Raw genomic sequence first — 72,089 nt, forward strand, 5'->3', positions numbered from 1 at the left:
AAATTCCATCATTGACCATAGTAACAGGATTTCCATCATATATTATCGTTTTTTTATTCATTAATCAGTGAAGGAGGTCACCCATATAACCTGTTCACTCACTTATTCTATCGTCCCACCTTCAGGAACCAAAAGGAGTTTAATTCAAGCCCAAAACCTTTCTCTGCCCCTCTCAGTATGGATTGTTGATTGTCTTATATTTTCCCCTCTCCGCACTTTCCTGTGGATATAAGTGGGCTATTCAGAAGTAAGGCATGCTTTTTGATTATAATGCAGAGTCTGGTGAGTAAGTTTATTTGTTTGAGTGAGTAATTACATTATATTTTCGTCTACTGGCGAGATCACTGACATTGACAGTCCGAATTGTCCAAAAGGGTGGCACTGGAAACGTATAGCAGATCAGGCAGCAATCGAGGAGCAGGAGAAGCGATTACTCATGAAGGGCTCTGCCAGATATGTCGACTCTTCTGCTCCCCGAATGCTACCTGACCTGTTGTGCTTTTCTAGCGTCATGCTTTTCGACTCTAACTCTCCAGCATCTGCAGTCCTCACTTTCTCCTAGACTGCATTGTCAGTCAAGTTTTCGAATGCTCCTCTAACTCCATAAATTGCGATATGGAATTAAGCTATGATACTGAGGAAGATGGTTGAATCCTCACAGCAGTTGTTTTCCTCATTGAGCTCGTGTACAAATGAGCATAGGCCATATTTGAGGACACACACAGCTAATGTCTGAGTTTCTGCATAAACGACTGGACCTATACAGCAGTTCAAGACCTGTTCATTTTGTGGGCAATAAATCTAACCCAAATGATATGAAAATAAAAGTAAATTGGTCAAATGAAGGGGGAGAATACATATGGATTTGTTTTTTTTTCCCGAGACGTAGGATTTCTAACAGAATGTTAGGATTTATTATGCAGGAAATTCGAAACAAATTCAAATTTCATACAACGTGGAAATTTCATGTCAGATCTCATTTATACACGTATCTGGTGGACTGAAACACATCTGGAGTACTGTGCACAACATTTCCTATGTTGCTTAGATGTGTTCTTGCTAAGCATGTTTAAGGAGCATCACGAGACATTTTTTAAGAAATTGGAAGCAAGGGGGTACCTTGCAAAAGGAAACAATCTCAAAGGACGACACTTATGAGAAGAGCATAATGAAATGTGCGAGGCCTTTCATGAGTACATCGCATTGGTATCAGTAAGGAGAACAAAACGGATGATGTTGTAATTAGAGAAGGATGTGCACATAAAGAAGGAGGAGATGCTGAAAGTTTTCAAAAGCATTAATGTAGGTATGACCCAGCGACTGAGGGAATCTACCCGGGATACAGACGGAGGTACATGATGAGATTTCTAGGACCTTGATAAAGAAATTTGTATCATCTTTAGCCTCATCCGAAATCCCAGAAGACTGCAGTCTTGCCATTCTGGTTCCTTTCCGTTGGAATGTCAGGTGTGGAGTTTACTGACATTTTGAAATGATGAACAGATCGGTGATAGCGTGTTTTTTTGTGGGAGATGCTTTGTCTGAACTTTTTTTGAGGAAGCCACAATAATGATTGATGAAGGAAGGCCAGTGAATGTTGTCTACATTGATTTTACTGACGCATTTCGTAAGGTCCACTACGATAGAGTGGCGCAGAAGATTACATGGAATGAGATCCATGGTAAGCTGGCAAATTGGATGCAAACCTGGTTTCGTCAAATTACACAAAGAGTCGTTGTTGAAGTGCTGTTTTCTGACTAGAGTTCTGTGATCAGTATTATTTCACAAGCATCAGTGCTCAGACCTCTGTTGTTTATATATGATCAGTATGTTTGCAACTGAAGCACAGATGACGAAGTTAAAGATCGTTAGAAAGGTTATCAAAGATACAAGATTTTGAGTGCGAGCAGCAGTAGAGTGTAAAGGAATCCGGAAGGCTACAGCTAAGGTGAGACAGTTTGTTTTAAAATTACTTACCGGTAGCGGGCAGCGGTGTTTTTTTTCTCTTTTCACAGAAAGAGCGGGAGCAGCAGGGGGAAGTGACGAAGACCAGAGGGGCAGCCGGGAAGGAAAGCAGTGAGTAGAAATACTCACCCTTCGAAGCCAACGGTCATTTTGAGTGCGAGCAGCAGAAGAGTGTAAAGGAACCCGGAAGGCTACAGCTAAGGTGAGACAGTTTGTTTTAAAATTACTTACCGGTAGCGGGCAGCGGTGGGTTTTTATCTCTCTTCACAGAAAGAACGGGAGCAGCAGGGGGAAGTGACGAAGACCAGAGGGCAGCCGGGTAGGTTTTTTCCCTATTAAAGCGGTGGAAAGGACGATGGATGAAGACTCGCCATCTGAGGTAGTTTAGGCTGAGGCTAGGAATAGGAATGGTGAGGTCACCCTGTTAGGAGTTTTCTACAGGCCTCCTAATAGTCCTAGAGACGTAGAAGAAAGGATTGCAAGGATGATTCAGGAGAAGAGTGAAAGTAATAGGGTGGTTGTTATGGGGGACTTTAACTTTCCTGATATTGATTGGGAAAGCTATAGCTCTAGTTCATTAGATGGGTCGGTGTTTGTCCAATGTGTGCAGGAGTGTTTCCTGACACAATATGTAGATAGGCCAACAAGAGGTGAGGCCATACTGGATTTGGTTCTGGGTAATGAACCAGGCCAGGTGTTAGAATTAGAGGTAGGTGAGCACTTTGGGCACAGTGACCACAATTCGGTGACTTTTACTCTAGTGATGGAGAGGGATAAGTGTACACTGCAGGGCAAGAGTTATAGCTTGGGGCAGGGAAATTATGATGCGGTGAGGCATGACTAAGGATGCGTGGCTTGGAAAAGTAGGCTTCAAGGCAAGGGCGTAATTGATATGTGGAGCTTGTTAAAGGAGCAACTATTGAGTGTCCTTGATAAGTATGTACCTGTCAGGCAGGGAGGAAAGGGTCGTGTGAGGGAGCCGTGGTTTAATAAGGAATTGGAATCCCTTGTTAAATGGAAGAGGGCAGCCTATGTAAAGATGAGGCATGAAGGTTCAATTGGGGCGATTGAGAGTTATAAGGTAGCCAGGAAGGAACTGAAGCGAGAGCCAAGAGCAGCAAGGAGGGGACATGAAAGGTCCTTAGTTGGTAGGATTAGGGAAAACCCTAAGGCTTTCTATAGGTATGTCAGGAATAAAAGAATGACTAGGGTAGGAATAGGTCCAGTCAAGGATAGTAATGGGAGGTTGCGTGTGGAGGCTGAAGAGATTGGGGAGACACTGAATGAATTCTTTTCGTCAGTATTCACTCAGGAACAGGACATTGTTGCCGATGTGAATACTGAGTCACAATTAAGTAGAATGAATGGCTTTGAGGTATGTAGGGAAGAGGTGTTGGAAATTCTGGAAAGGGTGAAAATAGATAAGTCCCCTGGGCCTGATGGCATTTATCCTAGGATTCTCTGGGAAGCAAGGGAGGAGATTGCAGAGCCATTGGCCTTGATTTTTATGTCCTCGTTGTCTACAGTAGTGCCAGAATACTGGAGGCTAGCAAATGTGGTTCCCTTGTTCAAGGGGAGTAGGGATAACCCTAGTAACTATAGGCCAGTGAGTCTCACTTCTGTTGTGGGCAAAGTCTTAGAGAATTGTAAGGGATAGGATTTATGAACATCTGGATAGGAATAATGTGATCAAAGGCAGTCAGCATGGTTTTGTGAAGGGCAGGTCGTGCCTCACAAACCATATTGAATTCTTTGAGAAGGTGACTAAGGAGGTGGACGAGGGGAAAGCGGTAAATGTGGTGTATATGGATTTTGGTAAGGCGTTTGATAAGGTTCCCCATGGTACGGAGGTATGGCATTGAGGGTGAGTTGGAGGTTTGGATTAGGAATTGGCTGGCTGGAAAAAGACAGAGGGTAGTAGTTGATGGTAAAGGTTCATCTTGGAGTGCAGTGACTAGCGGTGTTCCACAAGGATCTGTTTTAGGGCCATTGCTCTTTGTCATTTTTATAAATGACCTGGAGGAGGGGCTAGAAGGTTGGGTGAGCAAGTTTGTGGATGATACGAAAGTCGGAGGAGTTGTTGACAGTGAGGAAGGATGTGGCAGGTTACACCGGGATATATAAGCTGCAGAGCTGGGCAGAAAGGCGGCGAATGGAGTTCAATGTAGGTAAGTGTGAGGTGATTCACTTTGGTAAGAGTAACAAAAAGATGGGGTACTGGGCTAATGGTCGGATACTTGGTAGTGTGGATGAGTAGAGGGATCTTGGTGTCCATGTACACAGATCTTTGAAAGTTGCCACCCAGATAATTGGGCGGTGAAGAAGGCATATGGCGTACTGGCTTTTGTTGGGAGAGGAATTGCGTTCCGGAGTCCTGAGATCATGTTGCAGTTGTATAAGACTCTGGTGCGGCCGCATCTGGAGTATTGTGTGCAGTTTTGGTCGCCATACTATAGGAAGGATGTGGAGGCACTGGAACGGGTACAGAGAAGGTTTACCAGGATGTTGCCTGGTATGGTAGGAAGATCGTTTGAGGAAAGACTGAGGCACTTGGGGTTGTTTTCATTGGAGATAAGAAGGTTTAGGGGTGACTTGATAGAGGTGTACAAGATGATTAGGGGTTTGGATAGGGTTGACCATGAGAACCTTTTACCACGTATGGAGTGAGCTATTACGAGGGGGCATAGCTTTAAATTAAGGGGTGGTAGGTATAGGACAGGTGTTAGGGGTAGGTTATTTACTCAGCGAGTCGTGAATTCATGGAATGCCCTGCCAGTAGCAGTGGTGGACACTCCCTCTTTATGGGCATTTAAGCGGGCATTGGATAGGCTAGCGGGAGGATAGTGGGCTAGTGTAGGTTAGGTGAGCTTGGATCGGCGCAACATCAAGGGCCAAAGGGCCTGTACTGCGCTGTATTCTTTTATGTTCTATGTTAGATGAAAATGATTCAGAAGTTGAGTGAATACATTGCGGATGGAGGTTAATCCAGGCAATTGCGATCTGATGCATTTTTGAAGTTCAAAGGCAAGATGAAAGTATACAGTTAATGGAGGGACTTTTGGAAAAATAACTTACGGAGAAAACTTCAGTCCAAATACATGTCCTATGACTCTGACTATGAAAAATGTTCATGTACGGAGATAGAAAGGACAGGATGAAGTTTGCCCCATGAGATGACATGCAGGCGGATTGGATGGAATTAGTTAATCCTGAGAGAAGAAGGTCTAAGTGGGTGTCATTTCAATTTTCAGAAAACAAGGCTCGAAGCACATGGGAGATGAAATAAGACAATGAATGAAGTGAAAAACTTTCTTCATCCTTGGACAGTCGTCAATGTGAAGAATGGAGTTGGTCGTGAGTGTTGAAAAGACCAAAGTCAATGTCTTTGAGAATTCCAATGCTGAATAAGATACTATCGCAACTCAGAGAATGCAGGGATCACAGATTATGTGACAATATTGAAATGCTCACGATTCTTTTTTTGGAGCAAACAAGATATATGATGGGAAAATCTTGCAGAAGGTTTTGAAAATCTCACTGTTTTGGGCAGATTACTAGGAAATATTTTGGCTCAGACCAATAACTTGAAACGCATGAGGTTATCAAAAAATAGAAATGTGCTGAAAACCCGGTCTGTCGTGGAAAAAAAGGTGATGTGCAAGACATGCCATCAGAAGCATAGACTCGTAGTGTTGAGTGAACTATATATGTTTTAAATATGGTATGCATTTGAGTAAGAATCGTATAGCACAGAAACAGACCTTTTGGACCACCTTGTCCATGCCGACCAGATGCCCTGAATTAAATTAATCCCATTTCCCTGCATTTGCTCCACATCTTGAAAAAAACCTGCCCTATTTATGCACCTGTCAAAATGTCTTAAATGTTGTGGTGCTACTCGCTTCTACAACTGTCTCTTATAGTGCCTACATGGAATGCACTACCTTCTGCGTGAAAAAATCGATACCCTCTCACCTTAAATCTATAAACTCTCGTTTCAGATTCCCCTACCTTGGGAAAAGACGTTGGCTATTCATGTTTTTATGAGTTTGTAAACCTCTATATGATCAATCCCCAGATTCCCGCACTCCAGCAAAATAAGTGCCCCATCCAATCCACCCTTGCCTTATAACTTAAACTTTTCAGTCTCAATAACATCCTTGTATCTCTCAACAACACCCTTTCCAGTTTAATAACATCTGCCCAACACCAGGCCGAGCAGAATTGTACAACACTTTGATTCTGTGACTCAGCTTCCGACATTGCAGGGATGAAGTCCCAGTATCCACCGAACCTCCCTCTCTAATTGAAACTCGGTAAAGCCCTTGTAAATTTTTGGACTATTTCCAGGTAATAATATCATCCCAAAAACAGGGCGACTAAAATTACACACAGTACTCCAAACATGGCCTTAACAACCTTTTTAATTGGAAGATTTTTCCAGTGCGAGCAGCAGCGAAGGTAAGACCGTTTGGTTTTAAAAGTACTTACCGGTAGCGGGCAGCGGTGTTTTTTTTTCTCTTTCACTCTCTCTTCACAGAAAGAGCGGGAGCACCAGGGGGAAGTGACGACGACCAGAGGGGCAGCCGAGACCCGGAAGCAGTTAGTGTAAGCTTACCTGGGTAGGTTTTTTTCCCCCTTTAAAAGCGCGAAGGAGAGCCTGTCCCCGTTACTCAGAAGGGAAGGGTGAAGAAGAGCAGAGCAGTAGTAATTGGGGACTCGATAGTTCGGGGCACAGATAGGCGGTTTTGTGGGAACGAGAGAGACTCACGTTTGGTATGTTGCCTCCCAGGTGCAAGGGTACGTGATGTCTCTGATCGTGTTTTCCGGGTCCTGGAGGGGGAGGGGGAGCAGCCCGAAGTCGTGGTCCATATTGGCACCAACGACATAGGTAGGAGGAGTGCCGAGGATGTTAGACAGGCTTTCAGGGAGCTAGGTTGGAAGCTCAGAGTTAGAACGAACAGAGTTGTTGTCTCTGGTTTGTTACCCGTGCCACGTGATAGAGATTCGAGGAATAGGGAAAGAGAACACTTAAATGCGTGGCTACAGGGATGGTGCAGGAGGGAGGGATTCCGGTTTTTGGATAACTGGGGTTCTTTCTGGGGACGGTGGGACCTCTATAAACAGGATGGTCTACACCTGAACCTGAGGGGCACCAGTATCCTTGGGGGGAGGTTTGCTAGTGCTCTTGGCGGGGGGGGGGGGTTAAACTAACTCTGCAGGGGCATGGGAACCAAGATTGTAGCTTCAGGCTGCAGGGCCTGGAGTGTAGGGAGGTTAGGAACATGGCATCAATTTCAAAGGAGAGTGCCTGTAAACAGGAAAGTGGCTTGAAGTGTGTATACTTCAATGCAAGAAGTATACGAAATAAGGTAGGTGAACTTGCAGCGTGGGTTGGTACCTGGGACTTCGATGTTGTGGCTATTACGGAGACATGGCTAGAACAGGGACAGGATTGGCTGTTGCAGGTTCCAGGATTTAAATGTTTTAGTAGGGTCAGAGGTGGGGGTAAAAGAGGGGGAGGTGTGGCATTGCTTGTCAAAGATAGTATTACAGTGGTGGAAAGGACGATGGATGAGGACTTGCCATCTGAGGTAGTTTAGGCTGAGGTTAGGAATAGGAAAGTTGAGGTCACCCTGTTAGGAGTCTTTTACAGGCCTCCTAATAGTCCTAGAATCATTGAAGAAAGGGTAGGGAAGGTGATTCAGGAGATGAGTGACAGTAATAGGGTGGTTGTTATGGGTGACTTTAACTTTCCTGATATTGATTGGGAAAGCTATAGCTCAAGTTAGTTAGATGGGTCAGTGTTTGTTCAATGTGTGCAGGAGAGTTTCCTGACACAATATGTAGACAGGCCAACAAGAGGTGAGGCCATACTGGATTTGGTTCTGGGTAATGAACCAGGCCAGGTGTTAGAATTAGAGGTAGGTGAGCACTTTGGGGATAGTGACCATAATTCGGTGATTTTTACACTCGTGATGGAGAGGGATAAGTGTGTACTACAGGGCAAGAGTTATAACTGGGGTCAGGGAAATTATGATGCGGTGAGGCATGACTTAGGATGTGTGGCTTGGAAAAGTAGACTCCAAGGCAAGAGTGTAAATGATATGTGGAGCTTGTTCAAGGAGCAACTATTGAGTGTCCTTGATAATTATGTACCTGTCAGGCAGGGAGGAAAGGGTCGTGCGAGGGAGCCGTGGTTTAATAAGGAATTGGAATCCCTTTTTAAATGGAAGAGGGCGGCCTATCTCAAGATGAGACGTGAAGGTTCAATTGGGGCGATTGAGAGTTATAGGGTAGCCAGGAAGGACCTGAAGAGAGAGCTAAGAGCAGGAACGAGGGGACATGAAAGGTCCTTAGTCGGTAGGATTAGGGAAAACCCTAAGGCTTTCTATAGGTATGTTAGGAATAAAAGAATGACTAGGATAGGAATAGGTCCAGTCAAGGATAGTAGTGGGAAGTTGTGTGTGGAGGCGGAAGAGATTGGGGAGACACTGAATGAATACTTTTCTTCAGTATTTACTCAGGAACAGGGCATTGTCGTCGATGTGAATACTGAGTCACAATTAAGTAGAATGAATGGCTTTGAGGTATGTAGAGAAGAGGTGTTGGAAATCCTGGAAAGGGTGAAAATAGATAAGTCCCCTGGGCTTGATGGCATTTATCCTAGGATTCTCTGGGAAGCAAGGGAGGAGATTGCAGAGCCATTGGCCTTAATGTTTATGTCCTCTTTGTCTACAGGAGTGGTGCCAGAAGACTGGAGGATAGCAAATGTGGTTCCCTTGTTCAAAAAGGGGAGTAGGGATAACCCTAGTAACTATAGGCCGGTGAGTCTCACTTCTGTTGTGGGCAAAGTCTTAGAGAGAATTGTAAGGGATAGGATTTATGCACATCTGGATAGGAATAATGTGATCAAGGATAGTCAGCATGGTTTTGTGAAGGGCAGGTCGTGCCTCACAAACCTTATTGAATTCTTTGAAAAGGTGATGAAGGAGGTTGATGAGGGGAAAGCGGTAGATGTGGTATATATGGATTTTAGTAAGGCGTTTGATAAGGTTCCCCATGGTAGGCTACTGCAGAAAATACGGAGATATGGCATTGAGGGTGAGTTGGAGGTTTGGATTAGGAATTGGCTGGATGGAAGAAGACAGAGGGTAGTAGTTGATGGCAAAGTTTCTTCATGGAGTGCCGTCACTAGCGGTAATCCGCAAGGATCTGTTTTGGGACCATTGCTGTTTGTCATTTTTATAAATGACCTGGAAGAGGGGTTAGAAGTTTGGGTGAGCAAGTTTGCGGATGATACAAAAGTTGGAGGAGTTGTCGACAGTGAGGAAGGATGTTGCAGGTTACAGCAGGATATAGAGAAGCTGCAGAGCTGGGCAGAAAGGTGGCAAATGGAATTCAATGTAGCTAAGTGTGAGGTGATTCACTTTGGGAAGAATAACAAAAAGATGGGGTACTGGGCTAATGGTCGGATACTTGGTAGTGTGGATGAGCAGAGGGATCTTGGTGTCCATGTACACAGATCTTTGAAAGTTGCCACCCAGGTAAATAGTGCGGTGAGGAAGGCATATGGCATACTGGCTTTTATTGGTAGAGGAATTGAGTTCCGGAGTCCTGAGGTCATGATGCAGTTGTATAAGACTCTGGTGCGGCCGCATCTGGAATATTGTGTGCAGTTTTGGTCGCCATACTATAGGAAGGATGTGGAGGCACTGGAACGGGTGCAGAGGAGGTTTACCAGGATGTTGCCTGGTATGGAAGGAAGATCGTGTGAGGAAAGACTGAGACACTTGGGGCTGTTTTCATTAGAGAAAAGAAGGTTTAGGGGTGACTTGATTGAGGTGTACAAGATGATTGGGGGTTAGATAGGGTTGACAGTGTGAACCTTTTCCCGCGTATGGAGTCGGGTATTACAAGGGGGCATAGCTTTAAATTAAGGGGGGGTAGATATAGGACTGAAGTTAGGGGTAGGTTCTTCACTCAGCGAGTCGTAAGTTCATGGAATGCCCTGCCAGTAGCAGTGGTGGACTCTCCCTCTTTATGGGCATTTAAGCGGGCATTGGATAGGTATATGGAGGATAGTGGGTTAGTATAGGTTAGGTGGGCTTGGATCGGCGCAACATCGAGGGCCAAAGGCCCTGTACTGCGCTGTATTCTTCTATGTTCTATGTTCTATGGAACCATAACATGAAGTGCCAACTCCTTTCCTCAATACTCCTACCAATAAATGGCAAGCATGCCAAACGTCTTTTTACCCACCCTGCCAACCTGTGATGTGACTTTCATGGAACGATATACATGACCACAAATCTGTCTGTTCGATAGCACTCCGCAGGGACCTCTCATTTACTGTATAAATTCTGTCTTGGTTTGTCTTATTAAAACGCAGCACCACACATTTATTCACATTAACCCCATTCTGCCATACCTCTGCGCACTGCCCCAGTTGACTAAGCACTCCTTGTTCTCTGAGATAGTCTTCTTCCCTATACTCTATTAAAAAAAAATTGGGATCATCCACAAAATTATGAAAGGTGCCTCCTATAATCTTATCTACATTGTTTATATAAATAAGGAAAAACAGGTACCCAACAATAAACCTTGCAGTACACTAAGGTCACAGGCCTCCCGTCTGAAGAAGAATGATATGCCACTACACTCTGCCTCCCACCATCAATTCAATTTTGTATGCAATTGGATTGTGTAACCAGTCCACAATGCAGAACGCTTCGAAGGCAAAATATTGTAATTCGCTCAGCCCAGGTGAACGCTGACTTCCTAAGAATAGAGAAGATGGTTACTCTGAAAGTTGACAATGAATTTCTCCATTATATACCAAAACAAACACTTCCCCCCAAAAAATAGTGTGAAGACAACAATGAAAGCAGATTTAACAAGGGTTTCTGGACCTGAACGTTAAATGTGCTTTCTTTTTCAGATGTTGGTACACGTGCTGACGTTTTACAGCCATTCAGACTTTTGTTTCTAATTTCCAGCTTGTGTAATTTGTTGTTGCTGTTTATGTAAGTGGAACCATGTCCGAACCTAAGAAGTGTTTCTTCAAAAATTGTAACCATTTTGAGAATTCCCAGCCATGTTTCTTCTGGAAATTCCTGGATAAATGTAATCTTCATGTACTGTAAAAACTGCCAACCAATGGAATACTCACAATTGTTTTGTTTATTGATTAATCGAATAATTGCTTTGAAAGGATATGCTACTGCCTTCTTGAACTGTTCCCTGAACTTGAACTGAGTTATGCCATAAATAAATGCATTTGAACAACAACTTAGATCCACGAGCATAAATCGCGCTGGTCGGAAGTTAGAGAAAGAAACATTATAATATTTCAGATCAGTTCCTGTTATGCTGCAATTAAGAAATCTAAAACGTATAAGAGCCAAAGAAGAATAAAATTGCCAGATATGGTGAAGTGTAAAATGATAGATTTGCATCTGTTCTCCATCTCTAGATTCGCTGTGTGTCTATGACCTCTCAGTTTTCTGCGGACTTGGCTGGTCACTAAAATATACCTGACTGTTAGAGTGTTGAGCAACAATATTAAAACATATGGGAACAGTGGAATTAAAATCTTGTCAAACAAGTTAAACATCAGCCATCCAGATTCAGTCTAATAGCTTTGCTTAAACTTACAGAACCAGGGAATATTGTTAATTATCTCTCCCGCTTCCACGATAAAATAGAAGGGAACATTCTTTATACTTATCAAAATGCAGGTTGCCGTTAGAACCATAACTGCAGTCTTTTCAGTGCAATATTTTGCTCTCAGACTTTGGGAACAAATAACTACAAATAGATCAAAGGCAAATGCAACAGTGAACCAGACAGAACAACCTCTGGCTGTATCAAGCAAAATAAGAATAATGCTGCAAACTGGGCTGATATCCAGGAAAGAAATTGTGAAATAATATGAATTGATCTGCAGCAGTACGACTCCCATGATAAGGAATTGTAGATCCGCCATTGCCATGGCCACCAAATAGCAAGTGGTGCAGGTGGAGAGGCCACATTTTCCCCTGGACAGGATCAGAATTGACACCATATTTGCTATAGAAAGAGAAGAAAGTACAATAAATATGGTGGATTCGCAAACATGTTCTGTTAGAAACCCCAGAAAGTAATAAGAGCGTTTCAATAAAATAAGCCAGTGTCCGAGGTATGCCAGAGTGACAATATTTTCGAAAACTGAAAACTGACTCCAGCACATGGAGACTTCAGGTGTAATACTGTTGGAATGAATACCACTCCATGGAAACAGGTGACCATTTAACTTTGTTAAATCCGTCGACTGGGACTATCAAAAACAGGGTCAGAGCATTGGAGAGATCTGTTTTCAAATACATTTGTCTTGATTCACTGCAGTTCCTGATCCACATCAGTTCAACTGCACAGTGGTAAATCGACCCAATAACAAGTGCTCATTCGAATCATATACACTACTTCACTATTCGTTGAATTATGCAGATAATTCAGTCTATCTTCCATCCGAGAGCTGCCTGTGGCAATAGGTGATTAAGCTGGATCCAACATTTCATTGTCGTCAGTAACTGATAAATTTGTGAGTCTGTGAGTTGCAAACATATGCATTTTCAGTTGAGGTGCTACAAAAGAACAGCAGAATTCATTCGAGACGTTTAATTTCATTGAATGATAACTCTGCTTCTAACAGTTACCATAAGGCACGCATTTAATAATTTCAGCAATACAGGAGCATCACAGACTACACATATTCATACTTGAAGTTGCTTACCAGGTACACCAATAACAGCGTGTAATATATTTTCCCGATACTGTGAAAAGATTCCATTCGTTTCTTTATGAGGTGTCCCATCATTCTTGAAATAGATAAATCGACTAAAATTTTCCCTGAACAGATGCATACCATGAGGCTTTACTTTGTAACCTGTTGTATTTCCACAGGGACATTTCAGGTCACAGCATCATTCACCTTAGTTTATTCAAGAATGACGAGCAAACAGAAATGACCACTGATTTATCTCCATGTTGTGATAGAAACAAATGTTGTGCTCACTTTATTTTGGACAGCAAATTCCTTCACGTCAAGTAACAAGTGAATATTGGTAAACGTGCTGTTGTTCATTTAAATAAGCTGAGGTCTATCTTTAAACATTGATTTATTTCAGTGATCACCTTGTTTTTGCTCAGAGATTAAATTCGAAACCTGTAGTAGCTCTCGAGTTGCGATCATTCATTGTAATTCTTTTCACCCAGTCAAGCAATTTAAGTGGTCATTTTCGTCTCAGACTCCTTAAACCGATTCAACAAATTCGAATATTACAATCCTCGGCTACTGCAGCCCTTCACATTGATATTAAGCCTAATGTTGAATTATTTATTATTCTTAAATAGGGTGTAGTTATCCAAGTCACTATTCTGGTAATTCTGCACTGAGTTGATTGTGAACAAGAGTTTTGGACTTGTATAATCTATGTCGTGCAGGTGCAGTTAGTTGTTCTTGCAGGATCAGGGCAGGGATATGTCCTAAGCCACTGAAGGATGACAGATTCATTGCTCAGTTCGGGTAGAATGTGACTTAGAGTTGAAGCATCTGATATTGGCTAGATAATGGTATTCGCATGCACTTACCATACCTTGTCACTCTTGATGGTGAAGGATGCTGGTTTTGGAGTTTGCTAAAGTGCGTCGTGGATGTCATTACAAACGGAGAAAATTCAGATGAGCTCAGTTGGCATGGTTGCTTTGTGAAGAGTGGAACAGAGTGCACTTTTCGTATGCAGTGAACCATCGACAGTTTTCTATTTATATGTATTTATGAAGACAATACTGCGACTGCTAACGGCTTTAAGTGTTTAAATTAACTGAGCAGGATCAAAATAGAATACAGATTAGAACTGCATCAGCAGAGATGAATTGTATAAGTACCAGTCAGTCTAAGAAAACAAGGCAGATAGTGCAGGTGTCCACTCAGTATATTTGTTTGTTTATCATGCCAGCGACTGTATGAAGAGATGGAGCATTTAATTTAATACATAGCCTTTGAATTGGAAGGAAGGATTGTGCCAGTTTCCTGAGGAATTGTGACAAGGTTCTGGGACAGGTAGGACGTGTGCAATTTGGATGTGCTAGAGTTGAACGAGATTGAAATTGCTATTTGCAAAGTCTGAAGCAATTTTACGAAACACTCACATGGGATTAATGCACATTAAACTATTTGAATTTATGTAGAAACCATCACTTTTAGGAATTCAATCGCTCTTCATGCTCACAACTACAGTATCCACATCAAGTTGACTCTTGTCACACACAATTTTCATGTGTCATTGATTATTTGCAATTTCTGACCTAACGTGACAGTATAATTGATTCTGGGCCACATTTTACGAAGTTAAGCATTGCTCTTAAATATTACATTCGCTGGTTTTGTCTTTCTGCTACAATAATTAACTTGCTGAATGATTTCAGTTTCTGGCAAATGCCATCCAGCAGCAAATGTTGATAGATAGTGATTTCGCAATGGCAATGCCAGTGAATGTCATAAGAGAGGTGATTAAATTCATCTATCCTTGAGACAAACATGTCCTTGCACTTCGATGGTGTGTCTGCCTCATGTAGAATTTCCTCTTGAGACTACAAACCACTTTGTGTCTTTTGGTATCTTTCTACTTTCAGATGAGAGTTGCATTAGTAACTGAGGGTTTGGAAATGAATTGAAGTTCGAATAGTCATCAGGGAGTACACCGACTTAGTTTATGTCAAAGATGAGACAACTGTTTCTCGGGTGACATCAAAAACAGATGCTTTAGTGGCCGCTAGAATTGTATGTTCCTTCACTGTTTCAGGATCACTCATATTACAAGGCTTCTCCATGATGTTCTGCCGTTGGTTTCATGGTATACAGAGAGGGCATTGGCGGTGGTGAGCATTGAAAGATTGTGGTTAACTTTATGGCAATGAGACAGCTGGAAAGAGGGATGATGCCCTCAATCAGATTTCAGGGAACTCTGAATGCGATCAAAAAGCAGGACTTCCAAATCACTAATTGAACCATTGCTTCCAGTCACCACTCTCCAATCGAACCGAACGTTTCAATAACGTGTTAATATCTCTTAATTCAGCAATAGGATAACATTTAAAAATGCACACAAAACATTTTTATGTTGCGTTATTTGGTGTTGAATATTTTATCAAATTTATTATTCAATCCATTCATAATAAATTTCCAACAAGAGCAGACCTACCATTTCATGCAAACTTTATCACTCAACAGGATGTTAGAACATAGAACATAGAACATAGAATACAGCGCAGTACAGGCCCTTGGGCCCTCGATGTTGCGCCGATCCAAGCCCACCTAAACTACACTAACCCACTATCCTCCATATACCTATCCAATGCCCTCTTAAATGCCCATAAAGAGGGAGAGTCCACCACTGTTACTGGCAGGGCATTCCATGAACTAACGACTCGCTGAGTGAAGAACCTACCCCTAACATCAGTCCTATATCTACCCCCCCTTAATTTAAAGCTATGCCCCCTTGTAATACCCGACTCAATACGCGGGAAAAGGTTCATACTGTCGACCCTATCTAACCCCCTAATCATCTTGTACACCTCAATCAAGTCACCCCTAAACCTTCTTTTCTCTAGTGAAAACAGCCCCAAGTGCCTCAGTCTTTCCTCATACGATTTTCCTTCCATACCAGGCAACATCCTGGTAAACCTCCTCTGCACCCGTTCCAATGCCTCCACATCCTTCCTATAGTATGGCGACCAAAACTGCACACAATATTCCAGATGCGGCCGTACCAGAGTCTTATACAACTGCATCATGACCTCAGGACTCCGGAACTCAATTCCTCTACCAATAAAAGCCAGTATGCCATATGCCTTCCTCACCGCACTATTTACCTGGGTGGCAACTTTCAGAGATCTGTGTACATGGACACCAAGATCCCTCTGCTCATCCACACTACCAAGTATCCGACCATTAGCCCAGTACCCCATCTTTTTGTTATTCTTCCCAAAGTGAATCACCTCGCACTTAGCTACATTGAATTCCATCTGCCACCTTTCTGCCCAGCTCTGCAGCTTCTCTATATCCTGCTGTAACCTGCCACATGCTTCCTCACTGTCAACAACTCCTCCGACTTTCGTATCATCCGCAAACTTGCTCACCCAACCTTCTAACCCCTCTTCCAGGTCATTTATAAAAATGACAAACAGCAATGGTCCCAAAACAGATCCTTGCGGAACACCGCTAGTGACGGCACTCCATGAAGAAACTTTGCCATCAACTACTACCCTCTGTCTTCTTCCATCCAGCCAATTCCTAATCCAAACCTCCAACTCACCCTCGATGCCATATCTCCGTATTTTCTGCAGTAGCCTACCATGGGGAACCTTATCAAACGCCTTACTAAAATCCATATATACCATATCTACCGCTTTCCCCTCATCAACCTCCTTCGTCACCTTTTCAAAGAATTCAATAAGGTTTGTGAGGCACGACTTGCCCTTCACAAAACCATGCTGACTATCCTTGATCACATTATTCCTATCCAGATGTGCATAAATCCTATCCCTTACAATTCTCTCTAAGACTTTGCCCACAACAGAAGTGAGACTCACCGGCCTATAGTTACTAGGGCTATCCCTACTCCCCTTTTTGAACAAGGGAACCACATTTGCTATCCTCCAGTCTTCTGGGACTACTCCTGTAGACAAAGAGGACATAAAAATCAAGGCCAATGGCTCTGCAATCTCCTCCCTTGCTTCCCAGAGAATCCTAGGATAAATGCCATAAGGCCCAGGGGACTTATCTATTTTCACCTTTTCCAGGATTTCCAACACCTCTTCTCTACATACCTCAAAGCCATCCATTCTACTTATTTGTGACTCAGTATTCTCATCGACAACAATGCCCTGTTCCTGAGTAAATACTGAAGAAAAGTATTCATTCAGTGTCTCCCCAATCTCTTCCGCCTCCACACGCAACTTCCCCCTACTATCCTTGACTGGACCTATTCCTACCCTAGTCATTCTTTTATTCCTAACATACCTATAGAAAGCCTTAGGGTTTTCCCTAATCCTATCGACTAAGGACCTTTCATGTCCCCTCCTTGCTGCTTTTAGCTCTCTCTTCAGGTCCTTCCTGGCTACCCTATAACTCTCAATCGCCCCAATTGAACCTTCACGTCTCATCTTGAGATATGTTTCCAGTGTCATATGTAGGAGACGTCTACTTGACCATAATGTCATACAATTGGCATATCTGCTTACATTATTTATTTATCATTCATATACCTGTGATTTTATCATCTTGCTGCAACAAAATTCTTGTATTGGCATAACAGAAGATATTTGAAGGTTTTTTTGAAAGTATTATTACAAAGTGCATAGCAGACCGGGTTGATGGCACTATTGGTGTAACACAACCAATATCCTAGGTTCCAGACTATATTTGGGATAGAGACTGAATAGAATGTGTCAACGAGCAGAATGGAAACATATGGGGTCCACGTGATAAGAAATGTTAACACAATAGCCATGACGGTCCTTGTCACTTTCTTCTCTCGGGATACACATACTTGTGTTATTTTAGTATGCATCTTGCATGGATTCATGGTGGGATGGCCCTCTTTGCTTTCTCTCTCATTCGTGTTAGTGTTGGTGAAATCTGACACTGTTTCTGCTGTGCTGTAGCAGTCGCTAGCAGTGTGTGATTGGCTAAGTATCATTACACAAGAGAGATTGGTATTGGCTGCTGGAAAGTGACTTTCTCTGGTAGAAATATTTGTGCTTTCTTGGATTTTTCCTCCTTCATTTGGCTTGATGCCACCGAACTAACTGATTTTCTCTCATTGGAAACGACATTCACCTCTCTTTGGACAAAAGTGTCTGTTGTTGATTCATTGGATAGTTTGCTCTTCAGAATTTTAACATGCAGCAACCATTGGGAAACATTTGTTACGATGTTGCTCATTAGTTTTGTTGGCTTTTACTGAAAACAGTTGAGAGGTAATGTGTTCTTGCACGATTCAGAGTATTCCTTGTTATCCTTTATTCGACTCTTACTGGCATAGGATATGCAGACATACAAGACAACCATAATGACAGCAGGGAGATAGAAAGCCACTTTCAGAACAGCCAGAGTCATAACTGGGTTTGAAAGGAATTGAATGTAACATTGACCTTCATGAACTGTGCGCTCCCCCACAATGAAATGCCATAAGAGAATGGAAGGAGCCCACAGGACGAATGGCAGCACCCAAGCAGCAGCGATCATCATCATTGCCTTCTGAGGAGTCCTTTTCATAGGATAGCTCAAGGGCTTTGTGACACAGAAGTAGCGGTCAAAGCTCATGACAACGAGGTTCATAGATGATGTATTATTAAGAACATGGTCTAAGGCAAGCCATAAATCACATACGATTGGGCTCATTGGCCAGTAGCCAAATGCATTGTAAACGGTGTATAGACTCATGCATATTACAGCAACGATCAAATCAGAGAAGGCTAAACTTAAAATAAAATAGTTGTTAATAGTCTGCAAATGTCTGTTGAATGTGATAGAAATAATGACCAGAATGTTTCCGATAATTGTTACAGAAATTAACGATCCTGCCAAAATCACAATGACGATTATTTCAAGATGCTTGTGAGAATTAGTTTCTTCAGTATGAAACAAGTCAGTAAGGTTACTGAGAGATTCCTTTATCGCTGTTGTATTGATCATAGTTTTATGCTGATGAATAGTTAGGAGAAATGAATCCTAAACAATGAAAAGAAAATGAAAAGTTAGGAAACAGATGTTGGTTGTGGCAGTTTTAATGACAAATTGAGTTTAACACACATAACTATCTGCACTTACCATTTTCAAACTGTTGGTCAGGAAATGTGTCGTTTTAATACTGACTTTTTGTCAGATTCACTCAAGGATTTTGCCTTCGACAATCTGAGTGGGTTTATAACTCACACCAATTGACATTTATGAATAGGTGGCCTACTTTGTTGAACTGCTGCTGTTTATTAGTTGTTAGTACACCAACAATCGTGTGGGAGGGAGTTCCAGGACTTTAACCCTGCAACAGTGAACAAACAATGATACATTTCCAAACAAAAATGTTAAGTGGCCGAGTGAGTGGCTGTGAGAGGACCTTATAAATGGTGTTTCCATGTATCTTTTGCCCTTGCTCATTTGGATGTTAGGTACGAATGGTTTTGACGGAAAAGCCAAAAGAGTCTTTTGGAGAAAGTGAATGTTTATAGGTGTGGTGCAATTCAAAACGGCTGCATTTTAGTGGATGCTTTCTATTTTGCTGATTGATGTCAAAACCGCATACTTCCTGGAAAGCGTTGACTACTTATTACCTCTCCTGATCGTTGTCAGGCTTTCCATAATCAGGATATCAATTACTATATGCAGGATGCCTCGTTTCTAACTTGAATTATTGTTCCCAGTCTTTATATGGTTAGTCAAGTTCAGTTTCTTTCAAATACTAATTCCTAGATATTGATCTTGGGAGATTTAGTGATTGGAAATGGTATTGACTGGTAGATTTCCTCTTGTTTCAGGTGACCGCTGCATGTTACTTGTGTGATATCTAAGTTTATTGCCCATTACCTGCCCAACTCTAGATATTTTCAAGATCTTGCAGTGTTTTGGCACAAACAGAATTTCACAACTGAATGTAACACAGCATACAATCATCACTGAGCACCCCATTTATAATATCCTCATGATTGCCTGTCCATCGATGAAGCAATGGAATTTAATTGGGGGTAGGAAACTATCCTGAGCATCCCCACTAGCGATCTTGTGGAACTGACGTGATCCACTTCCAAAAATATGTCCAAGTCAAGTGAATTGACCATGTTAAATTGCTCAAAGTGTTAGGTGAGTTCGTCAGAAGGAAATAGGTCTGGGTGGATTACTTTTCGGAGGTTCGGTGGGGACTTGTTAGGCTGAAGGGTATGTTTCCATACTGTAGGGAATCTAATCTACTAACCAGCTGATAAACCATTGCCCACCCCGCCCCAATGTCAATTAACTCTAGATTACCTAGAGTTCGCAGACGTTATCCTCTGTTGAAAGCTAGTATCAAAGCTAGTCGTTTCCTGCGAACTTCAGAGTTTCAAATTTGCTTTAACCAAGAGCCATAAGAAGGTCAGTGACTAAATGAGAGTCATAAACAGCTTATCGTGAAGGACACTCTCTCATTAACCAATAGTTTATGTCTAAGTTGGTAGATAAGTAACTTTTTTGACTTGAAGGAATTTGGTGTTCAATGACATTGCAAAGTATACTTTTAATTCAATTGCTCCAAAATATGAAGTAAATTAACGTTATACTTTTGCAAATCTGAAGTGAGGTTGAGACATATTTAGTTTCTTTGTTTACTTACACTTATAATTCGAAAAGAATGAATAAATAACATTATTTTTAAGAAAAGGAAATATGTTATTACCTGTGTATATATCAGAAAATATTAGATGCACTAGTGCTTACTCTCTTTAACAGAAAGTCCAACCATTCTATAATACAAGTTATCCTTCAAAGGCAAATTCACTTCTGTTATAGTGACATAAATCTGAGATGGAGTCCATTCACGGATGTGTCTTATAATTCAAAATGGTTGGCAGTGTGATATTAACAGAGACGCAATATTTGGTTTCAATTGTTACGTTTTTTTTAAAAAAAATGTTATGCAAGTAGCGATAAATACAACCCGAGGATAATTTTCCTAATAAGGATTTTTCCAAAGTGAACAAGGGAATTACATTACATGTTTGGCCTTGAAGGTAGTCTGTAGGTAGGCTTCTGCAGTAAAAGAAACATAAAACTCCGTAGCTTATATAGAACACAGAACATAGAACAGTACAGCACAGAACAGGCCCTTCAGCCCACGATGTTGTGCCGACCACTGATCCTCATGTATGCACCCTCAAATTTCTGTGACCATATGCATGTACAGTAGTCTCTTAAATTTCCCCAATGACATTGCTTCAACAACTGCTGCTGGCAACGCATTCCATGCTCTCACAACTCTCTGTGTAAAGAACCTGCCTCTGACATCCCCTCTATACTTTCCTCCAACCAGCTTAAAACTATGACCCCTCGTGTTAGTCATTTCTGCCCTGGGAAATAGTCTCTGGATATCGACTCCATCTATGCCTCTCATTATCTTGTATACCTCAATTAGGTCCCCTCTCCTCCTCCTTTTCTCCAATGAAAAAAGTCCGAGCTCAGTCAACCTCTCTTCATAAGATATGCCCTCCAGTCCAGGCAGCATCCTGGTAATTCTCCTCTGAACCATCTCCAAAGCATCCACATCGTTCCTATAATAGGGCGACTAGAACTGGATGCAGTATTCCAAGTGCGGTCTAACCAAAGTTTTATAGAGCTGCAACAAGATCTCACGGCTCTTAAACTCAATCCCCCTGTTAATGAAAGCCAAAACACCATATGCTTTCTTAACAACCCTGTCTACTTGGATGGCCATTTTAAGGGATCTATGTACCTGGACACCAAGATCCCTCTGTTCCTCCACACTGCCAAGAATCCTATCCTTAATCCTGTACTCAGCTTTCAAATTCGACATTCCAAAATGCATCATCCCGCATTTATCCAGGTTGAACTCCATCTGCCACCTCTCAGCCCATATCTGCATCCTGTCAATGTCCCGCTGCAGCCTACAACAGTCCTCTATACTGTCAACGACACCTCCAACCTTTGTGTCGTCTGCAAACTTGCTGACCCATCCTTTAATCCCCTCATCCAAGTCATTAATAAAAATTACAAACAGTAGAAGCCGAAGGACAGAGCCCTGTGGAACACGACTCACCACAAACTTCCAGGCAGAATATTTTCCTTCTACTACCACTCGCTGTCTTCTGTTGGCCAGCCAATGCTGTATCCAGACAGCTAAGTTCCCCTGTATCCCATTCCTGCTGACCTTCTGAATGAGCCTACCATGGGGAACCTTATCAAATGCCTTGCTGAAGTCCATATTCACCCCATCCACAGCTCGACCCTCATCAACCTTTCTAGTCACATCCTCAAAGAACTCGATAAGGTTTGTGAGGCATGACCTGCCCCTTACAAAGCCGTGTTGACTGCATTTAATTAAGCCATGCTCTTCCAGATGGTCATAAATCCTATCCCTCAGAATCCTTTCTAACACCTTGCAGACGACAGACGTGAGACTTACTGGTCTGTAATTTCCGGGGATTTCCCTATTTCCTTTCTTGAAGAGAGGAATTACATTTGCCTTTCTCCAGTCCTCAGGTACGACTCCAGTGAAGAGCGAAGATGCAAAGATCTTCGCAAGTGGCGAAGCAATTGCATTTCTCATTTCCCAAAGTAGCCGAGGACAAATCTTGTCCGGGCCTGGCGACTTGTTAATCTTAATGTTTGACAAAATTTTTAACACATCAGCTTCCTCTATCTCTATCCATTCCAGCATGCACACCTGCTCTTGAAATGTTTCATTCACTACAAAGTTCGCTTCTTTCACAGAATGTCTACAAAGTTAATTTCATGTCTTTTAAATATATGAGAAAGAACAAGATTGACCAGTTGCATAAGCATGAATGATGAACCCGCATTTCAAAGTATTTTATTCGCAAGACAAGAAACAGAATACCAGCAAACAAAGAAATCTCGTCAGAAAAAGCGTGGCAGATCAGGCAGTGAAACAAATGAGTTGTAATAATTCAAGAGGAGAGGCTTAAAAGTTAAGGGTTAGTGGTGCCTCAACAGTGAGCGCAGATTGTAGCACGTACGAGAAGGAAAAGATTTGAAAGTGACAGACGAAGGAAAGGAGCAGCGATAGATAAACGAATCAGCATGCTTTAATCCGCACAACCGAGTGCATCATAGCAGCACGGAAATAACAAAACAATGGCTTCACAATTTTCTATGTATGCTTGGAATGAAGTAGGTACAGGAAATCAAATTGGAAATAAATACTGAGAAAATCAAATAATTTCTAAAGGCAGAATACCTGCATCAAACAAAATCTGAAGTCTAAAAGCTACGTTGGTCTTTATAAGAACGACAGACCTGAAAACGATGTATCATGTAGATGTTTAAAAAAAGTTTACTCAGAAGCATCAATAGGTCACATAATTGATGGACAGGTGGTCGTGCTCTTTCAAGGGTCCCAAGGAGAAACTGCAGGATGGAAAGTCATTGCATATACATTTCTTCAGATGAACGGATATTGCTGAATCTAAGCAAGAGACTCAATGAAATCCTAACTGGTTCTCACATCACTAAGACTTCATGATGCAGCTCATGCATTTATTAAGATATATATAAGTCTTCAATTAAGTTGATACTTGAGAGGGGGTGTGATCATTCGGCTGGATGATTCTGAGAAAACAGCTCAGCACAAAGTTGTAGCGCAGAATAAATATCATTTCAGAATCTCTACCAAAGCTACTCCTGTGTAATTATTTGCTTTGCTGACAATCCAGCTTTTCCAAATTTTATCTGTACAGATTTTGAAGTTATTTGTTCATTTTATATGATGTCTCTCATTTTTAATTCTAAAATGACATCAACATATCATCCTTTGTTAATATCATTTTTGTCTCTCACTTATGTGGAATATAGACCATAATTATCAGGCTTTATTGTTCTATCTCGTAACATGAACAACTGTTCTGTCTACTGTTAGTTGACCAAAACTTCATTTCTTCACTTGAACACAGAAGGTCAGGGCAGACGAATTCATTAAGTAATCTAAATGTACGAATCAAATTGTTTGTGTATTGGAGAACAAGATATAGATGGAAAACAATCTGACTTAACATGAAAACAAATCTTTTATGTAGGTTAAAAAGATCTATCTTCATTGTCTTAATCGAATTCCCAGTGGAAATTCCACTGTGCTCGCAACTTAAGCTGATTTTTAAATTTCTTCTCGAGTTCCTCATTTTGCTTTGGATCAGGTCATGTATGTTTCACTATTTAATTTAAGGCACTGTAAGGAGGGTATTGCTCGGCTAACAATCCAACACAGATGGTAATGCTATAGTGACATGGGTAGCAGCTGGTGGATTTCAAGTTAGCTTAATGAATCACGCCATTACTCCAAATTCTGCAATTGTGCTTGTGAAACCACTGTCAAATGTTATGCAAACAGATCTGTTTCACTAATGTCCATTCGGGAAGCAATTTGCCTGCCTCGTGATATAATGTAAATACAAACCGAGACCAATAGCATTGTCATGAACTCTTATATCTCTGTTGTAATTATCAATTGAAAGTTCTGAATGTAGGTAGACAGATAGAGCGAGCGCGAGAGAGAGAAAGAGAGAACGAGTGAGAGTGAGAGAGAAGAGAGAGAGAAAGAGAGAGAGAGACCTAAACCAAATTCAAAAGGGAAGGAAACTGGTTGGATCGCCTCACTGTCACGTTGAGGGGACTGAAAGTATAGATGCAACAAAGTTATTTTTCCCCTTTATGGAAGAGTCTAGGAGTAGGGGGATTCAATACCAGAGTAGGCAAAACCATAAAAGGCATAAAAAGATGAACACAAGTCGGGCGCTTCGCCCTTCAAGGTTATTTGCAAATCAATAGGCCCATTGCTGTTTTAACATTCTTTCATGTCGATGATTTTGTGCTTTCACCATAACTCTGATTCCTTTACTGATCAAGAATCCATCTCAACATGAGATAAACACAAGGACTGTCCTCTCCTCTGACCCCCACCTCTCCACACAGCTCTTCGTGGCAAGGATTTCAAAGATTTACAATTCTTTGAGAGTGGGGATGTGGGAAAGAACACACATGAGGTGCCTGCTGGTGGTTAAGTTTTCACATTATAAATCAAAATTTGTCTTGTCAGAATGGCAGAAGTGTTTTGGCACAGAAGGAGGCTTTTGGCTCATCATGCCTGCTCGGGTGTGTTAAATGAGCATCAAAGAGGAGAAAGTGAGGACTGCAGATGCTGGAGATCAGAGCTAAAAATGTGTTGCTGGAAAAGCACAGCAGGTCAGGCAGCATCCAAGTAGCAGGAGAATCGACGTTTCGGGCATGAGCCCTTCTTCAGGATTCATTTTCAGAAATGAGCATCAAACCCCGGTGTCAAACATAGTTGAACCAGCCTCCACCATAATTCCAGGCGATGCACCCCACATGCAAATAATTAAATGGTCAAAAAAACAACGCTAATTTTGCAAGATGCAAAAAAAAAAGTTGAGTTCAAGCCCTTTCCTGCTATGTTTCCCATAGCCCTGAACACTTTCTTTTTCAGATCAAAGTCCCAATGCTATTTCAAATGAATCTGCCTTTAATAGAATGTGTGCCAATAGATCCCAGCTCCCTTTGCTGCTGACAAGGCAAACGTGAAATCCATGACTTCTTATGAAAATGTGTATTATTCTGCCTCTGCTACCAGTCCCGTCTCTGACAATAAAATGATAAATTACTGTAAATGGCTCTGCTACTCCAAATCTCACTTTAATCACCGTTCTTTACTGCCTAACATGCAATGTTCCTTACCATATGAAGATATACATTTACTGTCAGACAGCCTGTTCAACAGATCTTTCTTATCAGTTTTTACCCTACAGATTGTTGTTTCATTCAGCAGAACCCTGTAGCATATTCCACCTTGAGAAATGCAGATGTAAACGGCATCTCATAGTGGAAGTCAATAACAGGGTGTTTGTCTCTGAGACTCTTTCTAAGGCCAATAAGGTTTATTCCATGTCCCTGCCCACTGTGCCATATGTTATTAGTTCTTGATCAACAAATTGGCAAACTGATGTTCCAATGCAACCATTACGTGTTGTTCCACCATCCCTTTCCACAGTGAACTTAAGCCCCAGATCATGCATTTATGAACGAAAGAAAAAAATCCTTCATGTGACTTGTGACTTGTGTCTTGTGTGTTAATCGGCTTAACATTCATCTATCCGATTGTCAATTGTCCATGCATTGGAAAAGAATCTTGCACACGATGGATCCTTATGATGAGCAGTTACATTTGTCCTAAGACACAATACTGTATTTCTGTCTTCAGAGTCTACAGTTACAGCAGGAACACACTATCTCTGAGGCAAATTAAAATTATCCATAATTTCCTTTTTGAATTGTAGAAGGGCTTTTCCATTTGTAGTCAGACTAAGTTTGAAGTTGAAATTTTAAATTATTGCTAAAGTGATTAAGATTAAAAGTCTGTTAAAGGACATACTTGCAGAATATTTATTCTAACCTGTTAATTTGGCGCACATTCTTCACTCTCGTCTTTCATTCTCTAAAGCTGTCCTCATAACCATCGATTTATTTTCAAGTCCCAATTGCTCATTAACAGAAATGTATACGATTCAAGTCAAGCACTCAATGTCGTATAATTCTGAACACTATTTGGATTACTCCCCGATCTCTCTACTATTACCCTTACAAGACTTCTCTGAGCCCTCACCAGTCTCGCTATTTCATTTTTGTTACGTCACAGCCAGATTGTTCTGCTGAGTGAGAATTATCATTCAATCAAGACTGCATATTAAAATTCTGTCCCTTCAAAATGGAGTGGTAGTTTGCATAGCCTTAACATATTGAGATTCACTTGTGTGGCTATCCTATAAATTATCTAACATCATTTTATTTCTCTGTACCACCTTAGCTTGCAATTTGCAAAGAATATGTGAATCCGTTTGCTTTGTTACAAAACATACCACCTAATATGATTATTGAACGTCTTTTAATAACTATGACCTGATTCTGTGGGTTTTTAATGTTGTCCTGTTTTTCGTCACAGTCATACTCAGTATCAAATATTCCCCACCGCAGTCACACTCAAATGCTTTGATGGAGAGTTGAGTGAACATAAAATAAGTTGAAATTTGCTGCTATGCTGGAAACCAGTTCTTCTCAATACATGAGCATAACATGTTGAATAATGCAACATTTGAAAAAATTTTCAGCAGCTCTCTGAACTGAGTCAAAATAACGACTAAATGTACTTTTCTATGTAACAATCGAGGAGCTGCAACATGAAACCTGTTTCATGGACAAATTAAAGTATCCATAATACTTCTACCCTAAGATCCACATTCTAGCCCATTTAGAATTTATCTGTCATATTGGTTCATACCAACATGAAGTTAACAGCGATAGAAAGCATTAAAGTGATGGATTTCCTTTCTCATTCCATCTCTGGGCGTCTGGGACTACTCCTGTTGCTGAAAACCTGGATTCTCCTACAGCATCCGATAATCAATGATGTGTGGCTTACAGTGATAGCACTGATCAGCAAAATCAGAACATATGGTGCCTCTCGGGTGAGAATATAATGAAGATGGTCAGTAGTTATTATACCTGAGGATAGAATAAAACCCAAAGCGAAGAGCTTACACTTATTGGCGAATGCATAATACCACGCAATATTCTTTAAACAGTTGGCACAGTTTCAGTTACCGCACCTGCCAATATTGTTTTCTTAGTGATACATTTGTTTTTCCCCTTCTAGCAACAAATTGCAACAAAATGATCTGTGGCAGTGAACCTGACAGAACAGTTTCTAGTTGCATAAAACAGGGCATTGTCTATTTCACATAAGGGGTTGCAGTCAATGACTAAACTGCTTCCAAAATATTATCAGAACGCGCCTCAGCATCAAATCGAAAATAATTACGGGCAAATGCACTCTTGCCATGACTATCTTGTAGTATATAATGCATTTGCAATGTTTGCAATTTCCCCGAGATAGAATCACAATTGTCACTGTTAACTGTGGAGAACAGAGAGGTAAACTATGCATCAACTTGCATACAATGCTGCCAGTTTCCTGAGCACGGACAGAGACATACCAAGAAAAAAAACTATTTTGTAAAATGTAGCATTGCTTTCATACTGATATTGTACTCTACTTATACTAAGCTATTACTTTCCAGTTGAAAAATAAGAAATGACCCTGACAAACAATTGCAAGGCACCTTCTTAGACAATCGATGTTGGTTGAAATACAATTTGTTCTGATCAGAGCACTTCTCTATCCTAATGTGACTACATGAATTCTACCATGAAAAGAACAAATGCAAATGCATATGCATTGTCTATCTCTTGGCTGTTTCTTTTTCCCCTCTTGATCAATTATAATCCAATTGTTTTGATATGGAACAAAACCTCTGTTTTCGTTTGTGATCAATTTCAACAACAACAACTACAAAACAAAGTATTGGAAGCATCCAACGCGTTCCAATTCCCTAGAATCTGTGGTCACAGAAAACCTGCCTCTCAACTCGAGCGAATAGACATCCTTCCATTTTTATCAACTAAATAATAGACTAAGAAAAACAATAAACAGACCACTGAATCAAGGTAGTTATTTACAAGACTGGCATTCACAACTCCTCAATATAAACCAACAGAGAATGAAACGTTCAATGAGTTCTATCTCCAACATTACTGTTGCAGTTTTCGAAGTAACAACCATCAATTAAGCAACTTTTCTTTTCTCTGGGAGACGCATGGCACTAATTTCAGTGTCAGTGGAGTGTAGAAAAAGTAAAGAAATTCCTTTGGGCCAATTTAGGAAATAAGATGTGGCCATAGTCCCTAGGATATTGTATCCAGAGTTATAGTCGATGGAATACGTCCAATAGATGATGAATAGCCAATAAATAAAACTGTCAGAAGATAAATTAAATAATTTTACATTAGCTACAGGAAATGTTAGTCTTCTGCTCTCATTGGAAGCAAATACGTGTATTTGCTGCAGTTAGAAGGTTGGTACCACAACGGATGTAGTTTCAGAAAGTCCAAAGCAGATGCCACTACAGCAATAAGCAAAACTACAACAAGGAATACTCCACACTACGAATGTGGAATGGTTTTGCATATTGCACTTGAGGCAGGCAGCATCTTTTCCAAATCTGAATACAGCCGATCGTGTCTTCTGACCAAAAAATACACCTTCTGAGTTTGTGTTTCCATAATTCAGTAGTATCTACAACCATCTTATCTAGAGGACAATGGCTACAAATAGTTGTCAATAATGATTAAATGGTCCATAGTAATTGTAAGTTGGTAATGCAATAACAATAGCAACGGACAAAATAACAAATGAATATTGTTGCAGATCGACCTGTTTATTGTACATTGCAATGTAAACGCCTACGTTTTGAAAATGGCATTGAAGCAGCAGGCAGGAAAAACATTGTACAGAAGAGGGACATGATAGAATTTTGTCTATTAAACTGACAGTCGTCCTCACCTAAGGCAGTCAGCATATGAATTACATTAATACAATACTTGCAAATGGATCTATTACATGCCAAATGAACACATCAAATTATTTCTGGGAATCAGTTCACACTTGTCCTAATATTAGCTAGTCTAGAAACAAAACATTGCGATGAGATCAGTAAAGGCATAAATAATCTGTGCTGGATTCTGCGTATTTAATGCAACACATATCAGCAACTACATCTGATTCTTTTGTCCTGAGAGTTTCACAAAATCAAGCATCATGTATATTTATCTAATAATCTATTTTCCAATCTGTGCTGGACTTGTGCAGAATGTTTAAGTATGCATATGCAAATAGCAAGTAAGATAAATTTTGAAGTGATGATATATCATTCAGAATAAACAGAAGTCGATGCAGTTAGTAAATCAACTTAAATAAAAGAAATCAGTGATACCAAGGTAGTGAAATTTTACCGAATGAATAACATATATGAATCGGCTATGTTAAATGTCTGAGAGCAATAAATTCGTGAAACGTGGTTCATACAAAAGAAAACACAATGATTAATTAGGACACTTACCAGGAACACCAATAACAGCAAGGATGTGATAGAATGCAATTTCAAAGTTCAGAATGAAATGATGTACTATCCAATGATTCATCTTTGAGCAGTCACCAATCCCTGATGGTGCCACAGGTGCTGCTGCCACTGTGACAAATAGATGATATGTTGAATGGTGTCCTTTTATAACAGAAAATTGGAATCCTCCAGTGGTACAATTCTGTTCCGTGGAGAACATTGTTACTTCCAGATAAGCAATGCACAGATTTAGTTGATACATTTCAATCTAAGACATCTATTGCCACAGTATATCTTGAAGTGTATCTGAAATGTCAATTTGAATATTTCTTGAAAGATCCACTGTTCTCCCATTATTAAACACAGCCCAAAGCAGTCTAAGGTTCTCTACATCGACATCTCCCTTGTGAAAACAATGGTTTAGTGCATATGTTATTCTTTGTGTTAAGATGCAGTTTTGCAACCCCGATGTTGTATATGACCCCTGGAACACTGGCAACTCTGCTCCCGGTGAAGAACTTGTTTAAAGGAAGAACATAAATTGTTAAAATGTTTCTTTATCTTGTGCGCCATATTCTTGATCAGCTCCTATTGCTGTTTCACCACAACTGTTCCAAAGAACCCCAGAACAGTCAAGATGGAGAGGACCGGCACATAAACAAGTTCGTCCATATCACAGTCTGGAAAACTCTAGAAATAGAAAGACAAATTGCTGGAGAAACTCAGCACATCTGGCAACATCTTCGTAGAGAAGGCTGAATAACTCTTTTAAAGCCCACCCATATGGCATTATTTTGTCGTTCAATGCTCTGACGGGTGAATTTTAGTTTACAGTTGAATCCACAAGAGACTTATGAGTCACAGCAAAAAAGAGATTCATGGTGACCCAGAGATGGACCAGAAAAATGAAATCTATTATTTTAATCTTCATAATTTCTACCAAGTTCACAATGTTGGTTTGATTTGTTTTGATATGATTTATTGTTTTTGCATGTAACTAACCATAGGGCAAAGCTTTGTTTTGTGAGCAGTACAGACAGATCATAAACAAGGGCATAGAGATAGAATCGTGGTCAGATAGAGTGCGGCATGCAGGTTACACTGCAAACAAGGTGTGCAAAGCAAGATAAACATTAGCAAGATCAACATTATTTGTAGTAAGAGAAATTCATTCCTTAGTCTGAAAAACAGCAGGGAAGAAGTTGTTTTTGAACCTTTTGGTGCATGTGTTCAAACTTCTGCCTCTTTTGCTTGAAGAAACAGGTTGTAGGAGAGCGTTACTGGGATGGGCGTATTTGTTGATGATATTGGATGACTTTCAGCAGGAACATGAATTATACATGGAGTCCAAGGATGGGAGGTTGGGTTCCGTGATGGTTAGGGCTGTGCATGCAAACTTCTGTACTTTCTTATGGTCCCGGGCAGAGCTGTCGATATACCAGGTCGTTATGCACCTCTATACGATGTTTTCTATGTTAAATTGGCAAATGTTGGTGAGGATCTTTATGGGCAGTCCGAATTTCCGAAGTCACCTGAGCAAGAAGAGGCGTTGTTATGCCTTCTTGATCGTCACATTTATGTGGGAAGTCTAGGAGAGGGTATCGTCAGTCCAAAGAACCTGTCACTCAGGACCCTCTCATCTCAGCTCCGTCCTTGCAGATGATGGCGTGTCCTCCACCTTTCTTCCTGAAGTCGATGATCCATTGATTTGTTTTTGCCGATATTGAATGGATGGCAGTTCTCATTGCACCACGATGCCATCCCCTTTCTATATTCTGATTCGTTCTTGTTTGACATTCATCCTCCCCTAGTATATCATCAACAAATGTCGATGGCGTTCATTCGGAATTTGGCTACACTGTCATGGATGTGCTTGCAGGACAATAAAGAGCTGGGAGTACTTCCATATTGTGGCTTGCACGTGTTACTGGGTTCGTCTTTTATAACATTACTGTTATCATCCCTAAATATCTTCTACATATCGTAGCTAAATCTCTGTTTAGCTGGTTAATCCAAGTTATTGCCAAATCACATTTACTTATGGCATAACTGAACCAAATTCATATAACAGTTAAATATTGCAGGGAATATCCAGCTACATCAATTATTAAAATAATGCAGAAAGGAATTAGTTAAGTACAACATAGATACGGTGATATATATAAGCTTAACTTTCACACAAATGTGCAGAGGTGTGGAGTTTGGAGGAAATTAGAAGTTGGGGTGGAGGTGAGTTTGGATTATATTAGATTAGATTTTTTTAGATTACTGACAGTGTGGAAACAGGCCCTTCGGCCCAACAAGTCCAACCGACCCGCCGAAGCGTAACCCACCCTGACCCATTCCCCTATATTTACCCCTTCATCTAACACTACGGGCAATTTAGCATGGCAAATTCACCTAACCTGCACATTTTTGGACTGTGGGAAGAAACCGGAGCACCCGGAGGAAACCCACGCAGACACAGAGAGAATATGCAAACTCCACACAGAGAGTCGCCTGAGGCGGAGAATTGAACCCGGGTCTCTGGTGCTGTGAGGCAGCAGTGCTAACCACTGTGCCACCGTGCATTTCAGGAGTTTTAAGAGGGAAGATGTTTCCTGAATATTAGAAGGGGGAGTGTCATGCAGAATTCCATAGATGGGTCTTAAAAGGTGCTGAATGAATATTCCTCGTTTGACTCACTATTTTTTCCCTGTTGAGATGTATTCAGAATGTGTTTTCCACTCTAACATCACTACAGGGCTTACGTCACCACACAGATTTCAGATGTTCAAAGGAAATTAAGCATGGAAAACGAATCTTGGTTTGCCAGTGACATTCACATAATCTTCACTTCCAGAACTGGTTCAGCGTATGCTGCCTCTCGAGCCTCATCTGCCATTTAGTAATCTCTTGATTTATCTGATTGTAACCGGAAATCCACATTCTCCCAAGTCTTCAAAGCCTCTCAGCTTCTTAATTAGCCAATAATCTTTTCATCTCTGTATTATAAATTGATTGAACATCCTGCTGCCGAGGAAGATTGTTCCAAAGACCAATGCTACACTGTTGGTTACACATTCACTTTATCTCTGCTTTAAGTTCAGAACCTCATACGTTAATTCAACAATTCCTGACTAAGTAATTTGAAGTAATTGAACTGTGTGTACTTAAACATCTCTAATAACAGCTTCTAACATTTTGACCATGGCATGTTGCTGGGAATCAAGAGTGAGCAGAAACCTCAAGGTCAACAGACAGCAGCAGTAATCTAACTCAGGTAGTGAACAATGTATTGTATAAAGTTTCAGTCAATATAAAAAAAATCTATTCGTGCAGTGATTCTTGTCTTTTTTAATATCAATAGTTTATTATTTTGTGCCCTTGACATTTTCTGCAACACTCCTCATCCTCAGTGTAGCAGTTGCAATGGGCAGTAATCACGTATCTGAAGATTAACGTTATTAAATTATTCTGAACATTTGTGATAGGTGATGCACAAAAAGCATTGAATGAGCGCTTATGCTATTATTATGTAATTCATAACGATCTCTATAGTGCACACTAATGATTAGATGTAGGGCTGGATATTAACAGGACTGAATGGGATGCTAACACAGAGAGGCAGCAAATAGATTTTGCTGATGGGCCATCCTGGAAGAGTTATCTCAATCAAAACGACAGAACACTCTAGTTAAACAATGAGGAGGTCATTGAGGAGTGGGATATTTTAATGAACTAACTGTTTCAGGAGCAAAGAACACAGATGAAAGATTTTTGCAGCCTTATGAGCACGTATTCAGGAATCAGATGGGGATGACTCATATTATTGTGCATGAGTTGGAAGTAGGGGATGCTGTTCTGATAAAACAACACCACGGCAGACTTAATCCTTCCAAAACAATACAGCAGCTGTTATCATCGGCGTTTCTTTTCTGCTGGCTGAAAATCTCCCTGGGTTGTCTTCTTTCTTTTAATACAATGACCTTTCATATGAAAAGGCAGCTTTGATAGAGAGTGTTTCGATGTCAATTACCCTGTCGATGGGAGTTACTCTGTCGATGTCAAAATACTTGAACCTCCCACATCTGATCGTCTCATTGGTTCAATGTTGACAAAATGATAAAGTCGAAATCGATTGTGTTTTAGTATCCCAGAGCATAAATTAAACTGATTGGTTAAATTCGAAGTATTTCCAAAAAAGGCAATCAACTCAGGCATCTATTTCACAGATAAATATTATATATTTTCAATAGTCTCATAGTACACTCTGAGACCGCGAGTTCATCATATGGGAGATGTTTAGGAGCACTCAGTGCAAAACAGCATTCACTCTCAAAGGTACGTTACACGCCTTCAACTTCATATCAACTTGATCCCTCATTCTACCTATGTCGGTGTTACCAATACCACAACGACCTCTGGCTGCTCACTGCCCCCATCAGAAATTCATACAACCACTGAAAGACGTCATGACCAGGCACTGGGGAGGCGACATACCATGTTGGAGACTCGAACACAGCATCAGAAATACGTGAGTCCCCACCTAACTAGCGATCTTCTGAGAGATTATTCTCCCTTTCATTATCCAATTACATTAATTCAACATAGCTGTCAATGAGGAGATTACCCACAGAAGGTCCTTGCACTTACCTTCCTGCCAATACTGCCATATATCAATTTATCTGACTCAAGCTGTGGTGTGACCACATCCCCGTAACTATCGTCTGTCACAATCTCTGTCCACAGTATGCTCCTATGCTCCTCAGCTTGTCCATTTGCTGCTTCGACCACATGATGCAGTTGTGAGGAGCTAAAGCCCAACACACTTCCTGCAGACATAGCAATCAGGAACAGGAGGTGCACACCACTGCCCTAACTATCATTTCTGCCCCTTTATGCTAAGAAAGATAAAAGAGTCTTACTTTGCCTCGACATTTCTCATCTTACTAAGTGAAGCCGAGTATTCACCGAAACCCGCACATGTACTGGCCAGCAGCACTACTACCCGACAGCAGCCCCGCTAAAATATTTTCTTGGTCATTTCCAACTGACAGCTACTTAAATTACAATGCAATCTTAACAAACAGTCCAGTACCTTCTCCACGAGAACAAACGTCCGAAAAGCCTCTCTCACTCTCTTCTGTTGATATTGGTTCGGGGGTGGGGGGGGGGGGGGGAGGGGAGGGTGGAAGGATGGAAATACTACAATAGCGTAATGTTTTGGGCTGACTCTTCCTTGACACCGGGTTCTTCCTTGCACCATACATCTGTCTGATAATTGAGATAACATCTCCAGGAAGGCCGTGAGCAAAGTCTTCCTGCCACCCTTTATTAACAAACATCTCATTCAGTCATTTTAACATCCATTCCTATACCTAAGCTTTACTGTGTACTACATAGAATATTATGAATTCCACAAAACACACTGTTTAGTCAGTGCTTTTTTTTTGCATCGCCTATGACAAATATTCAAGTTAATTTAATAATGTTAATCTTCAGGTATGTCCTAACTGCCCATTGCAACTATTATATTGAGGATGAGGAGTGTTGCATAAAATATCAAGGACAGAAAGTAATAAAGTAATAATAATATGATAGTAATTACAATATTATAATACAATATTAAGAGCTTGAGAATATTGTCTTATTGTTATATTATCTTATTCACAGTGTAGCAATGATTATTGGCTACTATGCATTATTCACAGCCTAAGATTGATTGTACAGTTGCAGTGTGATATGTAGTGCATGAGAGTGACTATACACTGTATTTGTTATTCCGGGTATGAGTGACTATATACTGTTACTGTGTTATTCAGTTTGAGTGTTGATTTGCTATTATAATGTGTGATTCAGAGTGTGACAGCAATTATACAGTTATACCATTGTCATTACTTCATTATCAGTGTACATGATTAAATACTGTTTATAGTATGGCATTTAGCTTGTGAAAGTGGTTATAAATGATTATGTTATGCTTATTATTGTGAAATTGATAATGCATTGTTATGTGGTATTATTTAGTGTGAGAGTGGTTATAATGTTGTGATGTGATAGAGTCATCGCAATGTACAGCATGGAAATAGACCCTTCAGTCCAACTCATCCATGCCGCCAAAATATCCCAAACTAACACGCCCCCCTTGCCAGCACCCGGCCCATGTCCCTCTAAACCCTTCATATTCATATACCCATCCAGTTGCAGTTTAAATGTTACAATTGTGCTAGCCTCCACCACGTTCGCTCGCAGCTCATTCCGTGCATGCACCACACTCTGCATGAAAAAAGTTGCTATTTCAGTCTCTTTTATATCTTTCCCCTCTCACCCTAAATCTATGACTTCTAGTTCTTGACTGTTCCACTCCAAGGGACAATACCTTGTCTATTTATCCTATCCGTTACCCTCAGGGTTTTGTAAACCTCTATAAGGTGACCTGTCAGCTTCTGACACTCCAGGGAAAACAGCTCCAGCCTGTTTTTACCTCTCCCTATAGCTCAATTCGTTCCGCCCAGGCAACACCTTTGTAAATCTTTTCTAAACCTTTTCAAGTTTCACTACATCCTTCTAAAAGGAAGGAGACCAGAATTGCACACAAAGTTCCAATGTAGCCTTACCAATATCCTGTACAGTCACAACATGACCGCCCAATTCTTATATTCAATACTTTGATGAATAAAGAAAAGCATACTAAACACCTTCTTCACTATCCTATCTACCTGCACTCCCATGTCTCCTTGTTAAGCAACACTCCCCAGTACCTTGTCGTTAAGTGTATAGGTTCTGCTAAGATTTTCTTTCTCACAATGCAACACCTCGCATTTTACTAAATTAAACTCCATCTGCCGATCCTCAGCCCATTGGTCCATCTGATAAAGATCCGATTGTAATCCGAGGTAACCTTCTTTGCTATTCCACTACACCTCCAATTTTGGTGTCATCTGCAAACTTACTAACTATACCTCCAAAATCATTTAAACAAATGACGAAAACTAGTGGACCCAGCACCGATCCTTCTGCCACTCCAATGGTCACAGACCTCCAATCTGAAAACAACCATCCACCACCACCTATCATTTGCCTTCGAGCCAGTTCTTTATCCAAAAGGCTAGTTCTCCCTGCATTCCATGAGATCTAACTTTGCCAACCAGTCTCCCATGGGGAACCTTGTCGAACGCCTTACTGAAGTCCATAGAGATCACTTCCACCGCTCTGCCCTCATCAATCCATTGTGATGTGATATTAAGAGTTTGCAAGTGATTATTCAGTCGCAGCATATTTTTTACAGCTTGCGGCTGATTATATACTGTTATCCTGTGTTAGCCAGACTGCGAAAGTGATTATATACTATTCTATTATTTGAACACTGTTTGAGAGTGATTATAGACTGATATGATGCGTTTTTCACACTAACAGAGTCATTATGCACTTTTGCAGTCTGAGATTCAAACTTTAAGCGTGATTACAATCTGTTAGTGTGTGCAAGTGAATGTAAACTATTATAGTGTTTGTTCACAGTGCGTGGATGTTTCTTCCAAATTGTGGTGTGCTTTGCATGGTGTGAAAGTGAGTAACCACTATTAGCATATTTCTCACATTGTTGTGTGCCGTATGTTATTCCTAGTGCCTGTGTGAATATGCAATCTTATGATTGTTATTCATATTGTGAGGACTGTGTTACACTGCATTATTCACAAAATGAGAGTAATTAAACACTGTTAAAGTATGTTTTCCACAAGTGAGAGTGATTATGCACTGGTATGATGTCTTATTCACAGTGTGAGAATAATTACGCATAGTTGCACATTGGAAATGAGATTAGCACTGTTACAGTGTGTTATTCATATCATCAAAATGATCATACACTGTTATAGTGTTATTCTCGGTATAAGAAATGCTATACATTATTATTTTGAGTTATTCACAGTGTGAGAGTAATTAAGCATTGTTATAATATATTCTCTGCACTGTTCGCATGATTATACACTGTTAAACTTTGTTAAGCACATTATGAAAGGGAGTATACATTCTTTCAGTACATTATTCAAAGTGTGACAGTGATTATACACTGTTCTAGTGTGTAAGTCACAGTGAGAGTGATTATTAATTGTTGTATTGTGTTATTCAATGTGTGTTAATCAATGTGTGAATTGTACATTTTTATTATGCTATTTACAATTTGAGGATTTAATCATTGCTATAATGTGGTATCAGTGTGAGTAATTATGCAGCTATATTATTTTGTTCACAATGTTTGTGAGCTTATACCAAATTCTCGTGTCTTGTGCTGAGTGTGAGACTGATTATAGTGTTAGAGTGTGTCATCTATAGTGAAAGTGAGTATGCAATATTATAATGTGTTATTCACAGTACAAGAATCATTCTACACTATTATATTGTGTTATTCCCACTGTGACTGATCATACTTGGTTATATTGCGATCTTTACAGCATGAGATTGACAGTAAACTCTTACACGGTGTTTTACTTGCACTGAGACTCGGTGTGTAGTTATAAATAGTATGAGAGTGATGAAGCACTGTTATGGTGTGTCATTCACAATGCCAGCATGATTATACAATTCTGTAGTTATTCATAGCTGGAGTGTGCTTGTGCACTGTTACAGGGTGTTGTTCACTGTGTGAGAGTCATTAAACATGGTATAGCATATTACTCACAGTTTGAGAATGACTGGCTATATACTGGAATGCTGTGTTGTTCACAGTATGAGTGATTATAGTTATATTTTGTTATTTACAGTATGAGTGAATAAGCACTTACATTGTGTTACTCAATGTGAAGGTCATCATATACTCTTTTGTGTTATTCACGCTGCAATGGCAATCATATAGTTATGGCATTATTCACAGTTTGATAGTAATTCAATGCTGTTACAGTGTGCTGTTTAGATCCTTGAGAACATTATGCATTGTTATTGCGTTATTCACAGTGTGAGAGCAATTGCACACTGTTATGGTGTTATTTGCAAATTGAGAGTGATCTTTCACTCCACTGCTATACTGTTTTATTAACAGCGGGAGAGTGATTAAAGAATGTTCCAGTGGGTTATTTAAGTATGAGAATGATTATATATTGCTTTCCTGTATTATTTAGTGTGAGAATGAGTATGCACTGTTATGGCAGTTGTTCAATGTGCGTGATCGTACCCCGTTACATTGTATTATTCACCATGCTATGGTTATTATGTCCTTTTATCGTGTTTTATTCACTGTGTGAGAAGTATTATGCATTGTTGTGTTATTCACCTTGTGATCCCAATTGGACACTGTTTTAATGTGTTATTCAAAGTGAGAGTGAAGATGCAATATTACACTGGTATTTGCAGAATGAGTGTTTATGCACCATTAATTTCACAATTCGAGCATATTATATACTGAGTGAGACTGCTTATGCTGTTATACTTCAAGAATGTGAGAGTGATTATGCACTATGGTAATATGCTATTCACACTGAGAATGATTGTACCCTGTTCTCATCAGCTGCTCATAAATTGGGGATGATTATACACTGGCCTGGTGTGTCTTTCAGTTTGAGAGTGACTGTGCACTGTTATACGATATTATTCACAATGTGTTATTCTCAGTGTGAGAGATTGTAGTCTGTTATATTTTTATTACTCACAGTATGAGTGATAATGTACTGTTGGTGTGTGATATTCAGTGTGTGAGTCCTGATACACTGATACATTGTGTTATTCATTGTGTCACTGTGATTATTTACTGTTATAATACTTCTTCACAGTGTGAGAAACACTACTCACTTGATGTATAGTGAATCTGGAGGTTCACTGATGATGTTACCTAGTATGTTGACGAAACGTCTGAAAACGAACCTTCCAGCTCATCGAACAAACCTACATCCAGAACCTCAACCTGTGCTACAAATATTCACAAAACTCGCTAACACTATGCACTGCTAAGATATCCTATTCACACCGAGAGTCACCAAACACGGTAGTAGTATGCTATTCACAGTGAGAGTTAATATGCATTTTTTTTTCACTGTTAGTGTGTTAGCCATAAACTGAGCATCCGTGTGCACTGTTACATTGGCATATTCACACTGAGTATGCAATGCTACACTGTGTTATTCATAGTGAGAGTATGAACATACTCACTGTGCGAGTATGATCACAGCCTGATTGTGATAATATATTGTTATAATGTTATTCACAGTGTGAGCATGATTATACTACAGCAGTATAGTTTGCCTACCTCAGTGTAAGAGAGATTTACATTGTTGTGTGTTATTCAGTGTGAGATTGATCTTACACTGATAGTGTGGTTGTATTGCAATATTAGGATTATTGTATGTTAGGTATCGAGTGATTCTATACGATTACAGTTAGAATTCTTCACTTTTTGTGTCAGAATACAGTAATAATGTATATTGCTCCCAGTGTGAGAATAGTTGTAATGTGGGATATGCACAAAATAAGGTTAGTGTAGAGCTAGTGTGTTTGGTATTCAATATGTGTGTTTCAATCTAGTTATGGTGTTACATACACTGACTGTACTTATTGTCATACTGTTATGTACAATGAGTCACGAAACAGTTAATATAGTGTGTGATTAGTGTGTATAGTGTGCACATTTAGTGTGCATAGTATAAGATTAGTAATAGTTATACTGTGAAAAGTTTGCGAGTGCTTGAGTACAGTATGTGGGCATAGTATACAGATTCAGTGTGTTATGTACAAAGTAAAGAGTTAATAACCTGAATGTATGTGTTATACAATAACTGATTGTGCAGTTATACAATGCAATATTTATACCGCTATTGCATATATTGTTTAGTGAGTGTGCAATGTTAAAGATTATACTCAATGTTTTATGTACATTATTAGTGATGCTGTATAGTTTTAATGTGCGCTATGTCCAATGTGAGGGCGATGACACAAAGTGTGCTAAATGCATTATGAGGGTGACTGCACATTGTTGTTGCATGTGTACAATATTGGCATGATTACACACACATTGTAGGATGAGACTGTGATTATGGCTCAAATTTAAGAGTTGGTGATTATAGTTATCTAATGTAGGCCGTTGACCACTTTTAAAGGAATTTTCAGCAATCAGCCAATTAGATAAATGTGCAACTATTACAACTGAGGAAGGTTTATTTATATTGTGGCTATGTTCACTAAAATTTAAAAGATTGAAAGGGGATCTGATTACAAGGTATGAAATTTTAAAAGAGCGAGACAGAATAGATGCACAGAGGATGTTTTCCCTGGCTGGCGAGTCTTGAACAGACTTAGGATCATGGTATACCATTTAGGACTACGATGATTAAAAACGTCTTTCAGAATGGAGCTCACCATAACCAAATGGCATCCATGAGTTTTTGTACATCATCTCGAAAGTTGAAGCAGCTACATAATCAGATTTGTATCTTATTCCATGTTTGGAAAACTGTATTACGAACGTGGGACAAGCAATTTGTATTTCTAAGTTAGATTTACTCAGAAGATACTGGGAGATACGTTTATCGAAAGAATGGGGGCATTTCCGCTTTTGATACACCAAATTGAATTTTCCAATAAACCATTTTCGCATATGATATGAAGAAAGCTACAGACACATTTCAAATTCTAAACAATAGTGTCATTTCTGGATAATCCAATGGTTTGTTGTGCATAGCCGATCAAGTGATTTTTAGTCACACATGGAAGGAATAGTTGGAACATACAGCAGAACCATTGGATTGAGACAGGAGGCAGACTTCATGATAAATTTGGCTCAGAGTGAGTTCGCAAAGGAGCAAATCGCGTTTCTAGGCCATGTCATTGGACATAAACAGATTGCTCCTCAGAATGTGAAAATAAATGCTTTTTGGGAAATCCCCATATGATTAATGAAGAGGGAAACACTACAGTTCCTGGGATGAAGTGTTTTCTCAAATGAAAAAAAAATGCTGAATTTTAGCAATGCATCTGCTCCACTGACTGACGACTTGGAGAAGTGGAGATGACATGAGTGAACAACAAAGTTCCAGAAAGTATTTGTGACAATGCTTCTCCTTTAACAAGGTGATGTTGTCCTTTTTTTTCCAGAGTTTGGAATAGACGCAGACTCCGAAGGGTGTGGAAATTGATGGATTTTAGGGCCAGTTTGATTATAGCTAGTAGATACTGCTTCAGACAAAAGGCTTTCAAGTTTAAAAAAGAAAGCATGAAATGAAAGGGGTTTAGCCAGAGCTTCCAGTTCAGATGGTTTGGTTTGGTTTTGGCACAGTTGTGCTAAAAAAAAAGCTGATGGATCCAAAGAAGCAAGTCCATGCTGATCTCTCTCTGACTTCACTCCGCTAAAACCTGTGTTTCATTTTGCCTTTTGTGTCACAGGGTACTTATGGAGATTATTGCAAGTATTGGGAACGGTATCAAGAATTTGGGATAACCTGTTGGTAAAGTTATTCTGCAATCTGCTTTCTTTCGTTTGTGTTTCATTCGGTAATGGTGTAAAGAAATTGTGCGTTGTATAAAACTAAGTGGTTTGACCAGCTGCATCTCCCCTGGAATATCCATTCTACACCTGTTTAAAGCAACTATCAAACTGATGTCCTGGGCTACCTTCTTGGAATATTATGAGGAGTCTAGCATGGTCGATAACAGATTGGGGGCTCTTTGTGGGATTCGTTCTCTCGTTCTGATTTGGGATTAGGGTTGTTGGACTCGAAGGCAGTGCGTGCTAATATATTTACTTCTGGGTGTTGAATTCGGTTGATTGAAACAGTTTTTGGGATAACAATGGCTGTTTCAGTCTCCAGGAGTTTTCTGGGGTTGGAAGAAGTGACCTTGCGGGTTTTGAAAGAGGTGATTAACGCCAAGCTGTGGGAATTAGCAGACAATGTGGTGCTGCCTCCTTCCGTGAAGAAAGGAGAGATAATTACAGCAATAGCTCAGCATGTCAATTTGCTGGAAACATCATCAGAAATTTTTAGAGATAGCGAAAATTGAATTGAAAATGATGCAGCTTGAGTTACAGGCAAACGACAAAGAATTACAATTGAAAGCAGAGAGAGAAAGAAAGAGAAAGACAGCAAAGGAAAGAGAGAGAGAGAGAAGAAAGGAAGAAAGAGAGGCAGGTTGACATCAGAAATTTGCACTGTGATAGGATTTTTAAAAAATCACTTTCTGAAATAGGGAGAACTTGTGGAAGTGCAGGGAGGTTTAATGGCTGTTATTAGCAGCTGAAATGGGTGATAATTTTGAGTTGAACCATGAATCTAACTTTGGCTTATAAAATTAATTTCAATCCGTGGTGGATGGAAATTTGGGAAAAAAAGAAATCCTCTCATGGAAAGGGACATGTAGGTCTCTTTGAAGGTCATAAGGATGACTTACCATAAGGTAAAAAGGAAACCCTTTAAGGGGATAGAGAAGTTAAAAAGCTCCTTTGTTTTCACTGCAATAAAGTAAGCCGCATTACATCACAGCATTGGTGGGTGAAGGAAAACAATGGGAAGTCAGATGCAGGAAAAAAAGATAAGCCAGTGGATTTTGTAGGAGCGGTAATGGAAAGCATAGTGGATGCTAGGAAGCTGCACCAGAATGTACAAGCTGTTCGGACGTTGGTTAAGGAGGAATTACCAGAACTTCTTGAACCACATACCTGCAAAAGTAAAGTTTACTCACATAGGCCAGAAACAGTAGGTAATGAGGTTACAAAATTAATAGATATAGGATCCTCTCAATCTGTGATGTTGAAAGATGATGAGGTATGTACCTTTAAGATATATTGCCAGAAAAGGTACTGGCAATAGGGATTTGAGGTGAGAGAAGAAGTACTCAATCATTTAAAACCAAGTTAGAGTGTCCAGTGAAGAATGAAAAAGTCGCGGTACGATTTCTGGACAAACTGACAGCTCCAATTTGTCTTTGCTATCGAGATAGCAGATTCAGAGGGAGGAGTGCTGCTTACTTTGGTTGAAAAGTCAGTGGAACTTCAGGCAACTGAACGATTGCTGAACACATATTCTGGGACCTTTCCTGATCGTTTGCTAACCAGGTCACAACGTCACCAGTTGTTAGAGGAGAGGTCAAACAGTACCGATGGAAAGTTGAAGTGGAATGAGCAGAGACCCTGTTTGATCAGTTGGTTGAGACAAACCAAGAGTAGATAGATGATACAGCAGACATCTTTAGCTCAAATATCTAAACTTACTTATGGTAGAAAGATGAACATTTAAAGTAAGTGTATACAAAATCATACACAAAATATCCGAATGTATCCCTGAACGTCATTTTTTTTAAAATGATGTCTTAGTGTGGAGATAAAACCATCACATCCAGGCAGTTGAGAAATGGGCAGAAATTCATCAAGTTGTACTAACAGTGGTTTATAGAATAAAGGTGTTGCGAATGACGCATGAACTACTACTGGGGATCAGAGAAGAAGAGAAAACTGAAACTAAATGACGAAGTCGTTTGTTTTGACCTGGACTGCAAGAGGATGTAGCTGAATTTTGCCAGATATGTCATGCACATCAGATAATTGGAAAGCAATAGGCAGTAATAAAATTCACACCTTTAATACCTATTCCTTCATTGGTGGAATATTTTACCAATGTCTAAATTGATTGCAAAACGTAGGAATCAGTATTTGTTAGCGATAATGTTAACAAATCACCGGGAGCGGTGAGTCACTGATTAGAAACTTTAAGAACTTACCACGAGCGTGGTAATCCTCCATTTCTGTTTTTCAGTTGCAGCAGCATCTCGAAGGGAGGGGGCTTGCACCAGGGCCCTGCCGTGAGCGGTGAGTCATTGATTTGTGCTTTTAAATTTGAAGTCAGAGAGCGAAGTTTCTGGTAAAGGAGGGACTTCTTATTTTTATTTCCATCCAGCTTTATGAGTCAGTGTTTTCTCAACCCGAGACCCTACCTTTAGATGGCCACCCACCCAACCAGCTCCTCTAATCTTAATGGCCAAGGACATATCAGATAAGCGTCTCTTCTTTTTAACTTTGTGATAAGGGGATTAACAGGGGTGGCAGTGCAAGGAGAGCAATGTTCCTCCTGCATGATGTTTGAGGTGAGGGACGCCATTAGTGTCCCATCCAAGTACATCTGCAGGAAGTTCACCCAACTCTCACTCCTGCAAGACCATGTTAGGGAACTGGAGCGGGAGCTGGTTAACTTCGGATCATTCGGGAGGCAGAGGCTGTGATCGTTAAGAATTACAGGAAGATAGTTCCTCTTAGGCACTACGAAAGCTGGGGGACTGTTCGAAGGGGGAAAAGCAGTCAGTGGAAGGATCCCCTGTGGTCGTTCCCCTGACAAAAAGCAAGTATACCGGTTTGGATACTGTTGCGGGAGACGACTTATCAGGGGTATGCAGTAGGGCCCAGATCTCTGGCATAGAGCCTGTCCCTGTTGCACAGAAGGGAAGGAGGGAAAGGATGAGAGCGTTAGTCATTGGGGATTCAATAGTTAGAGGCTCAGATAGAAGGTTTGTTGGGAACAAACGAGTCTTGCGGTTGGTGTGTTGCCTCCCAGGTGCCAGGGTCCATGATGTCACGGATCGTATCTTTGGGGTCCTGAAGGGAAAGGGTGACCAGCGTCAAGTTGTTGTCCATGTAGGTACCAACGACATAGTCTGAAAGAGGGATAGGGATGTAAGGCAGGATTTCAGGGAGCTACGGTGGAAGATGAGAACTAGAACAAACAGAGTTGTTATCTCTGGTTTGCTACCCATGTCACGAGATAGCGAGGCAAGGAATAGAGAGAGAGATAACAGCTGAACTTGTGGCAACAAGGATGGTGCAGGAGGGAGGGTTTCAGGTTCTTGGATAATTGGGGTGCATTCTGAGGAAGGTGGGACTTGTACGAAGAGGATGGTCTTCACTTGAACCAGAGGGGTACTAATGTCCTGGGTGGGAATTTTCTGCTGCTATTTGTGTGGGATTAAACTAGCTCAGCAGAGGGATGGGAACGGGAGGCGTAGTGGCAATGCATAGGAGGATGAGAGTAGGAAGGACAGGGACAGGACTTCAAGGTCACAGTATTGTGCTGGCAGACAGCAACCTTGTTTGAAGTGTGTCTACTTCAACGCCTGAAGTTTCCGAAATAAGGTAGGTGAGCTTTCAGCATTGATAGGTACTTGGGGCTTTGATGGTATCACCATTTCGGAGACATGGATAGAGCAGGGTGAGGAATGGATTTTGCAGGTTCCAGGGTTGAGATCTTTCATTAAAAACAGGCAACACGGTAAAAGAGAAGAAGGCGTGGCGTTGTTAGTGAAGGACAGTAACGGTGGCTGAGACAACGTTTGATGAGGACTCGTCTACTTCGGTAATGTGGGCTGAGGTTAGAAACAGGAGAGGAGAGGTCACACTGCTTGGAGTTTTATTATTGGCCTCCGCAGAGTTCCAAAGCTGTGGAAGAGAGGATTAGCAAAATTATTCTGGGTAGGAGTGAAAGGAACAGGGTGGTCATTATGCGGGACTTTAACTTCCCCAACATTGACTGGAAATGCTATAACCCTAGTACGTCAGATGGATCAGATTTTGTGCAATGTGTGCAGGAGGGTTTTTTGACACACAGGAGGGCCGACAAGAGGGGAGGCCACACTGGATCTGGAGCTTGGTAATGATCCAGGCCAGGTGTTTGACTTAATTGGAGGTGAGTACTTCGGAGAGAGTGATCATAATTCAGTTACGTTTAATTTAGCGATGGAAAGGGATACGTACATGCCGCAGGTTTGGAGGTATCGATGGGACAAGGGCATTTATAATGCAATTGGTCAAGAATGTGGGAGCAAAATGCAGGGGATGTAGACAATGGAAATGTGGAGCTGGTTTAAGGAACAGATATTGCGTGTCCTTGATAGGTCTGTCCCTGTCAGGCAGGGAGGAAGTGATAAGGTAACTGGGGTTTAACTACAGAAATTGCATCTCTTGCTAAGAAGAAGGAGGAGGCTTATATGTTGATGAGGCAAGATGGTTCCGATGAGGCGATGGACAGTTACAGATCATGTTGCAAGGATTTAACGAGAGAGTTAAGAAGAATGAAGAGAGGACATGAGCAGTGTTTAGCAAATAGAATAAGGAGAACCCTAAAGCTTTCTATAGATATGTGAGGAATAAAAGGATGATGAGGGTAGGAATAGGCCAATCAAAGACAGAAGTGGGACGCTGAGTGTGGATCCTGTAGAATTCGGAGAGGTGCTAACAAACATTTCTCATCGGTTTTCAATCAGGAAAAGGAGAATATTGTGGAGGAGAAGAATGGGGTATGAGATATTAGACTAGAAATGATCGAGGTTTGTTACGAACAGGTGGTATTAATTCTCGAAAGAGTGAACGTAGACAGGTCCTCTGAGCGGTATGGGATTTATCCAAGGATTCTCTGGGAAGCTAAGGAGGGGATAGATTCGCCTTTGTCGTTAATATTTGAGTCGTCATTGTCTACAGATTTGGTACCAGAGGTTTGGAGGATTGGAAATTGTGCACTTATTCAAAAAGGGCAGTAGAGATTATTCAGGTTGTTATAGACCAGTAAGTCTTACTTCTGTTGTAGGAAATGTTTCGGAAAGGATTATGAGAGATAATATTTATAATCAGCTTGCAAGCTACAGCTTGATTTCAGATAGTCAACTTGGTTTCATCAAGGGCACGTCGTATCTCACAAATCTCATTGAGTTTTTTTTGAGAAGTTGACCAAGTATGTAGATGAGGGTAAGGCAGTTGACGTGGTATACATATACTTCAGTAAAGCCTTTGATAACGTTGCACATGACAGGCTGTTGGAGAAAATGCAGACACATGGAATTAAAAGTGATTTAGCAATTTGGATTAGAAACTGGCTTTGGAAAGAATGCAGCGAGTGGTAGTTGATGGAAAATATTTAGCCTGGAGTCCAGCTACTGGTGGTGCACCACAAGGATCTGTTTTCGGACCACTGCTGTTTGTCATTTTGATGAATGATGTAGACGCAGACACTGCTTGATGGAGTAGAAAATTTGCAGATGACACTAAAGTTGGTGGAGTAGTGGACAGTTTGAAAGAATGTTACAGGTTGCAAGTTGTAGGTTGCACTTCTGTATAAACTGCAGAAGTGGGCTGAGAGGTGACAAATGGAGTTCAATGCAGATAAATGTAAAGTGATGCACTTTGGGATGAATAACAGAAAGGCAGAGTACTGGGTCGATGCAAAGATTCTTGGTAGTGTAGATGTGCAGAGGGATCTTGGAGTCCATGTACATAGATCACAGAAAGTTGCCACCCAGGTGGATAGTGCTGTTAAGGAGTATATGGTTTGATGGTTTCATTGGAAGAGGGATTGAGTCCCGGAGCCGCAATGCAATGCTGCAACTATACAAAACGCTATTGCAGCCACACTTGGAATATTGTGATCAGTTCTTGTCCCCATGTGTTGGAAAGGATGTAGATGAGGGTAAGGCAGTTGACGTGGTATACATATACTTCAGTAAAGCCTTTGATAACTTTCGACATGGCAGGCTGTTGGAGAAAATGCAGAGGCATGGAATTAAAGGTAATTTAGCAATTTGGATTAGAAACTGGCTTTTGGAAAGAAAACAGCGAGTGGTAGTTGATGGAAAATATTTAGCCTGGAGTCCAGTTACAGGTGGTGTGCCACAAGGATCTATTTTCGGACCACTGCTGTTTGTCATTTTGATGAATGACGTAGACGCAGGCATAGCTGGATGGAGTAGAAAATTTGTAGATTACACTAAAGTCGGTGGAGTAGTGGACAGTTTGAAAGAATGTTACAGGTTGCAGGGGGACTTGCATACAATGCAGAAGTGGGCAGAGAGGTGACAAATGGAGTTCAATGCAGCTAAATGTGAAGTGACACACTTTGGGAAAAATAACAAAAAGGCAGAGTACTGGGGCGATGGAAAGATTCTTTTTAGTGTCGATGTGCAGAGGGATCTTGGAGTCCGTGTACATAAATCCAAGAAAGTTGCCACCCAGGTGGATAGTGCTGTTAAGGAGTATATGGTTTGATGGTTTCATTGAAAGAGGGATTGAGTCCCGGAGCCGCAATGCAATGCTGCAACTATACAAAACGCTATTGCAGCCACACTTCGAATATTGTGAACAGTTCTTGTCCCCATATGTTGGAAAGGATGTGGAAGCATTGCGAAGATGTAGAGGAGATTTACCTGGATGTTGCCTAGTCTGGGTGGAAGGTCTTATAAGGAAAGGCTGAGAGACTTGGGTCTGTTCTCATTGGAAAGAAGAAGGCTGAGAGGATTTGATAGAGACGTACAAGATGATCAGAGGATTAAGTCGGATAAACAGTGAAAGTCTTTTTCCTAGGATGATGACGTCAGCTTGTGCAAGGGGTCATAACTACAAATTGAAGGGTGATAGATTTAAGACAGATGTCAGAGGCAGATTCTTTACGCAGTGAATGGTAAGGCAATGGAATGCCCTACCTGATAATGTAGTCACTCAGCCACATTAGGGAGATTTTAACAATCCTTAGATAAGCGTATGAATGATTTTGGTATAGTGTAATGGGATGACCTGAGAATAGTTCACAGTTCGACGCAACACTGAACGGCCAGTTCTGTGCTGTATCCCAGGATAAATCCCATCATGACCAGGGGAGTTATTTATTTTTGCACTTTCCAGAATTGCTAACACCTGCTTCTTATGCACATCAATCCGATCTAGACTCGTAGCCTATATCTCAGTATTGTCCTCCATCACATTGTCTTTTTCTAGTGTGAATACTGAGGAAAAGTATTCACTTAGCCCTTCCCCTATGTCCTCGGACTCCATGCAAATCTTCCCTACACTATGCTTGATTGGCTCCAATCTAACTCTAGTTATTCTTTTACTCCTGATAGGCCTGTAGAAAGCCTTAGGATTTTCCTTGATCCTATCAGCCAACGACTTCGCTTCTCCCCTCTGGCTCTTCTTAGCTCTCTCTTTAGTTCTTTACTGGCTAACCTGTAACTTTCAAGCGCTCTAACTGAACCATTACATCTCATCCAAACATAAGCCACCTTCTTCCTCTTGAGAAGAGGTTCAACGTACTTCGTAAACCATGGCTCCAGCGATCGACAACTTCCTCCCTGCCTGATTGAAACATACTTATCTCGGGCCAGCAGTAGCTGGTCCTTTAATAAGATCCACGTTTCAATTATGCCCACGTTTCAATTAGAGTAGGCAGCATGCCTACCGGTGAATGAGCTATATCATTTACAAGGACAGATTGTTGTCCTGGAGCTGATAGTTTGTTCTGTCCTCCTTACACAAATGCCCCACTCCTTCTGGACTCTCTTGCCTCGCTTTACATAATTGAACGTTCTTTGTCTCACCAGGCTTCCTGTTACAAGCATCTTTACTGGGAATAGTCCCTCAGGAGTACATATCTCCTCATCCTTCAGCATTACAGACTGAGTGGATCCGGTGTCCTATAATATTGTAACCTGTTTACCTGCTACTCCTGGCCCATGTGAGTAAATTTATCCTTGTATGCTTTTTCAGCAGATCTGGCAGTACTTCCTTAATCAACCTCTGATCATCTTTTAGACTCTGACACAGTTAACTTCTCTTGTGCTTTTTATTACTAGTGTAAGAAAACTTCTAGGTTTGTCTTTTTCTTCCTACATCTCGTCTTCTCCTCGCCCACCAACACTATGACTTCGTGTGGCCCACTTTATTACAATGAAAACACTGGCGTTTTTTTTTATCTTGTTTGTCCATCTCAAGAGTTTTTTTTAACCTTGTCGTAAGTTATCCTTATAATTTTCACTGAGATTTACCTTTCCCTTACCATGTCAGGATTTCTCTTTGCCCCAGTTTCTATCCGTCATGGTCTGAAATTGATTTGAAAGCCAAACCGAGTTTTATGGATCAGCCCATAATCACCAGCCCTTTAAGTTGCTAATCTTGCTCTTTTAATTATCTGCTCTTCCATATGAGTTCACAGTGCTTCAGGCAGTGCATTTTTGAATTCCTCAAAAATAATTACCTGTCTAAATTATTTTTATGATCTTCCCTGAGATTTACCTTTACCTTTCCACGTGAGAATTTCTTTTTTCCCCAATTTCTATCCCTCATGGAATGAAATTCATTCTGGAAACCAAACTGTGTTTTATGGACTAGCTGATAATCATCAGCCACTTGAGTTGTTAACCTTGCCATTTTAATACTCTAATCTTTCACATGAGTTTGCATTACTTCCTCGTTAATGTTGCACTCAGCCTTCATCTCTCGTCTTTTAAGCTGACTTTCATTTTTAAGTGTCAGTTTCTGAAGTTCAAAACGCTCTCTTTTTCTGTCTCTTCCTTCTTTTTCTTTCACTTCTGCCTTTAACCGTGACTCAAACTGTTTTATTTCAGTTGCTCTTTACTTATATCTTACCTCTAACTCAAGTTTCTTCATTTGCATTGGAAGTTTTGCTATGTGTACAGATTTTGAAGGCTATTGGAGCCAGTTTAAATGCTGAGCGACTGGTATAATTATCTCTCATTTCCTACAGAAGCAGGAAGGTCCAATTCTAGATTTTTTGCTCATTCATGCAGCTTGGTCTTATTTACCTTTTCTGAAACTCCCAAAGTCATCTCATCGAGTTTCAGAAAACTTGTAACAATTGAAAGAGCCATTACTATCCTAAGCTTTGTCGACCCAACCAAACCAACACATGAAATAAAGTCACTTGCATCTACCACTCGCTGCTTAAAATCCCACAAAGAGTCCAGTCTGTTACAGACGAGGCCAGACCACACAAAACATCGTTAAGCAGGCAGCCCAGCCCATAAAATTGCAATTTATTTCAGTAAGTATACGTGAAAATTACTCAGAGTAATTTGGCGGGTTAACTACCAGGTTTTAAAACAGACAAAAGAAAAATCACAAAAGTACACGATGAAGCACAAAGAACTGAATTAAGAGCTCATTCTATCCATACTGGACCTAATTATGCTGTTACCAATATACACAATATTCCCAATAAGTAGACTCCCTTTTAAACACAGTACAAAGGGAACAAATGTTTACAGGTTGAAATTAGAAGGGCGGAAGGAGAGAGACCCTGGTTCCTCACAGCTTACTATTTATATCCTCAACTAGTTCTGGACTGAAATGCTCAGCTAGAGAGCTAACTACTCCGCTTCCATTGTACACTTCACTTCAAAGACATGACCACGTTGGCATGAAGTCTCATCTGTTAACAGATACACAAAAAAACCTCTCAAAATCCTTTTATTCTCTGTACCAAGTTAGCCTAAAAGGACCCTTTATGACCCTTCTGGAAAAAAAATGACACGGTATCCTTGATAAAAGGAACAACTTTTAGAAAAAATGGGACCTGTTTTGTGATAACAGGTACGGACTTGCAAATATGATTATTGTAGTCACCTGCTGGCATCGATCAGTGCCCAAAGAAGCAATGCAAGCCATCATTCGCCCTGCCATCCGTCATTATTTAAAAATTAGCAATAGAGGTTTACAAAATTATGAGGGACATGGATAGGATAAATAGGCAAAGTATTTTCCCTGGGGTCAGGGAGTCCAGAACTAGAGGGCATATGTTTAGGGTGAGAAGGGAAAGATACAAAAGAGACCTAAGGGGCAACTTTTTCACGAAGAGAGTGGTACGTGTATGGAATGAGCTGCCAGATGATTTGGCTGGACGCTGGTACAATTGCAACATTTAAGATGCATTTGGATGGGTACATGAATAGGCAGGGTTTGGAGGGTTATGGGCCGGGTGCTGGCAGGTGAGACTAGATTAGGTTGGGATATCTAGTCGGCATGGATGGGTTGGACTGAAGGGTCTGTTTCCATGCTGTACATCTCCATGACTTATGTTTAATAATCCAATTATTTTTTCTTTATGGTTTTGTTCCTGTAAATTCGACAGGTTTTATCATAGTTGTGGGTTTGTTCGCTGAGCTGGGAATTTGTGTTGCAGACGTTTCATCCCCTGTCTAGGTGACATCCTCAGTGCTTGGGAACCTCCTGTGAAGCGCTTCTGTGATCTTTCCTCCGGCAAAGATCACAGAAGCGCTTCACAGGAGGCTCCCAACCTCTGAGGATGTCACCTAGACAGGGGACAAAACATCTGCAACACAAATTCCCAGCTCGGTGAACAGAACCACAACAACGAGCACCCGAGCTACAAATCCTCTCACAAACTTTCAGGTTTTATCATAGGTAAAATGGAAAACCGTTGTTTAGAATAAAGAGTGAAAAATGTTCACTAATCAAATAATAACTAATCTTTACTCCTACTGCATCACTCATTGATTTTCTTTGGAGTCCACGAGACACAGAGACATAAATTGTAAGCACTCAAAGTTTTGCATTTAACTCTGCGTCATCCTTTCTTTTCATGATGCTACTTGTTTTTGGTATAGATACCGGAGGCGTAACAACGTAGAAAAGAAAATGATGTTTTCCTCCCTCGGCATCAAATTTCTAAATGTGCACAGTTACTTTGCAGTTACGCTTCTCACTGAAGCTTAGTTTATTCTTCGTGTGTTCTTACATTTTTAAAAGAGCTTAAGTATTTGAGCAGCATTTTATTTAATATCTTTCAATAAATGCTACATTTTGCACATATTCGATCCTTTTTATGATACAACGAATGCTCTCCTTACTTTACGAATAATTTTGACGACGACAATTTATTTTTCATAAAAGCATGTTTTGTTTTGTTTAACATGCTAAGATTTTCAATCAAATGATTTCCCTATTATTAGGTTCAAGTGCTTTGATGTTGACTAAGACAAGTCTAAGTATACTGCATTACCAAGTTTCTTTCTTTCTCCTTTCTTGAATGGAAAAATGCCTGTTCTTTAGAGGCATAAAGAAACTATGTATTGCATCCCTTTCAGCTCAGAAAAAAAAAGGTGTCTGCAATTAACTGCTTTACGTTTCATGGATCATGTTGTAACCAAGTAGAGTTAGCTGCAAATTTAAACGTAACATCTGGCAGTTACCTGGCAATCAGCTTCATTGGATACATTCTCTTTGGCGAAACCTCTATCCATAGGAGTTCCACTTCCTAATCAGCACTTTTCTCTAAAGCAGTATCAATTTTTGTTTTGCCCGTGAATAGGAATTCTCCTCAAATATCCTGAGTGCAAGATGAAAAAAAAACACAATAACACATAGTTTTGAAATAAATGTTGTTCCTCTAAGCCTACAAATATCTAATTTTCTAATGTCTAACGTTGGACTATTCCGGAATCCATGAAATCGAAGAAAATTATAAGTGGTGACTGTTATGATGTAAGAAATATACCATATGTCATGTGGAACATTAAGCAAATTTGCAATTTATTCTCTATTATTCTCTCTCAATCTGTTCTCTATATACGATTATGACGTTTTCCTCGACATTTAGGTGGATCTTTTGCCTTTCATTCATAACGCTGATAAAAAGGGAAGCTGTCATTTTTATCTGATTTGACCTGCATGCCGCCCCAGACCCACAGGAATGTGACGAGTCTTAACTTTCCCTGATCTGGTGTAACGACCTAATCAATTCCATAGTAATTAGGGGTGGTCAACGTATCTTGGGATTCTCAGTGATAACCACGTTCCACAAGATTTTCATTTACACATAAACAGCAATTGATTTCCCCAATCATAGCCTTAATATTATGAAGATTGTTTTAAAAATGTAAGAAATTTAGGGAGTGGGCTTACTGCAATTAAGTCATTGCACAATTGCTTTCAAGTTGCAGAGCTTATTCTATTTAGCCAGTTAAATAGGAATACTTGAATTGAAGTATTTTGCAATTCTGCGTTAACACTGGGTATCCAGTACTCCAATTAGCCAAATGTTGTAAACGAAATTAAAAATAAACTGTTCATAAAATGTTTCACCATCAGTGTCTCTGTGGAGGTCTCAATTAGTGAATGTTACAGGTTCTGTGAATGTCCTTGAGTATTTAATAATACGAGCTGCTTAGATAACGAAGGAACAGATCATCCACAATGAAAACCATGGGAATATTTCACATTATCAGCAAAGCATACCACATGGTTATTGCTATTGTTGGTGTTCCTGGTAAGTGAGAAGGGCAACCGAAGATTTGTCAATTCGTGTTTGTGTGCTGATGTCTGTCTTTCTTCTCTTTGCAACTGCATTATGATCTAGCAATCAGTTCCACGCATAGACACGACAAATGGTTGTATTTTGTGAGACATTCTAAATCTCTTCCAGAGTTTTACCCTTTCATTTGACTACAAGTACACCCAATAGGTCTCTTCAGTTTTTGAAAATCTATTGCCTATAATGGAATGTTGGGTACTACTGGTTCGGGCATCATCATAAGAAGTATTTTCAGACAAGATTTTAGTGTAAGTATCTGTCATGATAGAATCATGTGGAGCTTAGCCCAGGACCCAGTGAGAAAGAAAACGTTCCTATTTTTATAACGTTTTGTTTGGGATGACAAACCTCTACAAGTCAGGGCGTGTGTAAATTGGAGCGACTGTACTAAACACAGATTCTATGTTACTTTAAGGATGTTGACTAAGTTTCACGCATCCACTTTTAGCATATCCCAAAGAATTATTTACCTTGGTAGGTCCATTTTGCAGTGCAGTGACAGAGTGTTAGAAATTTGAAAATTGTTTTCAGATTGACATGGTAAACGGGTATGAAAACTAATAAGGATGTTTGAATGATTAAAATCATTTGTACAAGAATGGAATGACTAATATTTATTAGTCAATGAACATAATCAAAATTGTTTTCTTCAGGTTTTATTTTTTAAAAATAATCTGACCAGGAAATAAATTCTGTTGCTACAAGACGTTCACTGGGTGAACGTTATCTGTATGCATTTTTGGAATAAAGCAAAGCTTGTTTATAATTAAACATGCATAATTTTATAGGACTTATGTGCTTTTACGAGCTTTCATTCTTACACTGAATGTTAATGCAGTTTACTGATCTAGTGTTGACTATTATGTGTCGATCCGACTTCTGATATAACTCCCTGAAATCTAATGTTCTGAATGTATGTCTCTGATTTAGTTCCACTACATATTTAAAAAAGTCTGCATGTAAATTATTGGATTGAAAATTCAGCAATTTATTGCCTTTAGTTGATTCAAATGTACAGATAAATCAGATTTGGACCAGGGAAGTCTCAGCGTGAAGGTACTGTTGCATTTGTTCATGTGGAATTGCACTCTGTATGAGTCATTGTCTGGACAGGAACATGTAACTCCAGTGCTCATGTATATTTGGGGAGAACCTGCCATTATGAAATTCCACTGAGTGTGCACGATTACTAAAAACCGAATATCTGATCCAAAGCTTTCCCTTACTGGGTGGCGCTGTCATTGTAGGTCGAATGTGAAACACAAGTCGGAGTTGAATTTGGTACTTTTGTCGGTGGATGCCATGAAAGCTCTACGCTCAGGAACGTTCTCTGTTTAAAAGACGGGTTAGTTTTAAATTGTAAATACTTTTCGTGAAGGATAATGTTTGGACATCAGGGATACAGGCAGTCTATGTTGATATTGACATGTTTCCTCCTAAACTGCCAAAACAAAATTGCATGTTGATTATCTTCTCGTAGATCAGGAATAGAACAGCTAAGTTATTACATGCAAATGTTATTGTAGATTTTTTTTTAAATTAAGTGGCATTACTCCCAATGTTATCCAGTTTCATTCCCTTCACATGCTGGCAGTTTTTAGACTGAGATTAAATCTGAGTTGAAGCTTCATTTTTTAACTATGTTGAAGCTGATGTGCAGTTTTCATACAAGTATTCATGAGCAGGTGATCTGATCTAATCTTTGACCCTTTCACATCGCTGATGGGAATTACAGTGAGGAGTGATATCGCTAAATCAGCAACATTCACAGCGGGTTTTGAGTCTATAGGCATTAATCTCATGGGAGTAAGAAATATCATTACTGCACTGTCAACAATTCAAGTTCAGTTTTGACTTCTTTCAGCTCTGGCATTATCCTGGTCAAAAGGTTTGCACCTTCTCCAGTGAACCAACGTACCTTTTGTCTAATACAGAAGTTACTACTGTTCACAATCAATACGAAGATATTCGTTGATGGTCAGTTTATAAAAAGAAATCACTTCAGAATTGGTGCAGTCGAAATGACCGTCTGCTCTTCAGTTGCATTTCCCTGGTTTTACTCCTCTGCGTTGTCACTTTAAAAATATTTGAACATTTATCGACTGAGCTGCTTTGTCTCTCTACTTCTCCCAGACTTTATGTCCAAACAAATCATTCTGGTGTATAATATGTTGATAGTGTCATTGGGGAGGTCATTTCAAGATATCGAACTTGCAGCATGGAAAGATTGTGGGTACTGATGCCACGTGGATTGGTGTGGAACATGTAAGTCGTTATTTTACCATGCACCGGTTGCCTACATTCAATTAGATGATCTAAATCCAGTATTTGGAAAGTGATGTTAGCGGAATCTTATTGAATTATTCGTGTATCTCAGATGACATGCATTGCTTTCACTGTGCGTCAGTCGTGGGGTTATTAATTGCTGAACTTAACCCATTGTAACAAGTATCTTCGTTCCCTTGGATGGTTATCGAATGATTTTTTTTGTTGGTTCTGAATCCATCAAGCTACGTGGCTGTATTCCATCATGTCCCCAACTGCATTGTAGAATATGTACATGCATTAGGACCTAGGAATGGGTAAGTCACCACATAATGTTTAACCATTGATGTGCTTTTGAGGCAATTTGGGTAGGCTAGCTTAGTTATCTAGTCTACGATAAAGTCTCGGACATTGACAGTGTTAGAGACTGCAGTAGTAATGGATTTGAAAATATCGCATGAATAGATAGGTTCACTTTTGTTGGCAATAATCACAACTGGCACTTGTGCCACATTAATATTACTTGACAATTTACAGTTCATGCCTGGGTGTTGTCCAGGTGTTGCGATGAATGAACACTAATTGTTTGAACATTTGCAGTTTAACAAATGATACTGAGCGTTATTCAATCTTCAGCAAATCCCCAATTCTGACGTCATGAATAAGGGAATGCATTTGAAGATGCAAGTGAGGTGGACGGGTTTCGGCTTTCGTTGAATGAGGCGATCCTCCTGCAACAGTGATGCTCATTTCCTCCTGTTCGAGAAATGTCTCTTGACATGGGATAATTTCTGATGATTCCCACTGACGTCAGATTTGCACAGGCCCCTTTCATGCAATACACAGTCAAATACTACTCTGATGGCAATCGCAGGCATCCTGTTCTCAGTCCTGGAGTTTATTCGTTATTGCATTTCCTGAAGAAGTTTATACGAAAGTGAGGAGTTGAGGATCCCTGGGGAAAATGCAACTTTACAACAGTCAGCAGGTCAATGCTGAAAACGTGCTGCTCAGTTCTAATGCGAATGATATGTTGATTTTTTTCATGTTTGGTCTAAGTTGGTATTTATATGCTTCTAATGCACAAAATGTACATGACAATATTCCTCACTACCGGGTAAAAATCAATGCTGTCCTTGCACTGCAAACTTTTGATGAGGGCACAGGTAGATCTGTAACATCACTCTTCAGCACTATTGCTGTAACACCGTGTGCCAAAATCCTTTGCACTATATAATTTCTTCAATCGATTCTTTATATCAAGTAGTCTGAATCAGCTTGGTTGAAGCCTGGCATTTTGTGATGCAGGGAACCTGATGACGGGTCCCTAATCAATCATTACAAATAATGCAAACACAGTGCATAATTTATTTGTATTCGATCCGTTTCCCTTGAAGACAGAACAATGAGGAAATTTGGTTGTCAGTATGAGTCTGATGGCATCCCATGAATAAAAATGAGGAAGCAAATATCTGCATAATACATGGTGGAACCTAACTTAAGGTGAACACAAAGTCAGAGAGTGGGAACTTAATGCTACAACACAGTAACCAGTTGAATCCTACGAATTCCAGATATTCTCCCAGAGCTAGACATATGTGATCACGTCTGAGAACACGTCTCACCACTCTTAAGGGCGCATCTTTCAGTGGTAGAGGTATTACCCAATTCTATTTGTAATTCCTCTGTGCGATTTTCTGCGATGTAGTTGGGCAAATCTGTCAGGTCAGAAGTAAACCGACAAATGCTTGTATTCAGAGATTACAGCCAAATTCACGCATTGTATGTGGCATTCTACCTGTTCTGATTTATCGTCTCCTATTTTCTGACCTAACCTCAACAAACTCAAATGGATATTGCTCGTTAAGATTTTGATAATGTTCAGATCTCACCTTCAGGTCCTGTTAATGTCATTTCCCCGCTCTCATCCCAATGGATCATTATATTCAATTTCTCACACTGTCTGACATCATGAGTGGCAAATTTTCATGGAAGAACCTTGGTTCTGTCTCTTTGTTTCTTTTAGTGAATTTAGTCACGATCATGACTTTGGCCAGGGGAAAATGTGGCCTCTCTCCGTGTACAACCCGCTACCTCATAGCTATGGCAATGGCAGATCTACTATTCATTTTTTAGATACTGTACTGTCTCGGCTTTCATCATATTATTTCCCGCTCTCTTTCCTGGAAATCACACATGTGTGTCGTGTGAATATTGCCCCCACTTGTGCATGTGCAAATTGCTCTGTATGGTTCACTGTAACTTTCTCCTTTGATCGATTTATTCTTATTTGTTGCCAGAAGCTGAAAACAAAATATTGCAGCAAGAAAATTGCAGCTGTGGTTCTCACAACAACATGCATTCTTCTCTGTTTGGTAAGTATACCCTTCTACTTTACAGTTGATTATGGCAAGATTATTGATGATGTTCCCTGGTTATGTATTGACAAATCAAGCTATTACACTGATCATGGATGGGTGGCATTTGACTGGTTTGATAAGATTTTAACCCCCTTATTCCCATATGCTTTAATTTCCAGTGCGAGCAGCAGCGAAGGTAGGACCGTTTGGTTTTAAAAGTACTTACCGGTAGCGGGCAGCGGTGTTTTTTTTTCTCTTTCACTCTCTCTTCACAGAAAGAGCGGGAGCACCAGGGGGAAGTGACGACGACCAGAGGGGCAGCTGAGACCCGGAAGCAGTTAGTGTAAGCTTACCTGGGTAGGTTTTTTCCCCCTTTAAAAGCGCGAAGGACAGGCTCAGGTCTCTGGCACGGAGCCTGTCCCCGTTACTCAGAAGGGAAGGGTGAAGAAGAGCAGAGCAGGAGTAATTGGGGACTCGATAGTTCGGGGCACAGATAGGCGGTTTTGTGGGAACGAGAGAGACTCATGTTTGGTATGTTGCCTCCCAGGTGCAAGGGTACGTGATGTCTCTGATCGTGTTTTCCGGGTCATGGAGGGGGAGGGGGAGCAGCCCGAAGTCGTGGTCCATATTGGCACCAACGACATAGGTAGGAGGAGTGCCGAGGATGTTAGACAGGCTTTCAGGGAGCTAGGTTGGAAGCTCAGAGTTAGAACGAACAGAGTTGTTGTCTCTGGTTTGTTACCTGTGCCACGTGATAGAGATTCGAGGAATAGGGAAAGAGAACACTTAAATGCGTGGCTACAGGGATGGTGCAGGAGGGAGGGATTCCGGTTTTTGGATAACTGGGGTTCTTTCTGGGGACGGTGGGACCTCTATAAACAGGATGGTCTACACCTGAACCTGAGGGGCACCAGTATCCTTGGGGGGAGGTTTGCTAGTGCTCTTGGTGGGGGTTTAAACTAACTCTGCAGGGGCATGGGAACCTAGATTGTAGCTTTATGGTGCAGGGCCTGGAGTGTAGGGAGGTTAGGAACATGGGATCAATTTCAAAGGAGGGTGCCTGTAAACAGGAAAGTGGCTTGAAGTGTGTATACTTCAATGCAAGAAGTATACGAAATAAGGTAGGTGAACTTGCAGCGTGGGTTGGAACCTGGGACTTCGATGTTGTGGCTATTACGGAGACATGGCTAGAACAGGGACAGGATTGGCTGTTGCAGGTTCCAGGATTTAAGTGTTTTAGTAGGGTCAGAGGTGGGGGTAAAAGAGGGGGAGGTGTGGCATTGCTTGTCAAAGATAGTATTGCAGTGGCGGAAAGGACGATGGATGAGGACTTGCCATCTGAGGTAGTTTGGGCTGAGGTTAGGAATAGGAAAGGTGAGGTCACCCTGTTAGGAGTCTTTTACAGGCCTCCTAATAGTCCTAGAATCATTGAAGAAAGGATAGGGAAGGTGATTCAGGAGATGAGTGACAGTAATAGGGTGGTTGTTATGGGGGACTTTAACTTTCCTGATATTGATTGGGAAAGCTATAGCTCAAGTTAGTTAGATGGGTCAGTGTTTGTTCAATGTGTGCAGGAGAGTTTCCTGGCACAATATGTAGACAGGCCAACAAGAGGTGAGGCCATACTGGATTTGGTTCTGGGTAACGAACCAGGCCATGTGTTAGAATTAGAGGAAGGTGAGCACTTTGGGGATAGTGACCATAGTTCGGTGATTTTTACTCTCGTGATGGAGAGTGATAAGTGTGTACTACAGGGCAAGAGTTATAGCTGGGGTCAGGGAAATTATGATGTGGTGAGGCATGACTTAGGATGTGTGGCTTGGAAAAGTAGACTCCAAGGCAAGAGTGTAAATGTTATGTGGAGCTTGTTCAAGGAGCAACTATTGAGTGTCCTTGATAATTATGTACCTGTCAGGCAGGGAGGAAAGGGTCGTGCGAGGGAGCCGTGGTTTAATAAGGAATTGGAATCCCTTGTTAAATGGAAGAGTGTGGCCTATCTCAAGATGAGATGTGAAGGTTCAATTGGGGCGATTGAAAGTTATAGAGTAGCCAGGAAGGACCTGAAGAGAGAGCTAAGAGCAGCAAGGAGGGGACATGAAAGGTCCTTAGTCGGTAGGATTAGGGAAAACCCTAAGGCTTTCTATAGGTATGTTAGGAATAAAAGAATGACTAGGGTAGGAATAGGTCCAGTCAAGGATAGTAGTGGGAAGTTGCGTGTGGAGGCGGAAGAGATTGGGGAGACACTGAATGAATACTTTTCTTCAGTATTTACTCAGGAACAGGGCATTGTCGTCGATGTGAATACTGAGTCACAAATAAGTAGAATGGATGGCTTTGAGGTATGTAGAGAAGAGGTGTTGGAAATCCTGGAAAAGGTGAAAATAGATAAGTCCCCTGGGCCTGATGGCATTTATCCTAGGATTCTCTGGGAAGCAAGGGAGGAGATTGCAGAGCCATTGGCCTTAATGTTTATGTCCTCTTTGTCTACAGGAGTGGTGCCAGAAGACTGGAGGATAGCAAATGTGGTTCCCTTGTTCAAAATGGGGAGTAGGGATAACCCTAGTAACTATAGGCCAGTGAGTCTCACTTCTGTTGTGGGCAAAGTCTTAGAGAGAATTGTAAGGGATAGGATTTATGCACATCTGGATAGGAATAATGTGATCAAGGATAGTCAGCATGGTTTTGTGAAGGGCAGGTCGTGCCTCACAAACCTTATTGAATTCTTTGAAAAGGTGACGAAGGAGGTTGATGAGGGGAAAGCGGTAGATGTGGTATATATGGATTTTAGTAAGGCGTTTGATAAGGTTCCCCATGGTAGGCTACTGCAGAAAATACGGAGATATGGCATTGAGGGTGAGTTGGAGGTTTGGATTAGGAATTGGCTGGGTGGAAGAAGACAGAGGGTAGTAGTTGATGGCAAAGTTTCTTCATGGAGTGCCGTCACTAGCGGTGTTCCGCAAGGATCTGTTTTGGGACCATTGCTGTTTGTCATTTTTATAAATGACCTGGAAGAGGGGTTAGAAGGTTGGGTGAGCAAGTTTGCGGATGATACGAAAGTCGGAGGAGTTGTTGACAGTGAGGAAGGATGTGGCAGGTTATAGCAGGATAGAGAGAAGCTGCAGAGCTGGGCAGAAAGGTGGAAAATGGAATTCAATGTAGCTAAGTGTGAGGTGATTCACTTTGGGAAGAATAACAAAAAGATGGGGTACTGGGCTAATGGTCGGATACTTGGTAGTGTGGATGAGCAGAGGGATCTTGGTGTCCATGTACACAGATCTCTGAAAGTTGCCACCCAGGTAAATAGTGCGGTGAGGAAGGCATATGGCGTACTGGCTTTTATTGGTAGAGGAATTGAGTTCTGGAGTCCTGAGGTCATGATGCAGTTGTATAAGACTCTGGTGCGGCCGCATCTGGAATATTGTGTGCAGTTTTGGTCGCCATACTATAGGAAGGATGTGGAGGCACTGGAACGGGTGCAGAGGAGGTTTACCAGGATGTTGCCTGGTATGGAAGGAAGATCGTATGAGGAAAGACTGAGACACTTGGGGCTGTTTTCATTAGAGAAAAGAAGGTTTAGGGGTGACTTGATTGAGGTGTACAAGATGATTAGGGGGTTAGATAGGGTTGACAGTGTGAACCTTTTCCCGCGTATGGAGTCGGGTATTACAAGGGGGCATAGCTTTAAATTAAGGGGGGGTAGATATAGGACTGAAGTTAGGGGTAGGTTCTTCACTCAGCGAGTCCTAAGTTCATGGAATGCCCTGCCAGTAGCAGTGGTGGACTCTCCCTCTTTATGGGTATTTAAGCGGGCATTGGATAGGTATATGGAGGATAGTGGGTTAGTATAGGTTAGGTGGGCTTGGATCAGCGCAACATCGAGGGCCAAAGGGCCTGTACTGCGCTGTATTCTTCTATGTTCTATGTTCTATGTTCTATTGCTGAATGCTCTGACTGCCAGATATATTTTAGTGACTAGTCAAGCCCGTATTCGACTGAGGGGTCAGAGAAAGAAAGGGAATTGCAGGGATACAGAGATGGAGAGCAGAAACAAGTCTGTCGTTTTGCTTTTCACCATATCTGGCAGTTTTATTCTGCTGTGGCTTTTATATTTAAGCAACCCCGAGTTTTACAATGATTCGTTTTATATATTTGAGGAAGTTGGTTTTATGTTTGTAGAATTAAGTTGTTGTACAAACGCAATTATTTATGTGGTAACTCAGTCCATGTTCAGAAATGAGTTCAAGAATGTGGTGAAATATCCAGCAACATTAGCTTTTCAACTAAAAAATAAACACAGCAAATGAGATTATCCTTGTGCAATTTGCTTCTTTAAATACGTAATATTCTGTTTAAAATTTGCATCAATGTGGTGACTTTAGAAATTTCCGAGAAGCTGTTAGTAGCCTCAAAGGTACAGCAATATGGGCTGGGATTAATGTTCAGGTGGTTCACCTTTGATTCATTCTGAGACCAGGCTATGAAATGCAAAGAACATGCAACTACATCTTTCTTGCGTTGCAAGCATTATCCTCCCAACTTGATTTTTCATCTACTTTCGTATCTTTTTTATGTTTGCCAGGACTAAATTCACTTTCGTGTTCTGAATCATTTATAACATGTTTTAAATAATTGAGGATCCGGTACTAATCCGTATCCCAGGATTCACCATGTCAGATATAAACCACTTATCAGCTTTGCTCCACATTCGTTTCCCCAATAGTTACTCTCCAGCGCCATAACAGTATGCATTTAATTTCTCCCTGTCATACTTCGCTATTTGGTATGCAGTTAAGATGTTCTACAATGACAAAAAATGTAAGACAGTTAATAACCTCTTCAGTCATTTCCTGATTCCTCGTTATTATTTGGCGAGTCTAATTCTCTCATCATATGTTCCATCCAATATCTTTTTTGTGTGTATTGAACGAAGCACTTGTTATCACATTACTTGCAAGTTTACTTTTAAAATTTATTTACACTCTGTTTATTATTTTGGATAAAACTTTGTGTCATCTTAAACAAACTTAATCCTGTGGTTTCTGGCCTGTGTAGGTGAAGTAACAATTCAAAATAGACTTAGCTTAGTTATTACCAAATAAAAGATTTTCATTGACCAAACTATATTTCTATTATCCTGCTTAATTATAGCCAATAATTAAGTTGATGCTTTCAAAACTTGTAACTCTGCTTACCATTATCTAATGAAAAAAAAATGCACAATAGATTTGTCTACAGATTGACGGCAATTATCGTATTTAAGAACTTACGGGGGCCTTTGCGCTTGCATATGTATCACTTATGTGTAAATTATAAACAGACTTCATGGCTAGGATAATGCAAAGTTGGTATACACATAGGTTTTAGCTCTTTGCAAGACATCATAAAAACAGCTGTGTTCTTTTCAGAGCTTGCTTTAATTTGATTGAGTAAATGCAACATTTGAATTGTTATCTTTGTAACAATGTTCTTAATTTTTCAATTGTTCAATCTTTACAACTGTAACATGAGCTGGATAATCATTGTTGAGATAAATGCTTTATTATTAATACCGTTTCATCTTCTGGACTAATTCTGTCTTTAAGGACAATAGGGTAAGTTGGACTGTTTCTATGTAATCAAACAAAGCTGAATCAAAACCAAAAGAAATGAATCATTGCTATGTAGTTTCCTGAATGTTAAGTTGATCGAGGATTAAGACATGGCATTCATGATATGAATTGGTTTAGTCCTGGCTGCAGATGCCTCTTTTTTTCTTCGATGAAGAGAAAAACTACATTTCAAACTGTTGTCTTCCTTTTGGAAAGTGTCAGTAACAAAATTAATGAAGGCAATGAGTCCACAAATAATTTGACAATCCAGGAACCAGCCAGGACTTGATCAATTAATGTCCATCACACTTTAGAGTCAATTTAGATTTGGTCATACAACCTTTAACCAATTAGAAATAATCCTGGCTACACTTGGCGAATTAGGAATTGATCTAAAGGAAGTTGCGACTTTGAAAGCAGTAATAAGCAACAGCTTTCAGTTACCAAGGTCTGCAAGATACTTTGCATTACCATATATTCAAACAGAAGTGAAGGCTCTCAAGGCAGTAGAGTAAGGCAGGAGATCGGATATTGATTCGTGACCTAAACTGAAGTGGAGATAAAGAGCTGAATTTTCGCGAGAAAGTTCCAGTTGAGCTATAATAGATCTTCATTTAAATATAAACAATGTGGATTACATCTTGCTAACTTACGTGTTAAACAAACAATTGAAAAAAATAATACTGGGATTTGAGCTCAAATATTTAACAAAAATGTAGAACTCACTGCTCCACTACTCATCTTTTGCACATTTATATTTTACTTACGTTTATTATTCATCTTAACTTTCCTTATTAACAGCACTTCACTTCACGACTTCCTAGAATTCTTATTTCTAACTCAGTCCTACTTTTTTGAGACATGAACTATTTTTTTCGATTCTGCCATTGTTCCTCGAACAACTTTTCTGCTAACCATCTTTTCCAGACCATCCTATTTCTTGCTTCATTTCTGTACAATTATTCTGATATGAGTTTAATACAGTTGCTTCTGACGTTCGTTTCTTACGATCAAACGGAATGCTAAATTATGTAATGTTATAATCATTGTTTCCAATGATAAGTTTTACTCTGAGGCAGGTCATTATACCTGCTTCATTAATTATTGCCAGATTTTAAATAGCCTGATGCCTGGTTGACTTCAGGCAGTTTCCCGAAAGCAGTCATGAGTACACAATATGATTTCTTCCTCATTATTTTATCTGTCAATGTGGCCAACACAACATCCATGAAGATTAGAATCACCCATGTTTAAAATACTTTCGCTTTCACCTGCCCTTCTGATATCCTGATTTTTTCTCTGTTCTCACAGTAAGTTGCTGTAAGGGGTCAATGAAGGACACTTGCATAAACGAAAAGGGGAATGCAATAATAATATAAAAAACCTCATTTCCATCAGTGAAGATAGCTATTAAATCAAGATATTTTCAAATATTTTTGTGATTAAATTGATCATTTCGTAATACATTTTCCCAATTAACTATGTCCAAGCACAAGCGATTGAAAGGAAAACCCAAGAGCTTATAATTAGTAATGACAACTAATTCCAAACTTGTAACAACTTTTAACACCTTTGGAAGATGGAAAACAGTTCTGCACAAGGAAAAAAAATCATGTTGAAGTTAAAATAAATTTCATCAGACTCTGCAAGTTTGTTCACCTTGAATGGAATATCCTGAACACTCTGCATCTGGAGAGGCTGTGGATTTATCATGCTTTTCTCTCATGAGGTTCAGGTTAATTGAGATTCTCTGCCTTAGTATGTCCAGAATGCATAGTTATTGATTCTTGTAAAGCCAGAGCTAGATAGATTCTATGGAAATAAGAATGCAAAAGTTAATTAGCTTTAGGCGAGAATATGTTATTGTCATCACAAATCTGGTCGATATGTCTTCATGAACGGGAGGGGATTGTTCTCATTGATAGTCACAGCTATCTTGGTTTCGACAAGGAGGCGTCAACACTGCAGCACTATGGTTGGCATGCTTAAACTTTGGGAATAAGGCTCAGTCGGTAATATTGGGTGATGAAGTTCCTGTTGAAAGAGTTGTTTAGGAACACTTGAAAACTCAGCGCCGATAAGTGAGTGGAATATCAGGAAGAAAGAACGTAGACGTTCGGGCAGGCCATAAATAACCAGGTTGATCCTATATTCACTCTTCCAAGCACATCTTAAATTTATTCGTCAGTAATTTGGGGCAGCACCGTGGTTAGCACTGCTGCCTCACAGTGCCAGAGACCCGGGTTAGATTCCCGCCTCGGGCAACTGCCTGTGTGAAGTTTGCACATTCTCCCCATGTCTGTGTGGGTTTCCTCCGGGTGCTCTGGTTTCCTCCCACAGTTCAAAGATGTGCAGGTTAGGTGAATTGGCCATGCTAAATTGCCCGTAGCTTTGTTTGAAGGGGTAAATGTAGGGCAATGGGTCTGGGTGGGTTGAACTTCGGTGGGTCAGTGTGGACTTGTTGGGCTGAAGGTTCTGTTTCCACACTGTAAATAATCTAATCTAATCTAGAAACAAACTGTGGAATGATAGCGGAGAATGCATGCGATCACATCTGGATTAGGAGAAGCCGATACATTTTTTTTCTGTCTGAGCATGCAGTTTCTGGCAATTGTATATCAGGCACTTGCACACTGTTACGTCTACGTTATCTTCATATGTCACTATTTTTCAAATACTTCAAGGCAAATGACAAAATGCAGTTCATACTATTCCCAACGCCAGCACTTCAGAATTCTTAAATTCCAGTGGAAATTTCTTTCTCTGTGATACCTGTTTTGACTTAGCTGCTTCTTTCAACTTCCAGTTAGAGAGTTAGATACCCTTTGGCTTGATTATTCACCCAACTGAGCATAACGTTTCTTTGCTTTAAATAATCCATTCGGTATTCTAATGGAACACTTTTAATCTCTAGTTTTCAACTGAACATTTAGAGAAAATCTGTTACTTCATAACTGTTCTGAACTAACTCCTGCATTTTGGGGAAATTGGTATTTAGTCTAAATCTTATCCAGCCGTTCTGCAAAATTAACATCGGTCGTGGCATATTCACATGGAAAACAAAATCCCCTATGACTCCAAGATCTGTGATATTGTATATGGTGGCTTAACAATCATATCTCTGCAAAATCTGACATTATACATGCTTATACATAAAGGCTGACACAGCCATGCCACCAATTCAAGATCCAAAATCTGACATTAGTTATATAAATGCACATGGAAACCACTTGCAATATATTGCACTCAGCATACTGAGTGCATTCATCCTATCCTACATGTGAAATACAGAAGCATTCTTTCCGTAGCTGTAGTCATTGAAAATTAAAGTTATTCCTCCCTGTGTTGCAGAAGCTTTTACGATAGACCTTAGAAGTGGCACTGCAGAATGCAATTCACAAAAAGCAATCATCAAACACTTCGTCTCCACAACGACTTAGAAAATAGTTCCTCTCAACTTGAAATTTAAGGATTCACAAATAAGCTCTTCTATGCGCCTGTCTTGGGAAATGTGGGAGTTAGTGGATAACATTCCACTAATCATATTTGAAATCTTCTATGCATTTGCGTCGAATTATATATATCTCATGTCAGAAAACTTCAACAAACGGTGGCTCAGTGCGTCACAGTACCAGAGTCCCAGGTTCGATTCCAGCCTCGGGTGGCTGTCTGTTCTCCCTGTGTCTGCGTGGGTTTCATCTGATTTCCTCCCAACGTCCGAAAATGTGCATGTTAGGTGAATTGGCTGTGCTAAATTGTCCATAGTGCTAGGTGCATTAATCAGAGGGAAATGAGTCTGGGTGCATTACTGTTCAGAGGGTCGATGTGGACCGGATGGGCTGAAGGGCCTGTTTCTGCACTGTAGGGAATCTAATCTAATCCTTTTCAGAACACTCCATATCCCACTGTACGGAGAAGTATGCTGAGCTGTCAAGGGTTGGATATCTTATACTATGGTGACTGGGAGTCCTAGGATGCCACTGCAAACATGGCTTATCATTCCATAATGCTCACTCTAACAGAGTTTGAGCATGGATACAATGCACGTAATTCTTCGCCCAGAACCGCAGTGCAGCAGACACTGATAATTAGGTCAGTGTAACAGTCTGATGCAGTACAATATAGACGTACAATATAATGTGCATAATCTTATCATATTGTGTTTTGCATGATGGAATGGAGTAATGAATTTTGAAGAACTGTGAAGCAGAAGTACTCCTTAAAAATATGAATTATTGAGCAAAACGAACATGTAGCTCCAATATTGCGCAGTGGTGCAAAATTCGTTGCAATTAGCCAGGTATGAGTAAACTGATATCCTGTTCCAGCAGATGTGAGGAATGTACAATAATCCCTCCTTCAGTGTACATGGTTGCTGGAAATGCAACATCCATGTTTGTCCCCAATACCTCGTCTCTTCGTTTTTCAACAGCATTTCCTTTCTAATTTCAAATTTTCGTTTTCCTGTTATTAATAGAAGTGCCAATTATTACATGCTTGAAGATATTCCTGTTTCTGCTGCAGACGTTTGCTCAATGTTACCTATCATTCTCAACTCATTCCAAACTGAAGCAGTTCATGTTCAAAAGCAACAAGGGCAGAAATTGGCACAATAGTAGCAAGTAACATTCAGAGAGTGTACTGCTCTGATTATGGACACAATAGTATCTACTGTATAATTGGAAGCTTGAACTTTGTGACCATCGCTGAAGTAAATCTCCTTTATTTGTAGATTTTAAGAGACATGGACAGGATTAATAACGAGGTGAAATAATTGTAAGATGAAAGATAGGAGGATTAGTGTAAATACCAGATAACAACCACCTTCAGTAATAGAAAGGCTAACTGCTATCCTTCACATACAATGGCTTATCACCACCGAATCCCTACTTTAAACATTCCAGATTTTGCCATGGACCAGTAACGGACCTATACTCGCCACATTAACATAATCACTACAACAGCAAGTCAGAGATTAGAATACTGCAACAAGAAACTTACGCCCTGTCGCCCTAAAACCATCAATAATAGACAAGGCACAAGTGCAGAGAGGTGGAATAAACTTCACTTGCCTGCATAATAGCATCTCCAACAGTATTAAAGAAGCTTGACACCATCGATGACAGGTCATCCCACTTGATTGCTACAGTATCCACAAATATCTGGTCACTCCTGCAGTGGCACGAACACCAATGTTTCAAAATGCAAAACGCACGGCAGAAATTCACCAAATATCCTTCGTGAGCACTTCCCAAATGTATGGCCGATTCTGGGAGAAAGAGAGGACTGTAGATGCTGGAGATACGAATCTAAAAGTGTGGTTGCTGGAAAAGTACAGCCAGTCAGGCAGCATCCAAGGATGATGAGTATTAACGTTTTGACTTGGCATGACCAGTTCCCTCAAGGAGAACAACATCAGCAGTGACATGGGAATACGTCAAATGTCAAGTTCCCCTTCAAGAAACTGACTGTCATAAACTGAAACTTTGGTATTATTCCTTTAGTTAAAGTATTCAAATTCTTTCTGGAACAGCATTCTGGGTCTACCAGCACAAACATGGACTGGGTCAAGAGATCGCTCACCAGTCCCTCCTCAAGTGCAAATGGGACAGGGAATAAACGATACCCCGTGGAGCAACACCCATATCTCTTGAGACAATAAATGATGCCAACAATGTTAGACTCAATGGAGACTTTGAGGAAAGTGTAGCAACTCCTTCAATAGGATTCTAAGACGGGTCAAAGCTGGCGATAGTTCTGTTGTGTCACATGAAATGGAAATAATAATACATTTTCAAACGTGAATCTGTATTTGCAGCAAAATGTCAGTAATTTAATGTGCCCTTAGACGCATTGGTTTTTAATTCCCATCTCACTGCATGGACACACCTTGGTGGCAACACTGTGCCAGGTAGATGGCTGTGCTTGCAAATTAGCAGGAATTCTGGGAGCCTTTGCCAATGTTAAGTGCTTCTACCTCTCTTGAGAGGTGTTGTATGATAAGAGGGAGGGTGGGCGAAACGCATAGTGCATAGGTCAGAGGTGGGGAACCTTTTCATGTTGGAAGGCCGCATTATGTTAGTTGTAATCTAATAAGGCCGCATCCTAGAAACTTCAATTATATATTCGTCAAAATTCACATTATTTTGTAAAAATCTAACCATTATATACTAACTAAAAAAAGAAAAAATGTTAATTCTGAAGTTAACTAACTTTCTAATGACTTTATTGTGACAGCTTTAGGTAGGAAAACATTTGAATATTTGGTTACAGCATGGAGGTCTGCAGTTTTAACTTATCTTCTAGATGGGTATCCGTCATTTGTGACCTTAAGGGCGTCTTGATTTTGGTTAAGTCGGAGAATGTAGATTCGCAGTAATAAGTGGTGAGATTATTTCGTTGAATTTTCATTTACTCTCTGGCATTTTAAATACATTCATTTTAAGATTAATATTTTAAAAAGGACAAAAACATATTAATAAAAATAAAAGATTTGTTCTTCAAAATTCGGATTCATTCAAAAGGCCACAGGTGATAACGTAGGCCTGAGAAAACTGCGTGAGAGGCTTCGGTCAGAGATCGATATAAATAAATCCTCCATGTACGTCGGCAATGTTGACATTAATACATTTCTGGCAAACGTCAGCGTGTTAACAAACTTTCTAATCATTTAAAGAAGCATGTGAGTGTACATGTACAATAATATACTTCTCCACCTCTTCATATCACCGAATTTTACAATGCAAAACATGCAACCTTGAAATTTTGATTTGGTTTAATTTTCTCCAAATGATTCATAATGATCGAAATTTAGTAGCATTTGCGTCTATATTCGACAAACAGTTCGACAATTGATACCTTCCTGCAGTACATGTGATTCTTATTCAGTTTCACTGTTGACTGCGAATTTTTACATGATCTTCAAATGACTTGATCACACATATTGTGTTCAAGTTTAAATCATTGACACGTGTTCAGCTCAGAAAGAGCAAGATACTCAACCCTCTGGAATCAAATTGGAAATAGGTGTGTGTGTGTGTGTGTGCGCGCGCGTGTGTGTGTGCGTGTGT

General features: G+C 40.4%; 1 pseudogene; it reads right to left on the bottom strand.

The window, feature by feature from the left end:
- Positions 1-17,285: 17,285 nt before the first annotated feature.
- LOC122541223 (muscarinic acetylcholine receptor M2-like) lies at positions 17,286-18,706 on the bottom strand (annotated as a pseudogene).
- Positions 18,707-72,089: the final 53,383 nt, after the last annotated feature.

The sequence above is a fragment of the Chiloscyllium plagiosum genome, unplaced genomic scaffold (genome assembly GCF_037043375.1).
Source record: "Chiloscyllium plagiosum isolate Xiang-an unplaced genomic scaffold, Cpla_swu_hap1 HiC_scaffold_35, whole genome shotgun sequence".
In the NCBI taxonomy this organism is placed as follows: domain Eukaryota; kingdom Metazoa; phylum Chordata; class Chondrichthyes; order Orectolobiformes; family Hemiscylliidae; genus Chiloscyllium; species Chiloscyllium plagiosum.